Below are 72,089 nucleotides of genomic sequence, written 5' to 3' on the forward strand. Positions count from 1 at the left end.
TATGCAACTCAAAGAGTTCCCCGAGATACCCGAACAACCTCGAGAGGAGCAGCGAGGTTCCTGCCACAACTCAAGAAGAGACCAATTTTCCACTCGTCATGTCGAGGTGAGGATCGATTCCCCTTCTTTGTCTGGAAATTAATCCCGATGTTCCTGTTGAATGTGAAGAGGAGGCCTATGTCCCCTTGAAACTCGAGAGGACCCTGGGGAGTCGTGTCGCAATTCAAAAAGACACGGATTATCCCATCCGCTCGAATAAGGACTGATTCCACTGTGCTGATTCAAAGAGAACTCCCGGGATCAAGTATCACCAATAAGGGAGGCCTGACTTCGCAGGTGCATCATGGAGGAAAAGCCCCAGGACAGAAATTGAACTCAACAGGAGGCCTCCCACCCATTGAACAACTCGAAAAGATAGCGGAGTTTCAAGCCTCAACAAGAGACATGACATGACTCCCCTGTTGAAACTTCATAGGAAGACTGAGACCCATGTCAGAACTGGAGAGACACCCTGAGGTTAGCGCCTCAACTCCAGATCAGAGCCTATTCCCCTGCAGTGACTCAAAAGACATCCCAAAGGCTTCTCACAGCTCAAAAGGATTCCTGACTTCTCAGAGACAACTTGAGATGCTCCATGAGGCCTCTTTTGCAACTCGAGGGATCCGAAAGTTTCCTGCCCCCAACCTAGAAACACTCTGGCATTACCCCTTTCAATGTGAATTGAAGCCTGATTCCTCTGCATTGACTCGAGAACAATCACGACCTTCCCCTTGCAAATTGACTTCCTTGAGGAAACACGAGTGTCTCCCTGAGTTCCTGGCGTAACTCGAAAGGAAATCCAAACTTCCCGTCGCAACTCGCCAAAAACCACGAGAAGCCCCAGGCAACTTCACATGAGGCCCTTTTTTTCCTGCAGCACCTGGAGAGCAATCCCGAGTTGACTATCAAGATAACATAGGAGGCTTGAATCCCTATTTACAATTCAAGTGGCTCACAGAATACCCATCTTCAGTCGAGTGAAACCCTGCGTATCCATCCACTGTTCAATAAGAGCTCTGTATTCCCCACCTCCTCACGATATGATCGTTAAAACCCTGTTTCAAATTTAGAGGAGTCCTTTCTTCCTCTCCCACCACAAGATAAGGCCTCTGTCTCCTATTGAAACTCGAGGGCACTCCTGAGGGTCCTGATGCAAGGAAAAAGGACTCTGTGTTCCACCTCCAATCAAAGTAGGTCCTGATGATCTAGCAAAGCTCCAATGGAAAACCGATGACCCCCTCACAATGTGATGGGAATCCTGACACCCATGCTGAGCCTATAAAAAAAGCCCCATTGAACAGCCTGATCACGATAAGAGTACTGGTTCCCATTTTACAACTCGAAAGGAAAGCAGAGTTCCATGCCTCAAATCGAGACGAAACCTGACTGCCCAACAGAACATTCATAGCAACGCCGAGATCCCTGTCGCCACTGGAGAGGAAAACACAGTTGACCGACTCAACGCAAGATGGGGCCCTATTGCTCTACTGTGCCTCGAGGGAAATCCCGAGGTTCCTCTTTCAACACGAGAGGAATCCTGACTTCCCTGGGGCAACACGAGCGAGTTCATAAGGTCCCCGTCACAATTTGAGAAGAATACCAAGCTTCCCGCTGCAACTCGAGAAAAACAACCTGATTCTCCACGCAATGCGTGATGAGGAACATTTCCACTGCATTCTCAAGAGAAATCCCAAATTCCCGCTTGAAATTTGAATGGGTACTTGACACCCTTTATACGACTCAAAACTTCCCCGACATAGTCATCCCCACTGAAAAGGAGCACACAGTTTATGTACACAACGCTAGATGAGGCCCTATTCCTCTGCCACACCTCGAGAGAAATCCCGAGGTTCCCCTTCCAACACAAAATGAGACCTGACATCCCTGGAACGACACGAGCGAGTTCCTGAATTCCCCGTCGCAGCTCAAGAGGAACCCAAAGCTTCCCGCCACAACTCGAGAAAAATCACAAGATTCTGCCCTCAAGGCGAGATGTTCAACTTTTCCGTTGCCGACTCTCAGGAGAAATCCCACATTCCCGCTTAAAACTCGACAGGTTACTTAACATCCTTTAGGTGACTCAAAAGTGACAATGACATAACCATTCCAGAAAATTAGAGATATCAAGGGAACGTTTCATGCAAAGATGGGCTCGATAAAGGACATAAATGGTATGGACCTAAGAGAAGCAGAAGATATTAAGAAGAGGTGGAAAGAATACACAGAGGAACTGTAAAAAATGATCTTCAGGACAAAGATAATCACGATGGCATAATCACTCACCTGGAACCAGACATCTTGAAATGTGAAGTCAAGTGGGCCTTAGAGAGCATCACTATAAACAAAGAAAGTGAAGGTGATGAATTTCCAATTGAGCTATTTCAAATCCTGAAAAATGATGCTGTGAAAGTGCTTCACTCAATATGCCAGCAAATTTGGAAAACTCAGAAGTGGCCACAGGACTGGAAAAGGTCAGTCTTCATTCCAATCCCAAAGAAAGGCAATGCCAAAGAATGCCCAAACTACCGCACAATCGCACTCATCTCACACGCTACTAAAGTCATGCTCAAAATTCTCCAAGCCAGGCTTCAGCAATATGTGAACCGAGAACTCCCAGATGTTCCAGCAGGTTTTAGAAAAGGCAGAGGAACCAGAGATCAAATTGCCAACATCCGCTGGATCATGGAGAAAGCAAGAGAGTTCCAGAAAAACATCTATTTCTGCTTCATTGACTATGCCAAAGCCTTTGACTGTGTGGATCACAATAAACTGTGGAACATTCTGAAAGAGATGGGAATCCCAGACCACCTGACCTGCCTCTTGAGGAACCTTTATGCAGGTCAGGAAGCAACAGTTAGAACTTTACATGGAACAACAGACAGGTTCCAAATAGGAAAAGGAGTACGTCAAGGTTGTATATTGTCACCCTGCTTATTTAATTTATATGCAGAAGACCTCATGAGGAAGGCTGGACTGGAAGAAGCACAAGCTGGAATCAAGATTGCTGGGGGAAATATCAGTAACCTCAGATATGCAGATGACGCCACCCTTATGGCAGAAATTAAAGAGGAATTCAAAGGCCTCTTGATGAAAGTTAAAGAGGAGAGTGAAAATTTGACTTGAAGCTCAACATTGAGAGAACGAATATCATGGCATCTGGTCCCATCACTTCATGGGAAATAGATGAGGAATCCTTGAAAACCGTCAGACTTTCATTTTTGTGGGACTCCAAAAAAACTGCAGATGCTGATTGCATCCAGAAAATTAAAAGATGCTTACTCCTTGGAAGGAAATTTATAACCAATCTAGATAGCGTGTTAAAAAGCAGAGACATTACTTTGGCAACCAAGTTCCGTCTAGTCAAGGTTATGATTTTTCCCGTGGTCATGTATGGATGTGAGAGTTGGACTGTGAAGAAAGCTAATCGCCGAAGAATTGATGCTTTTGAACTGTGGTGCTGGAGAAGACTCTTGAGAGTCCCTTGGACTGCAGCGAGATCCATCCAGTCCATTCTAAAGGAAATCAATCCTGGGTGTTCATTGGAAGGACTGATGCTAAAGCCGAAACTCCAATACTTTGGCCACCTCATGTGACGAGTTGACTCACTGGAAAAGAGTCTGATGCTGGGAGGGATTGGGGGTGGGAGGAGACGTAGACGACGGAGAATGAGATTGCTGGATGGCATCACCGACTGGATGGACATGAGATTGAATGAACTGTGGGAAAGGGTGATGGACAGAGAGGACTGGCGTGCTGTGAATCATGGGGTCGCAAAGAGTGGGAGAGGACTGAGCGACTGAACTGAACTGAACCGAGAGGAACACCGAATTTCCTGCCACAACTGACAAAGTGTCCCGTTTTCCAGTCCTCTTTTCCAGATGAAAGTCGATTCCCCCTCTTTGTCTGGAATGGAATCCGGACATTCCCGTCGCACAGTACGAGGAGACCGGTAACACCTTGAAACTCGGGAGAATTCCGGGTTTCAAAACACAATTGGAAAAGGTACCAATGTCCCCACCCACTCGAGATATTGTCTGATTCCACTGCACAGATTCAAATATATCCTTGAATATCAACTCACAAGACGAGTGGAGACCTGTCTCCTGAGGATTTTCAACAAAATCTCCAGGTAAAATTTAACTCAATTGTGACCTAACACTCCTTTTACAACTCGAGAAGAAAGTGGAGTACCATGTCTGAACACGAGACGAGGCCTGACTCCTCAAGACAATTTTGAGAGCAACCCTTTCGCTACTGGAGAGGAATTCTGAGTTAAACGGACTCAAATCTAGATGCAGACCTACTTCTCTGCAGTGACTCCAAAGGAATCCCGAGGTTCCCCTTGCAAATGGAAAGGCGTTCTGACTTCCCAGAAACAACACAGGAGGCTCCCTTATATATCCATCGTCACTCGAGAGGATCACCACAATTCCCGCTGCAACTCGAGAATAACCTCAAAATTCCTCTTTCAAAGCAAGATGATGCCCCCCCCCCTTTTTTTTTCCTACAGCACGTAGACAAAAGTCCCAAGTTCCTTCTCCAAATTCGATTAGGCCTAAGTTCCTTGATGCCACTTAAGGGTCTCCCCGAGCTACCAATCCCAATGAGAAAAGAAAACCGATTTTCCCCACCACAATTTAAGAAAAGGCCAGTGATCACACCTCAGCTGAAGATAATGAGCGTTCCACATTCAACTGAAGAGGAATCCCAATTTCACCTCGTACCACAGGACGAGTCCTGTCACATCTATTTACACTTGAGGGCAACACTGTAGATACTGCAGCATGTTCAAAGGACTCCGAGTTCACACTCAACTAGAGATGAGTTGTGTTGTGTTTGCAGCAGCTCCAGTGGAACACGGAGTATCAACTCGCAGCATGATCGGAGGTATGAATTCCCTGCTGAGACTCTCGAAAAAGTGCAAATTTCCCGCTAAAACAGAAAGCAGACCTGATAGTCCTTTTACAACTCGGGGGTAAAGTAGAGCTCCCTCCTCAACAAAGACTAGGCTTGATTCCCCAGTGCAACCATCAGAAAAACACCAAGATCCATGTGGTCACTTGAAAGGAATACTGAGTTTACCCACTCAAGTCTAAATGTGGTCCTCATGCCCTGCAGCGACTCCAAAGGAATCACAAAGTTCCACTTTCAACAGGAAAGGAGACCTGACTTCCCTGAGGCAAAACTAGCAAGTCCAAGTGGTTCTGGTCATAATGCGAGAATACCTCCAAGCTTCAATCCGCAACTCCAGATAAACCACGAAATTCTCCACTCCACGCGACAGGACGCCCTTTTCTGCTGCAGCGTCTTAAGAGAAGTTCCACATTCCCTCTTCAAACTCGAAAGGATACTCGGCACACTATAGGCAACTGAAGAGTTTCCCCGAGATACCCGGCTAAACTCAAGAGGAGCAGCGAGGTTCCTGCCACAGCTCAAGAAGAGACCCGTTTTCCACTCGTCATCTCAAGGTGAGGATCGATTGCCCTGCTTCGTATGGAAATTAATCCCGATGTTTCTGTCAAATCTGAAGAGGAGGCCTATGTCCTCTTAAAACTCGAGAGGACCCCGGGGAGTCGTGCCACAATTCAAAAAGACACCAATTTAACCATCCGCTCAATATAAGGACTGATTCCACCGTCCCAATTCAAAGGGAACTCCCAGGATCAAGTAACACCACTCAGGGAGGCCTGATTTCCCAGGTGCGTCATAGAGAAAAAGCCCCAGGACAGAAAATCAACTCAACAGGAGGCCGACCACCCCTTTAACAATTCGAAAAGTTAGTGGAGTTCCATGCCTCAACAAGAGACTTGGCATGACTCCCCTTTTGAAACTTCGTAGGAACACTGTGATCCATGTAAGAACTGGAGAGGCACACTGAGGTTAGCGACTCAACTCCAGATGAGACCCTATTCCCCTGCACTGTTTCGAAAGGCATCCCAAAGGCTCTCCACACTACAAAAGGTTTCTGGACTTCCCAGAGACAACTTGAGAGGATCCTTGAGGCCCCCTTTGCAACTCGAGGGATCCGAAAGATTCCTGCCCAAATTCGAGAAACACTTTGGGATTACCCACTTTCAATGTGAATTGAAGCCCGATTCCTCTGCATTGACTCGAGATCAATCACGAACTTCCCCTCACAACTTTTCTTCCCTGAGGCAATATGAGTGTCTCCCTGAGTTCCCTGGCATAACTCGAAATGAAAGCCATAATTCCCTTTGCCATCGCCATATACCACGAGAAACCCCAGGCAACATCACTTGAGGCCCTTTTTTCCTACAGTGCCTGGAGAGCAATCCCGAGTTCTCTCTCAAGATACCACAGGAGACTTGAATCCCTTTTTACAATTGAAGGGGCTCCCAAAATATCCATCTTCAATTGAGAGAAAAGCCCAGTTTCCGTGCACAGCTCTAGAAGAGCTCTGTATTCCCCACGTCCTCATGATATGAGCATTCAAACCCAGCTTCAACTCTAGATGTAACCTTTCTTCTTCTCCCACCACAAGAGGAGGCCTCTGTCTCCTATTGAAACTCAAGTGCCCTCCCGCGGAAGTTGCTAAGGACTCTGAGTTCCACCTCCAATCGAGGTAAGTCCTGATGATCTAGCAAAGCTCCAATGGAACACTGACTATCCCCTCACAACATGATGAGAAACCTGACACCCATGCTCAGCCGAGAGAAAAAGCCCTAATGAACCTCCTGATCAAGACACGAAGAATTATTCCCCTTTTACAACTAGAAAGGAAAGCAGAATTCCATGCTTCAAATCGAGATGAAGCCTGACTCCCCAGTAGAACCTTCATAGCAGCCCCGAGAACCCTGTCACCACTGGAAAAGAACACAGAGTTGACAGACTCAACGCTAGTTGCAGCCCTATTCCTCTGCTGCACCTCGAGAGAAATCCCGAGGTTCCCCTTTCAACACGAAAGGAGACCTGACTTCCCTGGGGCAACACGAGCGATTTCATATGGTCCCCGTCACAACTGGAGAAAACCCCAAGCTTACCGTTGCAACTAGAGAAAAACCATGAGATTTTCCCCTCAATGCGAGATGAGAAATTTTTCCGCTGCAGGGTCTCAAGAGAAATCCTACATTCCCGCTTGAAATTTGAACAAGTATTTGACACCCTTTATGCGAATCAAAACTTCCCCGACAGAGCTGTCCCCACTGAAGAGGAGCACTCAGTTTAGGTACACAACGCTACATGCGGCCCTATTTCTCTGCCGCACCTCGAGGGGAATCCCGAGGTTCCCCTTCAACATGAAAGGAGACCTGACTTCCCTAAAGCAACATCATCGAGTTCCAGAGGTCCCCGTCGCAAATCGAGAGGGAGCCCAAGCTTCTTGCCACAACTAGAGAATAACCATAAAAATCTGCCCTCAAGGAGAGATGAGGAAAATTTCCACTGCAGAGTCTCAAGAGAAATCCCACATTCCCGCTTGAAATTCGAACGGGTAGTTGATACCCTTTATGCCACCCAAAATCTTCCCGGACATAGCCATCCACATTGAACCGGAGCACACAATTTACGTACACAACACTAGATGCGGCCCTTTTCCTCCCACGCACCTCGAGAGGAATACTGAGGTTCCCCTTCCAACAGCAAATGAGCACTAACTTCCCTGGGACAACGCGAACGAGTTCCTGAGTTCCCCATCACAACTCGCAGGGAACCCCTAGCTTTCCGCCGCAACTCAAGAAAAACGACAACGTCCCCCCATCAATGTGAGATGAGGAAATTTTCTGCTGCAGAATATCAAGAGAAATCCCAAATTCCCGCTTGAAATTCGAAAGGGTACTTGACAGAATTTATGGAACTTAAAAAGTTCCCTAACATAGCCGTCCCCACTGGAGAGGAGTACACAATTAACGGACTCAACATGAGATGAGGGCCTATTCCCATTTAACGGCTCAAGAGTAACCCCGAAATTCCCTTCCAACCCATAAGGGGACAAGACTTCCCTGAAGCAACACAAGCGAGTTCCTGAGGTCCACGGCGCAACTCGAGAGGGAACCCAAGCTTCCCGCCTCAACTGGAGAAAAACCAAGATTCTGCCTGCCCTCAAGGCAAGATGAGGAATATTTCCATAGCAGATTCACCAGAGAAATCCACATTCCCACTTGAAACTCGACAGGTTACTGAACATCCTTTATGCGACTCAAAAATTAAACCGACATACACAGCCCCAGTAGAGGAAAACCAAGTTTTGTGCCACATTGACAAATTGTCCCGTTTTCCAGTCATCTTTTCCAGATGAGAGTAGATTCCTCTGCTTTCTCTGGAATGGAATCCGGACCTTCAGGTCGCACTGTACAAGGAGGTGGGTACCTCCTTGAAACTCAGGAGGGTCCCCAGGTTTTCAAAACACAAATGGAAAAGGTATGGATGTCAAAACCCACTTGAGATATTGTCCGATTCTACTGCACAGATTCAAATGTATCCTCGAGTATCAACTCATAAGACGAGTGGAGACCTGACTCCCCGAGCATACTCGATACAATCTCCAGGTACAAATTCAACTCTAATGTGGCCTAACACCCATTTTACAACTCTAGAAGAAAGTGCAGTTCGATGTCTGAAAAATAGACGAGGCCTGATACCCCAGGTGAATTTTGAGAGCAACCCCGAGATACTTGTTGCCACTGGCAAAGAACACACAGTTGAACGAATCAGCACTAAATGCCGGCCTATTCCTCTGCTGCGCCTCGAGAGGAATCCGGAGGTTCACCTTCGAACACGATAGGAAACCTGACTTCTCTGGGGCAACACGAGGATTTTCCTGAGGTCCACGTCACAACTCGAGAAGAACCCAATGCTTCCCGCCACACTCGTGAAACACCAAAAAATTATGCCCTCAATGTGAGATGAGGAAATTTTCCGCATCAGAATCTCAAGAGAAATCCCACATTTCCAGCTGAAACTCGAAGAGGTATTTGACACCCTTTATGCGACTCAAAAATCTCCCTTACATAGCTGTCCCCACTGGAGATGAGCACACACACAATTTACGGACTCAACTCAAGATGAGGCCTTAAGCCCATTTAACGGCTCGAGAGTAATCCCAAAGTTCCCCTTCCAACACAAAAGGGGACCAGACTTCCCTGAAGAAACACAAGAGAGTTCCTGAGGTCCCCAGCCCAACTCGAGAGGGACCCCAAGCTTCCTGCCGCATCTCAAGAAAAACCACAAGATTCTGCCCTCAAGGCGAGATGAGGAACATTTCCGTTGCAGCTTCGCAAGACAAATTCCACATTCCCACTTGAAACTCGACAGGTTACTGAACATCCTTTATGCGACTCAAAAATTAAACCAACATACACAGCCCCAATCCAGCGGAATACAGAGTTTCCTGCCACAGTGACAAATTACCCCGTTTTCCAGTCCTCTTTTCCAGATGAGAGAGTCGATTCCTCTGCTTTCTCTGGAATGGAATCCGGATGTTCTGGTCGCACAGTACGAGGAGGCAGGTACCAATTTGAAACTCGGGAGGATCCCCAGGTTTTCAACACACAAATGGAAAAGGTACAGATGTCACCACCCACTGGAAATATTGTCTGATTCTACTGCACAGATTCAAATGTAGCCTTGAGTATCAACTCAGAAGACGAGTGGAGACCTGACTCCCTGAGCATACTCGATACAATCTTCAGTTACTAAATCAACTCTCATGGGGCCCAACACCCTTTTTACAACTCGAGAAGAAAGCGCAGTTCCATGTCTGAACAAGAGACGAGGGAAGAATCCCCTGCAAAATTTTGAGAGCAACCGCGTTTAGGAGCCCGACAGTGACCACGAGAGAGAATGGTTAAGGAAGCAGAGATGTGCCTGCAAACAAGACTCTCTGCTTGGGCAGAGCATGCTTGCAAACAGGATGTTCTTCCAGGAAGCCTGCACAAAATGTCCAAGGTTAATGTTCCTCTCGCATACGAGGGAACATGCCCTCCTTAAAAAAAAGGAAGAGGCTGGAGTTCTGGGCAGGCTTTGCAGTAAACATGATGTGGTCACTTCCTGCCTTTGTTCCTCCTGTCCTTGAAATGTGCTTAGTTTTTTGTCCTTATTTGGTAGAAGAATGCATTGCTTAGATTTTGGTATGTGCCCAGCTACCGGGGTATAAAATTAAACCGCAAGGGAGCTTGCGCAGAATTTTACCTCTGGCTGGAGTTGTGTCTTTGTCTGTCTTTTGTGTGTCTTGTCTTTGTGTCATTTAGCCCACAACATCTGGCGCCCAACGTGGGGCCCAAGCGAAACCGAAAGGGTGAGTACCCCCTCGGGCATTGTAGGTCCAAGGCAGGGGAACTTTCGGGAAATTATGGGGAATTCCCCATCAGCAAAGGCACAATACATGGAGCTAGTCAAAGGACTTCTCCACTCCATCGGGGTAAAGGCATCTAGTCGTCGTTTATCAGAGTTATTTCCCCTTGTGGAGCAGCATTGTTATTGGTTTAAGTGCCAACCTAAAGTACAATTAAACTTAAAGGAATGGAAATTAATACAGAAAGAATTACGGCAACAGCATCAGAAGGGTAACATAATTCTTTTGAAATTGTGGACTCTATGTAGGGCTATCACTCAAGCACTTGCATTGTTTTCCACCGATAGTGAAACTAAATCTACAAAATCTGAGGTAATTTATGAGGAAGTCCTATTGAGAAACAAACAAAAAATCAAATGGTGCCGCTTTAAATGACGCTTCCGTGGCCACTGCTTTGCATTCCAAGGATGGGGAATCAGACACCAAATCTGATAGTGCTAGTGATTTCTCCTCGTCGTCCGAAGGGAACGACGATGTTGATAAAGTGACCTGAAATTTTCAACAATGGTGGAAAACACAGAGTGAAGGAACAAAGAGGGTTCCTACTCCTACAGCCCCTCCCTATGCTTCTCTTTTTCCGGTATCACATAGTTCTCCAGATGTAGGGCAAGAGGGGCCCTCTTTATCATTTCCCGAGTCCATGTTTTATGATGATGATATCCCTGTGCCCTCTGGTGGTTTTACAGATCCTCCACAGTTATTTCCAATTCAATGGCAAGCAGCTCCCAACAGTATGATTAATGTTCAATATTCGCCTTTTAAATATAAATTTTTCAAGGATCTTAAAGCTGCTGTTGCTCAATATGGTCCCCAATCCCCTTTTGTATTAGCTATGTTAGATTCTGTAGAGAAGACAAAATTGATTCTTCCCTTCGATTTGGAGTCCATAGCCCAGGCTCTGCTTAAAGGATCCCAGTGGTTGCAATTAAAGAGTTGGTGAGAAGAAAAAGCCCAAACACAGGCTCAAATTAATGAGGGACAGAACCCTCCTGGTCCTTTAGAAGATAAATTGATGGGAGAACGACAATTTCGAGCCTTAAGAGATCAGGCTCAATATTCTGACCAGGATTTACAACAGGTGTGCCAAGTATTTCTTAGGGCTTAGCGCCATATTGTACCTACTGGCCACATTCAGTCTTCTTTCACAAAAACTTTACAAGGACCCAATGAACCTTATACTGATTTTCTTGCTAGATTGTGGGTGGCTGTTGAGGGGCTGTTGGACGTGATGAAATTTCAGAGATACTTTTACAAACACTTGCTTTCGAAAATGCAAACCCGGAATGTAAACGTGTTTTAGGTCCTTTAAGGGGACAGGGGGCTTCTATAGCTAAATATATTAGAGCTTGTTCGGGAGTGGGAGGAACTGAACATAGTGCTACTGTTTTTGCTACTGCCTTGGCTCAAGCTATGAAGCCCTCTAAGGGCAAAAATTGTTACCATTGTGGGAAACCTGGACATATGAAAAAGGATAGCAAAAAAATAAAGGCAAAACAAGGATATACAAAACAAAATAAGCCCCATGGGCTTTGCCACCAATGTGGTAAAGGGCTTCATTGGACCAATGAATGCCACTCTAAAACTAATAAAAATGGCAATCCTATTGGTAACCCACATTTGGAAACTACTTAGCGTGCCTCAGTCCCTGGGTCCCACGATCAATGCCAGGGATGCAATGAACTGTGCCTCCTGCTCCTCAAGTAACTCCTTTGTTTCCCAACAACCCTTAGAGATGACCACTACAACAGGAAAAACCAAACCTCTAATGGTGTCAGATTTACGCTCTGCAACTTCAAGAAGAGCTACTGCTGATTTGCCTCTCGCTGAAAATATTCTTTTGTCTCCGGGCTGTGGCATTTATAAATTAAGAACAAACGTATTTGGCCCATTGTCTAAAGGCACTTTTGGCCTAATATTGGGCCGCAATAGTGCCGCTCTAAGAGGCCTAACCATAATTCCTTGAGTAATAGACTCTGATTTTGTTGGAGAAATTTTAATTTTGGTCTCTACTTCTGTTACAATTTCACTATTGGCTGGAGAACGTATAGCACAAGTACTTCTTTTATCTTATCTACCATTTTCTGCTCTTCCTTATGAAAGGTCAGGAGGTTTTAGAAGTACTGGGCAACATATATTTTGGGAGATGCTCATCAAGGATTCTCGTCCTGTCCTTTCCTTGACCATACAAGGAAAGAACTTTGAAGGGCTAATAGACACCGGGGCAGATGTTTCAGTCATATCCTCCCAACAACGGCCCCAAGACTGGAGCAAAGAAAAGAGTCCTCTAATGTTGACCGGAATAGGCTCCATTGCAGATGTTTGAAAAAGTACTCGTCCTTTACAATGCCAGTTCCATAATGGAAAAACAGTTTTTGTCACTTTTTATATTGTTAGTATACCTATTAATATATGGGGAAGAGATATTCTCTCTCCCATGGGATCCTCTGTAAGCATTCCGTCGGGAAACTAATCGCCACTGCTCAAACTCCTCAAGCACTCTCATTACAATGGATAATTAATACTCCTAAATGCGTTGAGCAGTGGCCATTACCAAAAATGATGCTCGAGGCCTTAGAGTAATTAATAACAAACAACTTCAACTTGGCCATACAGAGCCTTCTACTCCCCTTGGAATTCTCCTGTATTTTTTATTAAAAAAAAGAAATCTGAAAAATGGAAAATGTTGACTGATTAAAGAGAAGTTAATAAATGTATTGAACCCATGGGAGCCTTACAGTTGGGCCTTCCTTCTCCTGCTCTTTTTCCACAAAATTGGTCTTTAATGGTATTAGATCTTAAAAATTGTTTTTTTTTCTTTTACTATTCCCTTACAATTACAAGATAGAGATAAATTGGCTTTCACGGTTCCTGTTCTTAATCACGCTCAGCCCGTTAAGCACTACCATTGGACAGTCTTGCCACAGGGAATGATATATAGTCCTACCTTATATCAAGAGTTTGTAGCTCGTTCTTTACAATTTATCCGTCAAGAACATCCTAATTATATTCTCTATCATCATATGGATGATCACTTATTGGCAGTTCCCGGTATCGCTGAACGTGATAAATTCTTCTGAAAAGTACAGGAGGCTTTGAAATAATATAACTTGCTGATAGCGCCAGAGAAAAGTCAAAAGGATTTTCCCATTTCTTATTTAAGGACCATATTAGAACAACATCAAATTTGGCCTCAAAATTTGCAAATTAAAAGATACCATTTAAAAACTTTAAATGACTTCCAGAAATTATGAGGAGATATTAATTGGCTTCACTCGGTACTTGGGATTCCTACTTATCAATTACAACACTTATTTTCTACTTTAAAAGGAGACACAGCTTTAGATAGTCCCCATATCTTAACCCCCTTGGCTTTGCAAGAGCTTCAGTTTGTTGAACAAAGATTAAATGATGGTTTTTTAACATATATTTCTGCGTCTCAACCTATTGCATTCATAATATTTCATACCCCTCATTCTCCATCTGGTGCAATTGCTCAAGGAAAAGGATTAATAAAATGTTTTTTTTTTTTTTACCTAATAGTTTCTCTAAAAAATTAACTATATATATATATATATATATATATATATGGATAAATTAGCCTTTCTTATACAAAAGGTTCACAATCGTATTTTACAATTATCAGAAAAAAAAAACACCAAATTTTCATTCAATTAACAAATGCTCAGATATCTTTATGTTTACAATTTAATAAAAATTGGCAAATCTCCCTTGCTTCATTTCCTGGTTCATTTTCGAATCATTATCCGTCATCTAAATTGATTGATTTTCTTCGAGCCAACGCCATGAAATTTCCGATTTCAGATGTTCCAGTTAAAAGACCCACTGTTTTTACTGATGCAAATAAAAACACCGCTGGACATTTTACTTTTGAACGTTCTAAAGTTCTTCCCCATTCATTCTCCTCTGCACAGCCTGCTGAGTTGTGGGCTATTTATTTAGTTTTGCAAGATTTTCCTCAACTTCCTTTTAACGTTGTTTCAAATTCTCGATATGCTGTTCTCTCTTGTCTTCAACTTCCTCAAGTCTCCCTGCCTATAACTGTTAAGACAGATATTGATAAATTGTTTTATCAGGTGCAGCAATTGCTTCTACAACATTCAAAATCAATTTTCTTTACTCATATCCATGCTCATTCCGCCTTTCCTGGACCCTTGTCCTTCGGAAATGCTGCAATTCATGCATTACTTTATCATATAAAAGTAGCAAAACAAGAGCATCATCTGCCACACACTAACTCTAAAGGATTAAAAATATCTTATGATATTGCTCAAAAACAAGCTGAAAATATTGTTCGCTCATGTCCCAAATGTGCGCCTTTTACTTTACCATTTACCCAACCAGGTGTCAACATAAAAAGACTACAAGCAAATCAGATATGGGAAATGGATCTTATTTTTATTTCATCTTTTGGGCAACAAAAATGTGTCCATCATACTATAGATACATGCACACATTTTCAATGGGCTACTGCATTACATTCTGAAAAAGATGACGCTGCTATTACTCATTTATTATCTTGCTTTGCAATTATGGGAATACCAATTGAATTAAAAACTGATAATGCACCTGCTTACCAATCGGCTAAATTAGCTCACTTTTTATCCCAATATCATATAACTCATACTTTTGACATCCCTTATAATAGTCAAGGACAAGCTACCATTGAAAGAGCTAATCGTACTCTACGTAAATATATTGAAAAAATAAAAAAATTGGAACAGGAGAGATTTATGAAACCAAAAGATATCTTAAATAAAACCTTACTTACTTTAAATTTTTTGAATATTTGATGCAAAGAAATTCTATCAGCAGCAGAATTGCATTTTCGAAGAAAAGATGAGGATAAGAAGATCTTGAATACACTCCTTTGGTATAAAGATATAAGGTTGGGTTCCAGCATCACTGATATATTTAGGACGAGGTTATGCTTTCACATCTGTTGATAATTTTAGGTTTTGGACACCAACTCGGTTGATCAAGATTCATCATGGATGACCACTTTGTGCGAAAATTTGAAGAGCTTTCTGCACAGCGGAGCTTTACTTTCCCTACCCTATCTGCGTCCGTTCCAACATGGGGGCAACTGAAGAAGCTTACACAGGAGGCTGAAAAAACCGTCGTTAATGCTGGTCAACCTCTCAATCCTACTAACTGGCTGTTGGCTATGATGGCTGTGGTTACCTGTCAGGTAATGTATGCGCAAGCTATAGAATATACTTATTGGGCTTATGTTCCTAATCCTCCTCTTGTGAGAGCTGTCTCTTGGGGTGAACCTGAAGTATAGGCATGCACCAATGAAACTGCATTCTTCCCACCACCCGCATGTGGAGAAATTGAGCATTTGTATCACCATAATAATCAATATAACATAAATAATGTTACTGTTGCAGTGGAGGGCCTCCCCTTGTGCATTAGAGGACAACCCTTTTGCCTTTCTACAAAAAAGCACAATCATCACTCTTATGATACCTGTGGGGTATAATATAATAATTATCATCCTGCTGTCTTTACTGTGCTTGTTTCCACCAAGGGATTCAAAACCTCTAAGACACCAATGAGTCATCATTCTGATACCTTTATACCATTATGTCCTTCTAAATTTTTTATTTCTTCTCTAGAATCTTTGGAATGGGAAAGTTGCCAAGGTCATTGGCGTTTCAAAGTCATGACCTATTCTGGATTTGTTATTGTAGATAAGATCCCTGATCATAGCCAAATTTTGGAAAAATGGTCTAACAAAACTCTCTAATGGCATCGAATTATTGGTACTTTAATGGGTAACGGTAATGAAACCGTAAAATGGCAGCAGTTTGCACTCATTCCCCCTCAGTTGCAATTGTTAGGGTATCCCCACATCCAAGGGAATATTTGGAAATTGTGGGCAGTTTCCGGGAATCTCACTATATGGTCGGAAAACTATACTTTGTATACAAGTGACAGTTCAGGTCCCTTACATGTTAACTTGCATATTAATAAATCTTATTCTGCTACGGCTTGTTTAAAATACACCTTTGCCTTGTTGTATGGGAATTGGACTTGAAATGCAACTGAGGGATCTATATCGTGTAATCACTGTAATTTAACACAATGTGTAAATCAATCATGGTGGGAAATTTTTGACATACAAAATCGCAATTCTAAGTTTTCTATGGTGGTTGTTAAAACTCAAACCGAAGTATGGCTACCTGTAAGTTTGACAAGACCTTGGTCAGACTCTTTTGCTGTATCTCATTTGGTGACTGCTGTACAGACTTTGCTTCATTGATCCCGACGCATGCTTGGAGTAATCATAGCTTCAGTTCTTGCAGTGGCTTCAGTTACTACAACCGCTGCCATGGCTGGACTTGCTTTGCATCAAGGAATCCAAACAGTAGACTTTGTGCGGGAATGGCATAAAGACTCTCATTTATTATGGCAACAACAATGAGATTTGGATACCCAACTTGCAAATTAAGTGCACAGTCTTCAACATACTGTTTCTTGGCTTGGGGATCAATTAACTGTCTTATCCACAAGAAGTGTGTTGAAATGTGATTGGAACTCCTCTCAATTATGTATAACACCTGTACCTTTCAACATGAGTGAGGGTTGGGAAAAGGTGAAACGGTCTTTAACAGGGCATCAAAACCTAACCAGGGAAATTATGGAATTAGAGCAACAAATTTTGTATACATTTAGCAAAATGCTACCTGATATTACTGGGTCCAATCTGTTAAAGGATTTGCAGGAAGGGATGAAAAATTTGAATCTTTTTGGGCATGTATCTACTCTAATTGGAACTACTTTGGGAATACTTTGTTCATAATACTATTATACTGTGTTATTATTCTAGTCTTCCGGTGCTGGTGGAGAAGGCAACAATTAAAAAAGGACAGACAATGCATTATTGCCGCCTTACAGCTTGCTACTGCCTCTCAGAAAGAAGGGGGAAATGTAGGAGCCCGACAGTGACCATGAGAAAGTCTGGTTAAGGAAGCCTGCAAACAAGACTCTCTGCTTGGGCAGAGCATGCTTGAAACAGGATGTTCTGCCAGGAAGCCTGCACACAATATCCAAGGTTAATGGTCCGTTTGCATACGAGGGAACATGAGCTCCTTATAAATAAGGAAGAGGCTGGAGTTCTCGGCAGGCTTCGTAATAAACATGATGTTGTCACTTCCTCCCTTTCTTCCTCCCGTCCTTGAAATGTGCTTGGCTTTTTGTCCTTATTTGGTAGAAAAATGCATTGCTTAGATTTTGGTATCTGTCCAGCTACTGGGGTATAAAAATAAACCGCAAGGGGGCTTGAGCAGAATATTTCCTCAGGCCGGAGTTGTGTCTTTGTCTGTCTTTTGTGTGTCTTGTCTTTGTGTCATTTCACCCGAAACAACAGCAAGATCCCTGTCGCAACTGGAGAATAACAAACCGTTGACCGACTCAACGCTAGATGTGGCCCTATTCCTCTGCTGCTCCTTACAGAGGAATCCCGAGGTTCCCCTTCCAACAAGATAGGGGACCTGATTTCCCTAGTGCAACACGAGCGAGTTCCTGAGGTCCCCGTCGCAACTCGAGAAGAACCCCAAGATTCCCGCCGCAACTCGAGAAACACCACAAAATTATCCCCTCAATGCGAGATGAGGAATATTTCCGCTACAGAGTCTCAAGAGAAATCCCACATTCCCATTTGAAACTCGAACGGGTACTTGACACCCACTATGCGTCCCATAAACTTCCCCAACATAGCCGTCCACATTGAAGAGGAGAACACAATTTACGTACACAACACTAGATGTGGCCCTATTCCTCTAACGTGACTCGAGAAGAATCCCGATGTTTCCCTTGCAACACGAAAGGAGACCTAACTTCCCTGGCACAACGCAAACGAGTTCCTGAGATCCCCAACGCAACTCGAGAGGAACCCCAAGCTTTCTGCCGCAATTCGAGAAAAATGACAACGTTCCCCCATCAATGAGAGATGAGGAACAATAATGCTGCAGAATCTCAAGAGAAATCCCACATTCCCTCTTGAAACTCGAACGGGTACTTGACACTCTTTATGCGCCTCTAAAAGTTCACTAACATAGCCGTCCCCACTGGAGAGGAGCACACAATTTATGGATTCAACTCGAGATGAGGTCCTATTCCCATTTAATGGCTCGAGAGAGTAATCCAGAAGTTCCCCTTCCAACACAAAGGGGACCTGACTTCCCTGAAGCAACACGAGCGAGTTCCTGATGTCCCCGGCTCAACTCGAGAGGGTGCCCAAGCTTCTCGCCGCATCTCAAGAAAAACCACAGCACATTTCCTTTGAGATTCGCAAGTGGAATTCCACATTAACTCTTGAATCTCAACAGGTTACTTAACATCCTTTTTGCGACTCAAAAATTAAACTGATATACACAGTACCAATTTAGAGGAACCCCGAGTTTCCTGCCACACTGACAAATTACCCCGTTTTCCAGTCCTCTTTTCCAGATGAGAGTCGATTCCTCTGATTTCTGTGGAATGGAATCCTGAAGATCCAGTCACAAAGTACGAGGAAGCGTGTACCACGCTGAAACTCGGGAGGATCCCCAGGTTTTCAAAACACAAATGGAAAAGTTACGGATGTCACCAGCCACTCGAGATATTGTCTGATTCTCCTGAACAGATTCACATGTGTCCTCAATTATCAACTCACAAGATGAGTGGAGACCTGACACGCCGAGCATACAATTTCCAGGTACACATTCAACTCTAACGTGGCCTAACACCCGTTTTACAACTCGAAAAAAAGCGCAGTCACATGTCTGAACAAAAGACGAGGCCTGACTCCCCAGGTGAATTTTGAAAGCAACCGTGAGATCCCTGTCACCTCTGTCAAGGAACACACAGTTGTCCGACCTAAAGCTAGATGAGGCCCTATTTCTCTGCTGCGCCTCGAGAGGAATCCCGGGGTTCCCTTTCCGACAGGATAGGAGACCTGACTTCTGTGGGGGAACACGAGCGAGTTCCTGAGGTCGCAACTCGAGAAGAACACCAAGCTTCCCGCCACAAATCGAGAAACACCACAAAATTTCCCCTCAATGCGAGATGAAGATCTTTTCCGCTGCAGAGTCTCAAGAGAAATCCCACATTCCGCTTGAAACTCGAATGGGTATTAGACACACTTTATGCGACTCAGAAACTTCCCTGACATAGCTGTCCACATTGAAGTGGAGCACACAATTTACATACACAACACTACATGCTGCCCTATTCCTCTCCGGCGCCTCTTGAGGAATCCTGAGGTTCCCCTTCCAACAGGAAAGGACAGCTAACTTCCCTGGGACAATGCGAGCGAGTTACTAAGGTCCCCGTCGCAACTCGAGAGGAACCCCAAGCTTTCTGCCACCACTTGAGGAAAGTGAGAAATGCCCCATCAGTTGGAGATGAGGAACATTTCTGCTGCAGAATCTGAAGAGAAATTACACATTCCTGCTTGAAACTCGAACGGGTACTTGACACCCTTTATGCGACTCAAAAAGTTCCCTAACATAGATGTGCCCACTGGAGAGGAGCACACAGTTTATGGATTCAATGCGAGATGAGGTCCTATTCCCATTTAAGGGCCCCAGAGTAATCCTGAAGTTCCCCTTCCAACACAAAGGAGACCTCTCATTCCTGAAGCAACAGGAGTGAGTTCCAGACGCCCATGGCCCAACGCGAGTTGGAACCCAAGCTTCCCACGGCAACTCGAGAAAAACCACAAGATTCTGCCCTCAAGGCCAGATGAAGAACATTTCCGTTACAGATTCGCAAGAGAAATTCCACATTCCCGCTTGAAACTCGACAGGTTACTACTTAACATCCTTTATGCGACTCAAAAATTAAACCGACATGCACAGCCCAATCGAGAGGAACACCGAGAAACCTGCCACACTGACAACTTGTCCTGTTTTTCAGTACTCATTTCCAGATGAGAGTCGATTCCACTACTTTCTCTGGAATGGAATTCAGATGTTCCAGTCACAGAGTATGAGGAGGCGTGTACCACGTTGAAACTCAGGAGGATCCCCAGGTTTTCAAAACAGAAATGGAAAAGTTACGTATGTCAATACCCACTCGAGATATTGTCTGATTCTACTGCACAGATTCAAATGTATCCTCGAGTATCAATTCACAGGATGAGTGGACACCTGACTCGCAGAGCATACACGATAAAATCTCCAGGTAAAAATTCAAATCTAATGTGACCTAACACCCGTTTTACTACTCGAGAAGAAAGCGCAGTTCGATATCTTAACATGAGATGAGGCCTGATATCCCAGGTGAATTTTGAGACCAACCCCGAGATCCCTGTCGTCACAAACAAGGAACACACAGTTGACCGACTCAACACTAGATGCGGCCCTATTCCCCTGCTGGGCCTCGAGAGGAATCTCGAGGTTCCCCTTCCAACATGACAGGAGACCTGACTTACCTGGGGCAACACGAGCGAGTTCCTGAGGTCCCCGTCGCAACTCGAGGGGATCCCCTAACTTTCTGCTGCAACTCGAGAAAAATGAAAATGTTCCCCCATCAATACGAGATGAGGAACGTTTCTTCTGCAGAATCTCAAGAGAAATCCCACATTACCGCTTGAAACTTGAACGGGTACATGACACCATTTATGTGACTCAAAAAGTTCCCTAACATAGCCGTCCACACTGGAGAGGAGCACAAACTTTAGGGACTCACCTCGAGATGAGGCCCTATTCCCATTTAATGGCTCGAGAGTAATCCCGAAGTTCCCCTTCGAACAAGATAGGAGACCTGACTTCCCTGGGGCAACACGAGCGAGTTCCTGAGATCCCAGTCGCAAAGTGAGAATAACACCAAGCTTCCCGCCAGAAATCGAGAAACACAACAAAATTATCCCATCAATGGGAGATGAGGAATTTTCCACTGCAGAGTCTCAAGAGAAATCCCACATTCCCGATTGAAACTCAAACGGGAATTTCACACCCTTGAGGCGACTCAAGACATTCCCTGACACAGCTCTCCCCACTTGAGAGAAGAACACAATTTATGGACTCAACTTTAGATGAGGCCCTATTCCCATTCCACGCCTCGAGAGTAATCCCGGTTACCCCTACCAAAACGAAAGGAAACTTGACTTCCCAGGGACTACCCGAGCGAGTTCCTGAGGTCCCTGTGGCAATTCGAGAAGGACCCCAAGCTTCCCGCCGCAATTCGAGAAAAACCACAAGATTCTGCATTCAAGGTGGGATGACGAATATTTCGCCCACAGAGTCTCAAGAGAAATCCCACATTAACGCTTGAAACTCGAACGCGTACTGAACACCCTTTATGTGACTCAAAACTTTCCCTGACATAGCTCTCCCCACTTGAGAGGAGAACACAATTTATGGACTCAATGTTAGATGAGGGCCTATTCCCATTCCATGCCTCAAGGGAACTCCCGCTGCTCCCCTAACAAAACGAAAGTAATCCTGACTTCCCAGGGACTACACGAGCGAATTCCGGACGTACCTGTCCAACTCGAGAAGGACCCCTAGCTTCCCGCCGCAACTCAAGAAAAACCACAAGATTCTGCTATCAAGGTGTGATGACGAATATTTCCCCTGCAGAGTCTCAAGAGAAGTCCCAAATTGACGCATGAAACTCGAATGCATACTGAACACCCTTTATGTGACTCAAGACATTCCCTGACATAGCTCTCCCCACTGGAGAGGAGAAAACACTTTATGGACTCAACTTAAGATGAAACCCTATTCCCATTCCACGCATTGAGAGTAATTCCGATATTCCTCTAACAAAACGAAAGGAGACCTGACTTACCAAGGACTACACGAGCGAGTTCCTGAGGACTCTATGTCAACTCGAGAAGGACCCCAAGCTTACCGCCACAACTCGTTAAAAACCACAGGATTCTGCACTCAAGGTGTGATGAGGAAAATTTCCCATGTAGAGACTCAAGAGAAATCACACATTCACGCTTGAAACTCGAAAGGGTACTTGACAGCCTTTATGCAACTGAAGACATTCCCTGACATACCTGTTCCCACTTCAGTGGGGAACACAATTTATGGACTCAAATTTAGATGAGGCCTATTCCCATTCCATGCCTCGAGAATAATCCTGATGTTCCCATACCAAATCAAAAGGAGACCTTACTACCCAGGGAATACAGGATCGATTTCCTGAGGTTCCTGACGCAACTCGGGAAGGACCCCATGCTTCCAGCCGCCACTCGAGAAAAATCACAAGATTCTGCACTCAAGGTGAGATGACGAATATTTCCCCTGCAGAGTCTCAAGAGAAATCCCCCATTCCCGCTTGAAACTTGAACGGGTACATCACACCCTTTATGCGACTCAAGACTTTCACTGACATAGCTCTCCCCAATTGAGAGGAGAACACAATTTATGGACTCAACTTTAGATGAGGACCTATTCCCATTCCACACCTCGAGAGTAATCCCGATGTTCCCCTACCAAAACGAAAGGAGACCTGACTTCCCAGGAACTACTTGAGCGAGTTCCTGAGGTCTGTGCAGCAACTTGAGAAGGACCCCAAGCTTCCTGCCGCAACTCGAGTAAAACCACAAGATTCTGCACTTAAGATGAGATGAGGAAAATTTCCCCTGTATAGTCTCAAGAGAAATCCCACATTCCAGCTTCAAACTCGAACGGATAATTGACACCCTTTATGTGACTCAAGACTTTTCCTGACATAGCTGTTTCCACTTGAGAGGAGAACACACTTTATGGACTTAATTTTAGATGATTCCCTATTCCCATTCCACGCCTCGAGAGTAAACCTGATGTTCCCCTACCAAAACGAAAGGTGACCTGACTTCCAAGGGACTACACGAGCGAGTTCCGGAGATCTTGTCGCAACTCGAGAAAGACCCCAAGCTTCCCACCGCAACTCGACAAAAACCACAAGATTCGTCACTCAAGGTGAGATGAGAAAAATTTCCGCTTCACAGTCTCAAGAGAAACCCCACATTCCCACTTGAAACTCGAACACATACTTCACACACTTTATGCTACTGAAGACATTCCCTGACATAGCTCTCCCCACTTGAGAGGAGAAAATACTTTATGGACTCAACTTAAGATGAAGCCCTATTCTCATTCCACGACTTGAGAGTAATCCCGATGTTCCATTACCAAAATGAAAGGAGACCTGACTTACCAGGGACTACATGAGCGAGTTCCTGAGGACCCTGTTCCAACTCGAGAAGGACCCCAAGGTTACCGCCAAAACTCGTGAAAAAGCACAAGATTCTGCCCTCAAGGTGAGATGACAAATTTTTCCCCTGCAGAGTATCAAGAGAAACCCCACATTCCCGCTTGAAACCCTAACGCGAACTTCACACCCTTGATGCGATTCAAGACATTCCCTGACATAGCTGTCCCCACTTGAGAGAAGAACACAATTTATGGACTCAACTTTAGATGAGGCCCTATACACATTCCACGCCTAGAGAGTAATTCCGAAGTTCCCCTACCAAAACGAAAGGAAACCTGACTTCCCAGGGACTACACGAGCGAATTACGGAGGTCCCTGTCGCAACTCGAGATGGACACCAAGCTTCTTGCCGCAACTCGAGAAAAGCAAAAAATTCTGCACTCAAGGTGAGATGAGGAAAATTTCCCCTGCAGAGTCTCAAGGGAAATCCCACATTCCTTTTTGAAACTCGAATGGGTAATTCAAAGCCTTTAGACGACTCAAGACATTCCTTGATATACCTTTCCTGACATTAGAGGAGAACACAGTTTATGGACTCAACTTTAGATGAGACCCTATTGCCATTCCACCCCTCGAGAAAAATCCTGATGTTCTCATACCAAAACGAAAGGAGACCTGACTACCCAGGGAATACAGGAGCGATTTCCTGAGGTCCCTGCCTCAACTCGAGAAGGACCCCAAGCTTCCCACCTCAACTCTAGAAAAATCACAAAATTGTGTACTCAAAGTGAGATGAGGAAAATTTCCCCTGCCGAGTCTCAAGAGAAATCCTACATTCACCCTTGAAACTCGGACGGATACTTCACACTCTTTATGCGATTCAAGAGATTCCCTGACATAACTCTCCCCACTTGAGAGAAGAACACAATTTATGGACTCAACTTTAGATGATACTCTGTTCCCATTCCACGCATCGAGAGTAATCCCGATGTGCCCCTACCAAAACGAAAGGAGACCTTAATTCCCAAGGAATACATGAACGAGTTCCCGAGGTCCCTGTCGCAACTCGAGAAGGACCCCAAGCTTCCCGCCGCAACTCTAGAAAAACCACAAGATTCTGCACTCAAGGTGAGATGAGGAAAATTTCCCCTGCCGAGTGTCAAGTGAAATCACACATTCACCCGTGAAACTCAGATGGGTACATCACACCCTTTATGCGATTCAAGACATTCCCTGTCATAGCTGTCCCCACTTGACAGGAGAACATACTTTATGGACTCAACATTCGATGAGGCCTTATTCCCATTCCACGCCTCGAGAGTAATCCCGATGTTCACCTACCAAAACGAAAGGAGACCTGACTTCCCAGGGATTACAAGAGAGAGGTCCTGAGGTCCCTGTCGCAACTCGAGAAGGACCCCAATCTTCCCGCTGCAACTCGAGAAAAACCAGAAGATTCTGCGCTCAAGGTGAAATGAGGAAAATTTCCCCTGCCGAGTCTCAAGAGAAACCCCACATTCCCCCATGAAACGTGAACGGGTACTTGAGACCCTTCATGCTACTCAACATACAATCTGCCATAGTTGTCCCCATTTGGAGGAGAACACAATTTCTGGACTAAACTATAGATGAGGCCCTATTCCCATTCCACGCTTCAAGAGTATTCCCTATGTTCCCCTACCAAAACGACAGGAGATCTGACTTCCCAGGGACTACACGAGCGAGTTCCTGAGGTCCCTGTCGCAACTCGAGAAGGACCCCAAGCTTCCCGCCACAACACGAGAAAAACCACAAGATTCTTCACTCAAGGTGAGATGAGGGAACTTAGCCCTGCAGAGTCCCAAGAGAAATCTCACATTCCCGCTTGATAGGCGAACGGGTACTTGACACCCTTTAAGCGACACAGGACGTTCTCTAACATAGCTGTCCCCTCTTGAGAGGAGAACACAATTTATTGAGTCAAATTTATATGAGACCCTATTCCCATTCCACGCCCTGAGAGTAATCCCGATGTTCCCCTGCCAAAAGGAAAGGAGACCTTAATTCCCAGGCACTACACGAACGAGTTCCTGAGGTCCCTGTTGAAACTCAAGAAGGAACCCAAGCTTCCTGCCGCAACTCGAGGAAAACCACAAGATTCTGCACTCAAGGTGAGATGAGGAAAATTTCCCCTGCAGAGTCTCAAGAGAAATCCCACATTCCCGCTTGAAACTCGAACGTGTACCTCACACCCTTTATGCGACTCAAAACATACCCTGAGATAGCTCTGAACACTTGAGAGGAGAACACAATTTATGGACTCAACTTAAGATGAAGCCCTATTCGCATCCATGCCTCGAGAGTAATCCCAATGTTCCCCTACCAAAACGAAAGGAGTCCTGACTTCCCAGGGATTACATGAGTGAGTTCCCGAGGTCCTTGTTGCAACTCAAGAAGGACCCCAAGCTTCCGGCCGCAACTGTAGAAAAACCACAAAATTGTGCACTCAAGGTGAGATGAGGAAAATTTCCCCTGCCGAGTCTCAAGAGAAATCCCACATTCACCCTTGAAACTCGGACGGGTACTTCACACTCTTTATGCGATTCAAGAAATTCCCTGACATAACTCTCCCCACTTAAGAGGTGAACACAATTTATGGACTCAACTTAAGATGAAGGCCTATTCCCATTCCACGCCTCGAGAGTAATCCCGATATTCCCCTACTAAAACATAGGGAGACCTCACTTCCAGGGACTAAACAAGGGAGTTCCTGAGGTTCCTGTCGCAACTTGAGAAGGACCCCAAGCTTCCCGCTGCTACTCGAAAAAAATCACAAGATTCTGCACTCAAGGTGAGAACAGGCATATTTCCCCTGCAGTGTATCAAGCGAAATCCCACATTCCCGCTTGAAACTCGAACGGGTAATTGACACCCATTATGCGACTCAAGACATTCCCTGTTATAGCTGTCCCCACTTGAGAGGAGAACAAAATTAATGGACTCAAAATTAGATGAGGCCCAATTCCCCTTCCTCGCCTCAAGAGTAATCCCGATGTTCCCCTACCAAAACGAAAGGAGACCTGACTTACCAGGGACTACACAAGCGAGGTTGTGAGGACCCGGTCGCAACTCTAGGAGGACCCGAATCTTCCCGCCGCATCTCGAGAAAAACCACAAGATTCTGCACTCAAGATCAGATGAGGAAAATTTCCCCTGCAGAGTCCCAATAGAAATCTCACATTCCAGCTTGAAACGTGAACGGGTACTTGACACCCTTTATGCGACTGAAGATATTCCCTGACAATGTTGTCCCCACTTCAGAGGAGATCACAATTTATGGACTCAACATTAGATGAGGTCCTATTCGCATTAAACGCCTCGAGAGTAATCCTGATGTTCCCCTACTAAAAGGAAAGGAGACCTAAATTCCCAGGGACTACACGAGCGAGTATCTGAGGTCCATGTTGCAACTCGAGAAGGACACGAAGCTTCCTGCCACAACTCGAGAAAAACCACAATTTTCTGCACTCAAGGTGAAATGAGGAAATTTTCCACTGCAGATTTTCAAGAGAAATCACACGTTCCCACTTGAAACTCGAACGGGTACTTCACAACCTTTATGCAACTCAAGACATACCCTGACATAGCTGTCCCCACTTGAGAGGAGGACACTATTAATGGAATCAAATTAAAATAGGCCCTATTCCCATTCCACGCCTCGAGAGTAATCAAGATGTTCCCTTACCAAATTGAAAGGAGACCTGATTCCAGGGACTACAGGAGCGAGTTACTGAAGTCCCTGTCGCAACTCGAGAAGGACCCAAGCTTCCCGCCTCAACTCGAGAAAATACACAAGATTCTGCACTCAAGGTGAGTTGAGGAAAATTTCGCCTGCAGAGTCTCAAGAAAATTCCCACATTCACTCTTGAAACTCGAACGGGTACTTGCCACCCTTTATGTGACTCAAGACATTCCCTGACATTGCTGTCGCCACTTGAGGGGAGAACACAATTTATGGACTCAAGTTTTGATGAGGCCCTATTCCCATTCCACGCCTCGAGAGTAATCCGATGTTCCCCTACCAAAATGAAAGGAGACCTGAATTCATAGGGATTACACGAGAGAGTCCCTGAGGTCCCTGTCGCAACTCGAGAAAGACCCCAAACTTCCCACCGCAACTCTAGAAAAACCACAAGATTGTGCACTCAAGGTGAGATGAGGAAAATTTCCCCTGCCGAGGCTCAAGAGAAATCCCACATTCACCCTTGAAACTCGGACGGGTACTTCACACTATTTATGCAATTCAAGACATTCCCTGACATAATTCTCCTCACTTGAGAAGAGAACACAATTTATGGACTCAACTTAAGATGAAGCCCTATTCCCATTCCACGCCTCGAGAGTATTGCCGATGTACCCTCCCAAAAAGAAAGGAAACGTGACTTCCCAGGGACTACACGAGCGAGTTCCTGAGGTCCCTGTCGCAACTCGAGAAGGAACCCAACGTCCCGCCGAAACTCGACAAAAACCACAGGATTCTTCACTCAAGATGAGATTAGGAATATTTCCCCTGCATAGTCCCAGAGAAATTCCACAATCCTGCTTGAAACGCGAACGAGTACTTGACACCCTTTATGCGACTCAAGACATTCCCTTACATAGCAGTCCCCACTTGAGAGGAGAACACAATTTATGGAACCAACTTTAGATGAGGCCCTATACCCATTCTACGTCTCGAGAGTAATCCCGATATTCCCCAACCAAAAGGAAAGGAGATCTGACTTCCCAGGGACTACACGCACGAGTTCCTGAGGTCCCTGTCGCAACTCGAGAAGGACCCCAAACTTCCCGCCGCAACTCGACAAAAACCACAAGATTCTGCACTCAAGGTGACATGAGGAAAATTTCCCCTGCAGAGACTCAAGTGAAATTCCACATTTGTGCTTGAAACGCGAACGGGTACTTGACACCCTTTATGCGACTCAAGACATTCCCTTACCTAGCTGTCCCCACTTGAGAAGAGAACACAATTTATGGACTTAACTTTAAATGAGATCCTATTTCCACTCCACGCTTCGAGAGAAATCCAGATGTTCCCCTACCAAAACGAAAAGAGACCTGACATCCCAGGGACTACACAAGCGAGTTCCTGAGGTCCCTATTGCCCCTCGAATAGGACCCCAAGCTTCCCGCTGCAACTCGAGAAAAACCACAAGATTCTGTACTCAAGGTGTGATGACGAAAATTTCCCCTGCAGAGTTTCAAGAGAAATCCCTCATTTCCCCTTGAAATGTGAAGTGTACTTGAGACCCTTTATGCTACTCAAGACATAAACTGACATATCTGTCCCCACATGAGAGGAGAACACAATTTATGGACTCAAATTTAGATGAGGCAATATGCTCATTCCACACCTCAAGAGTATTCCCTATGCTTCCCCACCTAAACAAGAGGAGATCTGACTTCCCAGGGACTACACGAGCGATGTCCTGAGGTCCCTGGTGCAACTCGAGAAGGACCCCAAACTTCCTGCCGCAACTCGAGAAAAACCACAAGATTCTTCACTTAAGGTGAGATGAGGAAAATTTCCACTGCAGAGTCCCAAGAGAAATCCCACATTCCCGCTTTGAAACCCGAACGGGTGCTTGACAGCCTTTATGTGACTCAAGAAATTCCCTGACATAGCTGTCTCCACTTGAGAGGAGAAAACAATTTATGCACTCACCTTTAGATGAGGCCCTATTCCCATTCCACCTCTCAAGAATAATCCCGAAGTTCCCCTACCAAAACGAAAGGAGACCTGATTTCCCAGGGACTACATGAGTGAGTTCCTGAGGTCTCTGTTGCAACTGGAGGAGGACACCAAGCTTCTGGCCGCAATTCGACAAAAGCCACAAGATTCTTCACTCAAGGTGAGATGAGGAAAATTTCCCCTGAATAGTCTCAAGAGAAACCCAACATTTCTGGTTGAAAGTCGAACGGGTACTCAACACACTTTATGCGACACAAAACATTCCCTGACATACCTGTCCACACTTGAGGGGAGAACACAATTTATGGACTCAACTTTAGCAGAGGCCCTCTTACCACTCCTTGCCTTGAGAGTAATAACGATGTTCCCCTACCAAACGAAAGGAGACCTGATTTCCCAGGGACTACACGACCGAGTTCCTGAGGTCCCTGTCGCCCTTAGTTGGACCCCAAGCTTCCTGAAGCAACTTCTGAAGAAACACAAGATTGTGCACGCAAGATGAGATGAGGAAAGTTTCCCCTTCAGAGTCTCAAGAGAAATCCAACATTCCCGCTTGAAAAGCGAACGGGTAGTTGACACACTTACACTTTATGCGACTCAAGACATCCCCTGACATAGCTATCCCCATTTGAGAGGAGAAAACAATTTATGGACTAAACTTAAGATGAGGCCCTATTCACATTTCACGCCTCGAGAGTAATCCCGATGTTCCCCTACAAAAACGAAAGGAGACCTGAATTCCCAGGGACTACACGAGCGAGTAACTGAAGTCCCTGTCGCCACTTGAGAAGGACCCCAATCTTCCAGCCGCAACTCGAGAAAAACCACAAGATTCTGCACTCAAGGTGAGATGAGGAAAATTTCCCCTGCAGAGTCTCAAGAGAAATCCCAAATTCCCGCTTGAAACGCGAACAGGTACTTGACACACTTTATGCGACTCAAGACATCCCCTGACATAGCTATCCCCATTTGAGAGGAGAAAACAATTTATGGACTAAACTTAAGATGAGGCCCTATTTGCATTCCACGCCTCGAGAGTAATCTCGATGTTCCCCAACAAAAACGAAAGGAGACCTGAATTCCCAGGGACTACACGAGCGAGTACCTGAAGTCCCTGTTGCCACTTGAGAAGGACCCCAATCTTCCCGCCGCAACTCGAGGAACACCACAAAAAAATCCACTCAATGCGAGATGAGGAAATTGTGCACTGCAGAATCTCAAGAGAAATCCCACATTCCCGTATGAAAGGCAAAAGGATACTTGACACCCTTTATGCGACTGAGAAATTTCCCTCACACAGCAGTCCCCATTGGAGAGGAGAACACATGGTACGGACTAAAGCCTAGAAGAAGCTCAATTCCCACTTACCGGCTCGAGAGTAATCCCGAAGTTTCCCATCCAATACAAAGGGGACCTGACATACCTGAAGCAACAACAGAGAGTTTCTGAGGTCCCAGTTGCAACTCAAGAATTAACCCCAGCTTCCCGCCGCAACTCGAGAAACACGACAAAACTATCCCCTCAAAGCGAGATGAGGAAATTGTGCGCTGCAGAATCTCAAGAGAAATCCCACATTCCGGCTTCAACGGCAAAGGGTACTTGACACCCTTTTTCAAACTTAGAAAGTTCCCTCACACAGCCGTCCCCATTGGAGAGGAGAACAGACTTTATGGACTCAACCCGAGAAGAGGCCTTATTCCTATTTAAAGTTTCGAGAGTAATTCCGAAGGTCCGCATCCAACACTAAAGGGGACCTGACTTCCCTGAAGCAACCCAAGCGAGTTCCACTGGTCCCCGTCGTAACTCAACAAAAACCACCAGCTTCCTACCGCAACTCGAGAAAAACCAGAAAATTACCCCCTCAATGAGAGATGAGGAAAATGGGCGCTGCAGAATTACAAGAGAAATCCCAAATTCCCCTTGAAATGCAAAAGGGTACTTGACACCATTTATGTGACTCAGAAAGTTCCCTCAAACAGCCGTCCCCATTGGAGAAGGGAACACAGTTTATGGACTCAAGTCTAAAATAGGCCGTATTCATATTTTACAGCTCGAGAGTAACCCCAAATTTCCCCTTCCAACACCAAAGTGGACCTGACTACCCTGAAGCACCCGAGCGAGTTCCTGAGGTCCCCGTCGAAAATCGAGAAGTATCCGAGCTTCCCGCCGCAACTTGAGAAACACCACAAAATTATCCCCTCAATGCAAGATAAGGATATACTGCACTCCAGTAACTCAAGGGAAATCCCACATTCCCGCTTGAAAGGCAAAAGGGTACTAACACCCTTTCTGCGACTCACAAAGTTCCATCACACAGCCGTCCCCATTGGAGAGGAGAACACACTTTATGGACTCAACTCGAGAAGAGGCCCTATTCCCATATAACAGCTAGAGATTAATCTGGTACTTCCACTTTCAACACAAAAGGGGACCTGACTTCCCTGAAGCAACTTGAAGGAGTTCCTGATGTTGCAGTCCCAACTTGAGATATACTCCAAGCTTCCCAGCGCAAATCCAAAAACGCCACAAAATTATCCATTCATTGCGAGATGAGGATATACTGCACTGCAGTACCTCAAGAGAATTTCCACATCCCCGCTTGAAAGGCAAAAGTGTACTTGATACCCTTTACCCGACTCAGAAGTTTCCCTCACACAGCAGTCCACATTGGAGAGGAGAACACACTTTATGGACTCAATTCAGAAAAGAGGCCCTGTTCCCATTTAATGGCTCAAAAGTAATCCCGAGTTTCCCTTTCCAACACAAAAGGGGACCTGTCTTCCCTGAACAACCCGAGCAAGTTCCTGAGGTCCCTGTCGCAACTCGAGAAGTACCCCAGCTTCCCCCCGCAACTCGAAAAACACCACAAAATTATCCCCTCAATGCGAGATGAGGAAAATATGCGCTGCAGAATTACGAGAGAAATCCCAAATTCCCCTTGAAAGGCAAAAGGTTACTTGACACCATTTTTGTGACTCAGAAATTTCCCTCAAACAGCCGTCCCCATTGGAGAGGGGAATACAGTTTATGGACTCAAATGGAGAAGAGGCCGTATTCACATTTTATGGCTCGACAGTAATCCCGAATTTCCCCATACTTCACAAAAGGGGAACTGACTTCCCAGAAGCAACCAGAGCGAGTTCCTGAGGCCCCCGTCGCAATTCGGAAAGTAGACCCAGCTTCCCGCTTACACTCTTGAAACACCACAAAATTATCCCCTCAATGCAAGATGAGGAAATTTTGCCCTGCAGAATCTCAAGAGAAATCCCACATTCCCGCTTGAAAGGCAAAACGGTACTTGACACACTTTATGCGCTTCAGAAAGTTCCCTCAAACAGCCGTCGGCTTTGGGGAAGAGAATACACTTTTTGATTCAACTCGAGAACAGGCCCTATTCCGATTTAATGGTTCGAGAATAATCCCGAAGTTCCCCTTCCTTCACAAAAGAGGAACTTACTTCCTTGAAGCAACCCAAGCGAGTTCCTGAGGTCCCCATCATAACTCGAGAAGTACCCCTAGCTTCAAGCCGAAACTCCAGAAACACCACGAAATTATCCCCTCAATGCGAGATGAGGTAAATTTGCGCTGCAGAATCTCAGGAAAAATCCCATATACACGCTTGAAAGAAAAAAGGGTACTTGACACCCTTTATGCACCTCAGAAAATTCCCTCATGCAGCCGACCCCTTTAGAGAGGAGAACACAATTTATGGACTCAATTCGAGAAGAGGGCATATTCCCATTTAACTGATGGAGAGTAGTCCGGAAGTTCTTCTTCCAGCAAAAAAGGGGACCTGACTTCCCTGAAGCAACCCGAGCGAGTTCCTGAGGTCCCTGTCGCAACTCGAGAAGTACCCCAGCTTCCTGCCACAACTCGAGAAACAGCACAAAATTATCCCCTCAATGCTAGATGAGGAAATTTTGTGCTGCAGAATCTCAAGAGAAATCCCACATTCCCGCTTGAAAGGCAAAAGGGTACTTGACACCTTTATGAATATCAGAAAGTTCCCTAACAGCAGTCCCCATTGGAGAGGAGGACACACTTTATGGACTCAAAAGTAGAAGAGGCTCTATTCCCATTTAAGGGCTCGAGAGTAATAAGGAAGTTCCTTTTCCAGCACAAAAGGGGACCTGACTTTCCTGAAGCAACCCGAGAACGTTCTTGAGGTCCCCGTCACAACTCGAGAAGTACCCCCACTTTCCCACCGCAACTCGAGAAACAGAACAAAATTATCCTCTCAATGCGAGATGAGGAAATTTTGCGCTGCAGAATCTCAAAAGAAATCCCTCATTCCCTCTTGAAAGGCAAAATAGTACTTGACACCCTTTACCTGAATCAGAAAGTTCCCTAACAGCCGTCTCCATTGGAGAGGAGAACACACTTTATGGACTCAACCCGAGAAGAGGCCCTATGCCCATTTAACGGCTCGAGAGAAATCCGGAAGTTCCCCTTCCAACAAAAAAGGGGACCTGACTTACCTCTAGAAACCCGAGCGAATGACGGAGGTCCCCGTTGCAACTCGAGAATTACTCCCAGCTTCCCACCGCTATTTGAGAAACACCAAAAATTATCCCCTCAATGCGAGATGAGGAAAATATGCGCTGCAGAAAATCAAGAGAAATCCAACATTCCCGCTTGAAAGGCAAAAGAGTACTTGACACCCTTTATGCGAATCAAAAATTTCCCTCTTAGAGCCGTCCCCATTGAAGAGGAGAACACACTTTATGGACTCTCCTCCATAAGAGGACCTATTGCCATTTAAGGGCTCGAGAGTAATCCTGAAGTTACCCTTCCAACACAAAAAGGGGACCTGAATTCCCTGAAGCAACCCGAGCATATTCCTGTAGTCCCCGTTGCAACTCGAGAAGTACCCCCAGCTGCCCGCTGAAACTCGAGAAACACAGTAAAATTATCCCCTAAATGTGAGATGAGGAAATTTTGCGATCCAGAGTCTCAAGAGAAATCCCACATTCCTGCTTGAAAGGCAAAGTGTTCGTGACACGCTTTATGCATCTCAGAAACTTCCCTCACACAGCCCCCTTTGGACAGGAGAACACACTTTATGGACTCAACTCGAGAAGAGGCCCTATTCCCATTTAAGGGATCGAGAGTAATCAGGAAGTTCCCCTTCCAACACAAAAGGGGACCTGAATTCCCTGAAGCAACCTGATCGAGTTAATTAGGTCCCCGTCGCAACTCAAGAAATAACCCCATCTTCCGGCCGCAACTTGAGAAACACCACAAAATTATCCCCTCAGTGCGAGGTGAGGAAATTTTGCGCTGCAGAATCTCAAGAGAAATCCCACATTCCCTGTGAAAGGCAAAACGGTACTTGACACGCTTCATGCGACTCAGAAAATTCCCTCAAACAACCGTCGCCATTGGAGAGGAGAACACACTTTTTTGACTCAACTGGAGAAGAGGTCCTATTCCCATTTAATGGCTCGAGAGTAATCTGGAAGTTCTCCTTGCAACACAAAAGGAGACCTGACTTCCCTATAGCAATCCGAGCGAGTTCTTGAGTTCCCATCGCAACTCGAGAAGTAACCCCAGCTTCCGGCCGCAACTCGAGAAAAACCACAAAATTATTCCCTCAGTGCAAGATGAGGAAATTCTGCGCTGTAGAATCTCAAGAGAAATCCAACATTCTCCCTTGAAAGGCAAAAGGGTACTTGACACCCTTCATGCGACTCAGAAATTTTCCTCACACAGATGTCCCCATTGGAGAGGAGAACACATTTTATGGATTCAACTTGAGAAGAGGACCTATTCCCATTTAATGGCTTGAGAGTAATCCAGAAGTTCCTCTTCCAACACAAAGGGGACCTGACATCCCTGAAGCACCCCGAGCTAGTTCCTTCACTCCACGTCGCAACTCGAGAAGTACCCCCAGCCTCCGGCCCAAACTCGAGAAAAACCACAAAAATATCCCCTCAATGCTAGATGAGGAAAATTTCCGCTGCAGAATCTCAAGAGAAATTCCACATTCCCTGTTAAAGGCAAAAGGGTACTTGACACCCTTCATACGACTCAGAAAATTCTCTCACACAGCCGTCGCCATTGGAGGGGAGAACACACATTTTGGACTGAACTCAAGAAGAGGTCCTATTCCCCTTTAATGGGGCGAGAGTAATCCGGAAGTTCCCCTTCCTTCAAAATAGGGGAACTGACTTCCATGAAGCAACCAGAGTGAGTTCCTGAGGTCCCAGTCGCAACTGGAGAAGTACCCCCAGCTTTCCGCTGCAACTCGAAAAACAACACAAAATTATCCCCTCAATTTGAGTTGAGGAAATTTTGTGCTGCAGAATGTCAAGAGAAATCCCACATTCCCTCTTGAAAGGCAAAAGGGTACTTGACACCCTTTGTGTGACTCAGAAAGTTCCCTCACAGAGCCGTCCCTACTGGAGAGGAGAACACACTTTACGGACTCAACTCGAGAAGAGTCCCTATTCCCTTTTAACGGTTTGAGAGTAATCCCGACATTCCCCTTCAAACACAAAAGGGGACCTGATTTCCTTGAAGCAGCTCGAGAGAGTTCCCAAGGACCCCATCGAAACAGTAGTAGTACCCCCAGCTTCCCACCGAAACTTGAGAAACACCCCAAAATTATCCCCTCACTGCGAGATGAGGAAATTTTCCACTGCAGAATCTCAAGAGAAATTCCACATTCCCACTTGAAAGTCAAAAGTGTACTTGACATCCTTTATGAGACACAGAAAGTTCCCTAACAGCCATCCTCATTGGATAGGAGAACACACTTTATGGCCTAAATGGAGAATAGGCCGTATTCCCATTTAAAATCTCAAGAGAAATCCGGAAGTTTCCCTTAGAGCATAAAAGGGGTCCTGACTTCCCTGAAGCAACACAAGTGAGTTCCTGTGGTGTCCGACGCAACTCGAGGAGTACCCCCATCTTCCCGCCGCAACTCGAGAAACACCACAAAATTATCCCCTCTAAGCGAGATGAGGAAATTTTGCTCTACAGAATCTCAAGAGACATCCCACAATCCCGCTTGAAAGGCACAAGTGTACTTGTCACACTTTATGCGACTCAGAAAGTTCCCTCAAACAGCAGTCCACATTGGAGAGAAACACTTTTTGGACTCAACACGAGAAGAGGGCCCATTCCCATCTACGGGCTCTAGAGTAATCCGGAAGTTCCCCTTTCAACAAAATATGGGACCTGACTTCCCTGAAGCAACCCGAGCGAGTTCCTGAAGTCCCCGTCGCAACTCAGGAAGGACCCAGAGCTTCCAGCTGCAACTTGAGAAACACCACGAAATTATCCCCTAATGCGAGATGAGGACATTTTGCGCTGCAGATTCTCAAGAGAAATCCCACATTCCCGCTTGAAAGGCGAAAGGGTACTTGACACCCTTTATGAGACTCAGAAAGGTCCCTCACATAGCCTTCCCTTTACAGAGGAGAACACAGTTTATGGTCTCAACTCAAAAAGTACCCCCAGCTTCCCACCGCTATTTGAGAAACACCACAGAATTATCCACTCAATTCGAGATGAGGAAATTTTGCGCAGCAGAATCTCAAGAGAAATCAGACATTCATACTTGAAAGGCAAAAGTCTACTTAACACGTTTTATGTGAAAAAGAAAGTTCATTAACAGCCGTCCCCTTTGGAGAAGAGAACGAACTTGATGGACTCAACTCGAGAAGAGGCCCTATACCCATTGAATGGCACGAAAGTAGTCCCCAAGTTCCCCTTCCTTCACAAAAGGGGAACTGACTTCCCTGAAGCAACCCGAGTGAGTACCTGAGGTCCCCGTCGCAACTCGAGAAGTACCCCCAGGTTCCCGCCAAAACTGGAGAAACAAAGCAAAATTATCCCTTCAATGGGAGATGAGGAAATTTTACGCTGCAGAATCTCAAGAGAAATCCCACGTTCCCTCTTGAAAGGCAAAAAGGTACTTGACACCCTTTCTTCGACTCAGAAAGTTCCCTCATACAGCCGTCCCCTTTGGAGAGGAGAACACACTTTACGGACTCAATTCGAGAGGAGCCCCTGTGCACATTGAAGGGCTCGAGAGGAAACCGGAAGTTCCCCTTCCAACACCAAAGGGGACCTGACTTCCCTGAAGCAACCCCAGCGAGTTCCTGAGGTCCCCGTCGCAACTCGAGAAGCACCCCCAGCTTCCCGCCGCAACTCGAGAAACACCCCAAAATTATCCCCTCCATGCAAGATGAGGAAATTTGGCGATGCAGCATCTCAAGAGAAATACCACATTCCCTCTGGAAAGGCAAAAAGGTACTTGACACCCTTTATGCGACTCAGAAAGTTCCCTCAAACCGTGGTCCCCATTGGAGAGGAGAACACACTTTATGGAATCAACTCCAGAATACGCGCTATTCCCTTTTAACTGTTCGAGAGTAATCCCGAAGTTCCTCTTCCAACACAAAAGAGGACTTGACTTCCCTGAAGCAAACCGAGCGAGTTCCTGAGGACCCCAACGCCACTCGAGAAGTACCCATAGCTTCCACCCGCAACTCGAGAAACAACACAGATTTGTCCCCTCAATGCAAGATGAGGAAATTTTGTGCTGCAGAATCTCAAGAGAAATCCCTCATTCCCGATTGAAAGGCAAAAGGGTACTTGACACCCTCTATGCGACTCAGAAAGTTCCCTCAAACTGCGGTCCCCATTGGAGAGGAGAACACAATTTATGGACTCAACTCGAGAATACACGCTATTCCCTTTTAACGCTTCGAGAGTAATCCCGACTTTCCTCTTCCAACACAAAAGAGGACTTTACTTCCCTGAAGCAAAACGAGCGAGTTCCTGAGGACCCTGACGCCACTCGAAAAGTACACCCAGCTTCTGGCCGCAACTCGAGAAACAACACAGATTTATCCCCTCAATGCGAAATGAGGAAATTTTGTGCTGAAGAATCTCAAGAGAAATCCCTCATTCCCGCTTGAAAGGCAGAAGGGTACTTGACACCCTTTATGCGACTCAAAAATTTCCCTCATACAGCTGTCCCGATTGGAGTAGAAAACACACTTTTTGTACTCAAATCTAGAAGAGGCCCTATTCATATTTAATGGCTCGAGAGTAATGCGAAAGTTCCCCTTCCAACACAAAAGGGGAACTGACTTCCCTGAAGCAACCCTAGGGAGTTCCTGAGGTCCCTGTCGCAACTGGAGTTGTACCCCAAGCTTCCCGCCGAAAATCGAGAAACACCACAAAATTATCCCCTCAATTGGAGATGAGGAAATTTTGCGCTGCAGAATCTCAAGAGAAATCCCAAATTCCTGCTTGCAAAGAAAAAGGGTACATGACAACCTTTATGCGACCCCAAAATTTCCCTCACCCAGCAGTCCCCATTGGAGAGGAGAACACAGTTTATGGACTCAACTCGAGAAGAGGCCCTATTCCCATTTAACGCCTCGAGTGTAATCCCGAAGTTCCTCTTCCAACACAAAAGGGGACCTGACTTCCCTGAAGCCACTCGAGCAGTTCCTGAGGTCCCCGTGGCAACTCGATAAGTAACCCAAATTCCTGCCGCAAATCGAGAAATACCACTAAATTATCTGCTCAATGCGAGATGAGGAAATTTTACGCTGTAGAATCACAAGAGAAATCCCGCATTCTCACTTCAAAGGCACTATGGTATTTGACAAACTTTATGCGTTTCAGAAAGTTCCCTGACACTGCCATCCCCATTGGAGAGGAGAACACACTTCACGGACTCAACACGAGAAGAGGCCCTAATCCCATTTAACGGCCTGAGTGTACCCCCGAGGTTCAATTTCCAAAACAAAAGGGGACCTGACTTCCCTGAAACAAAATGAAAGAACTACTGTGGTCCCCGTCGCAACTAGAGAAGTACCCCCATCTTCCAGCCTTAACTTGAGAATCACCAGAAAATTATCCCCTCAATGCGAGATGATGAAACTGTGCTGCAGAGTCTCAAGAGAAATCCCATATTCCCGCTTGAAAGGCATAAGTGTACTTGACATCCATTATTTGACTCAGAAATTTTCCTCACACAGCCAACCCCATTAGACAGGAGAACACACTTTAGGGACTCTCCTCAATAAGAGGCCCTACTCCCATTTATCGGCTCGAGAGAAATCCCAAATTTTCCATTCCAGCACTAAAGGGGACCTGACTTCCCTGAAGCAACCCAAGCGAGTTAGTGAGGTCCCCATCGCACTTTGAGTAGTACCCCCATCTTCTCGCCGAAACTCGAGGAACACCACAAAATTTTCCCCTCAATGCGAGATGAAGAAATTTTGCGCTGCAGAATCTCAAGAGAAATCCCACATTCCTGCTTGAAAGGAAAAATGGTACATGACAACCTTTATGTGACTCAAAAATTTCCCTCACCAAGCCGTCCCCATTGGATACGAGAACACACTTTATGGACTCAAAACGAGAAGAGGCCCTATTCCCATTTAACGGCTCGAGAGTTACCCCGAAGTTCCCCTTTCAACACAAAAGTGGACCTGACTTGCCTGAAGGAACCGGATTGAATTCCTGAGGTCCCCGTCGAAACTCAAGAAGTACCCACTTTTCCCGACGCAACTCGAGAAACACCACTAAATTATCTGCTCAATGCGAGATGAGGACATTTTACGCTGTAGAATCTCAAGAGAAATCCCAAATTCCCCCTTGAAAGGCAAAAGTTTACTTGACATCCATTAAGCGACCCAGAAAGTTCCCTCACATAACCGTTCCCATTGGAGAGGAGAACACATTTTAAGGACTCAAGCCGAGAAGAGGCTCTATTTCCATTTAACGGCTCAAGAGTAATCCGGAAATTCCCCTTCCAACACCAAAGGGGACCTGACTTCCCTGAAGAAAACTTAGCGAGTTCCTGAGGTCCCCGTCGCATCTCAAGAAGTACCCCCAGCTTCCCGACGCAACTCGAGAAACACCACAAAATTATCCCCTCAATGCGAGATGTGGAAATTTTGCGCTGCAGAACCACAAGTGAAATCCCAAATTCCCTCTATAAAGTAAAAAGGGTACTTTACACCCTTTATGCGGCTCAGAAAATTCCTTCACACAGCCGTCCACTTTTGGGATGAGAACACACTTTTTGGACTCAACACAAGAAGAGGCCCTATTCCCATTTAACGGCCTGAGAGAAATCCCGAAGTTCCCCTTCCATCACAAAAGGGGACCTGACTTCCTTGAAGCAACCCGAGAAAGTTCCGGATGTCCACCTCGCAACTCGAGAAACACCACAAAATTATCCCCTCAATGCGAGATCTGGAAATTTTGCACTGCAGAATCTCAAGAGAATTTCCACATTCCCGCTTGAAAGGCAAAAGTGTACTTGACACCGTTTATGCGACTCAAAAAGTTCCTTCACACAGCTGTCCCCTTTGGAGAGGAGAACACACTTTATGGGCTCAACCTGGGGGGAGGCTGTATTCCCATTTAACGGCTAGAGAGTAATCCCAAAGTTCCCCTTTCAACACAAAAGGGGACCTGACTTCCCTGAAGCAACCCGAGCGAGTTCCTGAGGTCCAGTCGCAACTCTAGAAGTACCCCCAGCTTCCAGTCACAACTCGAGAAACACCACAAAATTATCCCGTCAAAGCAAGATGAGGAAATTTTGTGCCGCACAAACAAGAGAAATCCCACATTCCCGCCTGAAAGGCAAAAGGGTTCTTGACACACTTTATTCAGTTCAGTTCAGTCGCTCAGTCGTGTCCGAATCTCCGCGACCCCATGAATAATTGTATGCCTTACCTCCCTGTCCTTCACCATCTCCTGGAGTTCACTCAAACTCATGTCCACAGAGTTGGTGATGCCATCCAGCCATCTCTTTCTCTGTCGTCCCCTTCTCCTCCCGCCCCCAAACTTTCCTAAGATCAGAATCTTTTCCAGTGAGTTAACTCATCGCATGAGTTGGCCAAAGTATTGCAGTTTCAGCTTTAGCATCAGTCCTTCCAATGAACATCCAGGATTGATCTCCCTTAGAATGGACTGGATGGATCTTCTTGCAGTTAAAGGAACTCTCAAGAGTCTTCTCCAACACCACAGTTCAAAGGATCAATTCTTCGGCGATCAGTTTTCTTCACAGTCCAACTCTCACATCCATACATGACCACGGGAAAAACCATAGCCTTGACTAGACGGACCTTGGTTGGCAAAGTAATGTCTCTGCTTTTTAATATACTATCAAGGTTGGTCATAACTTTCCTTCCAAGGAGTAAGCGCCTTTTAATTTCATGGCTGCAATCAGCATCTGCAGTGATTTTGGAGCCCAAAAAAATAAAGTCTAACACTTTTTCCACTGTTTTTCCATCTATTTCCAGTGAAGTGATGGGACCAGATGCCATGATCTTTATTTTCTGAATGTTGAGCTTCAAACCAACTTTTCACTCTCCTCTTTCACTTTCATCAAGAGCCTTTTGAGTTCCTCTTCACTTTCTGCCATAAGGGTGGTGCCATCTGCATATATGAGGTTATTGATATTTCTCCCAGCAATCTTGATTCCAGCTTGTTCTTCTTCCAGCCCAGCGTTTCCCATGATGTACCCTGCATATAAGTTAAATAAACAAGGTGACAATATACAGCCTTGATGTAATCATTTTCCTATTTGGAACCAGTCTGTTGTTCCATGTACAGTTCTGGCTGTTGCTTCCTCACCTGCATACAGGTTTCTCCAGAGGCAGGTCAGGTGGTCTGGTATTCCAATCTCTTTTAGAATCTTCCACAGTTTATTGTGATCCACACAGTCAAAGGCTTTGGCATAGTCAATGAAGCAGAAATAGATGTTTTTCTGGAACTCTCTTGCTTTCTCCATGATCCAGCAGATGTTGCCAATTTGATCTCTGGTGCCTCTGCCTTTTCTAAAACCTACTTGAACATCTGGGAGTTCATGGATCACATATTGCTGAAGCCTGTCTTGGAGAATTTTGAGCATGACTTTACTAGCGTGTGAGATGAGTGTAATTGTGCTGTAGTTTGAGCATTCTTTGGCATTGCCTTTCTTTGGGATTGGAATGAAGACTGACCTTTTCCAGTCCTGTGGCCACTGCTGAGTTTTCCAAATTTGTTGGCATATTGAGTGCAGCACTTTCACAGCATCATCTTTCAAGATTTGAAATAGCTCAACTGGAATTCCATCCCTTCCACTAGCTTTGTTCGTAGTGATGCTTTCTAAGGCCCACTTGACTTCACATTCCATGATGTCTGGCTCTAGGTCAGTGATCACATTTTCGTGACTATCCTGGTTGGGAAGATCTTTTTTGTACAGTTCTTCTGTGTATTCTTGCCACCTCTTCTTAATATCTTCTGCTTCTGTTAAGTCCATACCATTTCTGTCCTTTATCGAGCCCATCTTTGCATGAAATGTTCCCTTGGAATCTCTAATGTTCTTGAAGAGATCTCTTGTTTTTCCTATTCTGTTGTTTTCTTCTATTTCTTTGCATTGATCACTGAGGAAGGCTTTCTTATGTCTCCTTGCTATTCTTTGGAACTCTGCATTCTAATGCTTATATCTTTCCCTTTCTCCTTTGTTTTTCGATTCTCTTCTTTTCACAGCTATTTGTAAGGCCACCTCAGACAGCCATTTTGCTTTTTTTGCATTTCTTTTCCATGGGGATGCTCTTGGTCCCTGTCTCCTGTACAATGTCACGAACCTCCGTCCAGAGTTCATCAGGCACTCTATCTGTCATATCTAGTCCCTTAAATCTATTTCTCATTTCCACTGTATAATCATAAGGGATTTGATTTAGGTCATATTTGAATGGTCTATGGGTTTTCCCTGCTTTCTTCAATTTAAGTCTGAATTTGGCAATAAGGAGTTCATGATCTGAGCCACAGTCAGCTCCTGGTCTTGTTTTTGCTAACTGTATACAGCTTCTCCTTCTTTGGCTGCAGAGAATATAATCAATCTGATTTCGGTGTTGACCATCTGGTGATGTCCACGTGTAGAGTCTTCTCTTGTGTTGTTTGAAAAGGGTGTTTGCTATGACCAGTGTGTTCTCTTGACAAAACTCTATTAGCCTTGGCCCTGCTTCATTCCATGCTCCAAGGCCAAATTTGCCTGTTACTCCAGATGTTTCTTGATTTCCTACTTTTGCATTCCAGTCCCCTCGAATGAAAAGGACATCTTTTTTGGGTGTTACTTCTAATAGGTCTTGCAGGTCTTCATAGAACCGTTCAACTTCGCATTCTTCAGCGTCACTGGTTGGGCATAGGCCTGGATTACTGTAATGTTGAATGGTTTGCCTTGGAAAAGAACAGAAATCATTCTGTCATTTTTAAGATTGCATCCAAGTACTGCATTTCGGAATCTTTTGTTGACCATAATGGTTACTCCATTTCTTCTAAGGGATTCCTGCCCACAATAGTAGATATAGTGGTCATCTGAGTTAAATTAACCCATTCCAGTCCATTTTAATTCACTGATTCCTAGAATGTCTATGTTCACTCTTGCCATCTCCTGTTTGACCACTTCCAATTTGCCTTGATTCATGGACCTAACATTCCAAGTTCCTATGCAATATTGCTCTTTACAGCACTGGACCTTGCTTCTATCACTGGTCACATCCACAACTGGGTACTGATTTTGCTATTGCTCCATCCCTTCATTCCTTCTAGAGTTATTTCTCCACTGATCTCCAATAGCATAGTGGGCACCTACCGACCTGGGGAATTCCTCATTCAGTATCCTCTCATTTTTCCTCTTTGATACTCTTCATGGGGTTCTCAAGGCAAGTATACTGAAGTGGATTGCCATTCCCTTCTCCAGTGGACCACATTCGGCTGTGATCCATGTGATCAGATCGACTAGTTTCCTGTGATTATGATTTCAGTGTGTCTGCCCTCTAATGCCCCCTCGCAATACCTACCACCTTATTTGGGTTTCTCTTACCTTGGGTGTGGGATATCTCTTCACAGCTGTTCCAAGAAAGCACAGCCGCTGCACCTTACCTTGGATGAGGGTTATCTCCTCAATGCTGCCCCTCCTGACCTTGAACGTGAGCAGCTCCTCTCTGCCCTCCCCCATACAGACACAGCTTATTGGACGTGGGGTAGCTCCTCTCGGCTGCCTGCCCTGGCCTCAGGCGTGGGGTAGCTCCTCACGGCTGTGCATCTTTGAATGGTCGGTGCGCTGGGGCCGGCGACTCTCACGTCTGCGCGGGTAGGGTCAGTGTCTCTCGGGACTCCGTGGAAAGGGCAGGCATCTCTCGCATCTGTCCAGGCAGGCCCGGCGTCTCTCATTTCTGCATGGCAAGGGCCGGTGTCTCTCCCGTCTCTCCCGTACTTGACACCCTTTATGCGACTCAGAATGTTCCCTCACACAGCCGTACCCATTGGAGACGAGAACACACTTTATGCACTCAACTCGAGAAGAGGCCCTATTCCCATTTAATAGCTCTAGAGTATTCCGTAAGTTCCCCTTCCAGCTCAAAATTGGACCTGACTTTCCTAAAGCAACCCGAGCGAGTTCCTGAGGTTCCCGTCACAACTCGAGTTGTACCCCAAGATTCCCACCGCAACTCGAGAAACACGACAAAATTATCCCCTCAATGCAAGAAGAAGAAATTTTGCGCTGCAGTATCTCAGCAGAAATCCCACATTCCCACTTGAAATGCAAAAGGGTACTTGAAACCCTTTATGCAACTCAGAATGTTCCCTCAACCTGCCGTCCCCATTGGAGTGGAGAACACACTTTATGGATTCAAATGGAGAAGAGGCCACTTCCCATTTAACGTCTCGAGAGTAATCCCAAAGCTCCCCTTCCAACACAAAGAGGACTTGACTTCCCAGAAGAAAACTGAGTGAGTTCCTGAGGTCCCCGTTGAAACTCGAGAAGTACCCCCAGCTTCCCGCCGCAACTCGAGAAACACCACAAAATTATCCCTTCAATGCGAGATGAGGAAAATTTCTGCTGCAGAATCTCAAGAGATAACCCACATTCACTCTTCAAAGGCAAAAGGGTACTTGACACCCTTTATGCGACTCAGAAAGTTCCCTCAAACAGCCATCCCCATTGGAGATGAGAACACATTTTATGGACACAATTCAAGAAGAGGCCCTATTCCCATTTAACAGCTCAACAGTAATTCGGAAGTTCCCCTTCCAACACAAAAGGGGACCTGAGTTCCTTGAAGAAACCTGAGCGAGTTCCTGAGGTTCCCGTCACAACTCAAGAAGTACTCTCAGCTTACTGCTGTAACTCGAGACTCACCACAAAATTTTCTCGTCAATTCGAGATGAGGAATTTTGCAATGCAGAATCTCAACAGTAATCCCACATTCCCTCTGGAAAGGCAAAAGTGTACTTGACACTCTCTATGCGACTCAGAAAGTCCCCTCAAACTGCCGTCCCCACTGGAGAGGAGAACACACTTTATGCACTCAACTCGAGAAGAGGCCGATTCCCATTAAATGGCTCGAGAGTAATCCCGAAGATCCCCTTCCAACACAAAAGGGATACTGATTTTCCTGGAGCCATCCGAGCGAGTTCCTCAGGTCTCCATCTCGACTCGAGATGTATCCCCAGCTTCCCGTCGCAACTCGAGAAAAAACAAAAATTATACCTTCAATATGAGATGAGGAAAATTTCCGCTGCTGAATCTCAAGAGAAATCCCAAATTCACTCTCCAAGGCAAAAGGGTAGTAGACACCCTTTATGCGACTCAGAAAGTTCCCTCACACAGCCGTCCCCATTGGAGAGGAGAACACACTTTATGGACTCAAATTGAGAGGAGGCCCTATTCTTATTTAACGACTCGAGAGTAATCCTGGAGTTCCCATTCCAACACAAAAGGGGACCTGACTACTCTGAAGCAACCCAAGCGAGTTCCTGAGGGCCCCGTCGCAACTCGAGATGTACACAGAGCTTCCCGTCGCAACTTGAGAAATACCACAAAATTATCCGCTCAATGCGAGATGAGGAAATTTGTGCTACAAAATCTCAAGAGAAATCGCACATTCCTATCTGAAAGGCAAAAGGGTACTTGACATATTTATGCGACTCAGAAAGATCCCTAACAGCCGTCCCCATTGGAGAGGAGAACAAACTATAAGGACTCAACTCGAGAGGAATCCATATTCCTATTTAACGGCTCGAGAGTGTTCCAAAAGTTCCCCTTCCAGCACAAAAGGGTACCTGACTTACCTGAAGCAACCCGACCGAGTTCCTGAGGTCCCTGTCGCAACTCGAGAAGTGCCCCCAACTTCCCACCGCAACTCGAGAAACACCACAAAATTATCCACTCAATGCGAGAAGAGAAAATTTTAGGGCTGCAGAATCTCAAGATAAAATCAACATTCCCTCTTGAAAGGCAAAAGGGTACTTGACACAATTCTGCGACTCAGAAAGTTCCCTAACAGCCGTCCCCATTGGAGAGCAGAACACATTTTATGGACTCAACTCGAGAGGAGGCCCTTTTCCAATGTAAGGGCTTGAAAGTAATCCGGAAGTTCCCCTTCAAACACAAAGAGGAACTGACGTCCCTGAAGCAACCCAAGCGAGTTCCTGAGGCCCCCGTCGCAACTCGAGAAGTACCCCCAGCTTCCCACCGCAACTCGAGAAACACCACAAAATTATCCCCTCAATGCAAGAAGAGGAAATTTTGTGCTGCAGAATCTCAAGAGCAATCCCACATTCCCTGTTGAAATGCAAAAGGGTACTTGAAACCCTTTATGTGACTCAGAATGTTCCCTCCACCTGCCGTCCCCATTGGAGAGGAGAACACAATTTATGGACTCAAATCAAGAAGAGGCCAATTCCCATTTAACGTCTCGAGTTTAATCCCAAAGCTCCTCTTCCAACACAAAGAGGACCTGACTTCCCTGAAACAACCCAAGCGAGTTACTGAGGTCCCCGTCGCAACTCGAGAAGTACCCCCACTTCCCGCTGCAACTCGAGAAACACCACAAAATTATCCCTTCAATGAGAGATGAGGAAAATTTCCGCTGCAGAATCTCAAGAGATAACCCACAAACACTCTTCAAAGGCAAAAGGGTACTTGACACCTTTTATGCGACTCAGAAAGTTCCCTCAAACAGCCATCCCCATTGGAGACGAGAACACACTTTAAGGACTCAATTCAAGAAGAGGCCCTATTCCCATTTAACAGCTCAACAGTAATTCGGAAGTTCCCCATCCAACACAAAAGGGGACCTGAGTTCCTTGAAGAAACCTGAGCGAGTTCCTGAGGTTCCTGTCGCAACTCAAGAAGTACTCTCAGCTTACCGCTGTAACACGAGACTCACCACAAAATTTTCTCGTCAATTCGAGATGACGAATTTTGCAATGCAGAATCTCAACAGTAATCCCACATTCCCTCTGGAAAGGCAAAAGTGTACTTGACACTCTCTATGAGACTCAGAAAGTCCCCTCAAACTGCCGTCCCCATTGGAGAGGAGAACACACTTTATGCACTCAACTCGAGAAGAGGCCGATTCCCATTAAATGGCTCGAGAGTAATCCCAAAGATCCCCTTCCAACACAAAAGGAATCCGGACTTCCCTGAAGCCACCCGAGCGAGTTCCTCAGGTCTTCATCGCGACTCGAGATATATCCGCAGCTTCCCGTTGCAACTCGAGAAACAACAGAAAATTATACCTTCAATACGAGATGAGGAAAATTTCCGCTGCAGAATCTCAAGAGAAATCCCACATTCACTCTTCAAAGGCAAAAGGGTACTTGACACCCTTTATGCGACGCAGAAAGTTCACTCTAACCGCCTTCCCCATTAGAGAGGAGAACAAAATTTATGGACTCAATTCGAGAAGAGGCCCTATTCCCATTTAAGGGCTTGAGACTAATCCCGAAGTTACCCTTCCAACAAAAAAGGGGATATGATTTCCCTGAAGAAGCCCGAGCGAATTCCTGAGGTTCCCGTCGCTAATTCGAGATGTACACCAAGCTTCCGCCCGCAACTCGAGAAACACCACAAAATAATCCCGTCAATGCGAGATTATGAAATTTTGTTCTGCAGAATCTCAAGAGATATCCCACATTAGCTCTTGAAAGGCAAAATGATACTTAACACCCGTTTTTGCGCCTCAGGAAGTTCCCTCAAACTGCAGTCCCCATTGGAGAGGAGAACACACTTTCTGGACTCAAATCGAGATGAGGCCCTATTCCCATTTAACGGCTTTACAGTAATCCGGAAGTTCCATTTTCAACACAAAAGGGCACATGACTTCCCTGAAGAAACCCAAGCGAGTTCCTGAGGTTCCTGTCTCAACTCGAGAAGTACCCCCATCTTCCCTCCGCAACTTGTGAAACACCACAAAATTATCCCCTCAATGCGATATGAGAAAATTTTGCGCTGCAGAAAATCAAGAGAAATCCGACATTCCCTCTTGAAATGCAAAAAGGTACTTGACACCCTTTATGTGATTCAGAGATTTCCCTCACACAGCCGTTCCCATTGGAGAGGAGAACACACTTTATGGACTCAACTCAAGAAGAGGCGCTATTCCCATTTAACGGCTCGAGAGTAACCCAGATGTCCCCCTTCCAACACAAAAGGGGACCTGACTTCCCTGAAAAAACCCGAGAGAGATATTGAGGTTCTCGTTGCAACACGAGAAGCACTCCCAGCTTCCCGCCATAACTCGAGAAACACCACAAAATTATTCCGTCAATGCGAGATGAGGAAATTTTGCACTGCAGAATCTCAACAGAAATCCCACATTCCCACTTGACAGGCAAAAGTGTACTTGGCACCCTTGATAAGACTCAGAAAGTTTCCTAACAGCTGTCACCATTGGAGAGGAGAAGACACTTCATGGACTCAACTCGAGAAGAGGCCAATTCCCATTTATCGGCTCGGGAGGAATCCCGAAGTTCCCCTTCCAACACAAAAGGGGACTTGACTTCCAGAAAGTAACCTGAGCGAGTTCCAGAGGTACCAATCACAACTCGAGAAGTACCTGCAGCTTCCCCCCGCAACTCGAGAAACACCAAAAAATTAACCTTTCAATGCGAGATGAGGAATATTTCCGCTGCAGAATCTCAAGAGATATCCCACATTCCCGCTTGAAATGCAAAAGGGTACTAGAGACCCTTTATGTGGCTCAGAAAGTTCCCTCACATTGTCCTCACAATTGGAGAGGAGTACACACTTTATGGACTCAACTCGAGAAGAGGGCCTATTCCCATTTAAGGGCTCAAAAGTAATCCAGAAGTTCCCCTTCAAACACAAAGGGGACCTGACTTTCCTGAAGAAACCCGAGCGAGTTCCCGAGGTCCCAGACGCAACTCGAGAACTACCCCCAGCTTCCCACCGCAACTCGAGAAACACCAAAAAATTATCCTCTCAATGCGAGATGAGGAAATTTTGCGCTGCAGAATCTCAAGAGAAGACTCACATTCAGTCTTCAAATGCAAAAGTGTCCTTGACACCCTTTATGCGACACAGTAAGTTCCCTAATATCCGTCAGATTGGAGAGGATAACACACTTTATGGACTCAACCCGAGAAGAGGCCCTATTCAATTTTAAGGGCTGGAGAGTAATCCAGAAGTTCCTCTTCCAACACAAAAGTGGACCTGACTTCCCTGAAGCAACCCAAACAAGTTCCTGAGGTCCCGTCGCAACTTCATTAGTACGCCTAGCTTCCCACCTCTTCTCTAGAAACACGACAAAATTATCCCCTCAACGCGAGATGTGGAAATTTTGCTCTGCAGAATCACAAGAAAAATCCCACATTCCCGCTTGAAAGGCAAAAGGGTACTTTATGCGACTCAGAAAGTTCCCTCACAGAGCCGTCTTCATTGGCGAGGAGAACACACTTTATGGACTCTACCCGAGAAGAGGCCCTATTCCCATTTAACCGCGCGAGAGTAATCCGGAAGTTCCCCTTCCAACACAAAAGGAGACCTGACTTCCCTCAAGCAACGCGAGCGAGTTCCTGAGGTACCTTTTGCAACCCGAAAAGTACCCCCAGCTTCCTGGTGCAACTCGAGAAACAGCACAAAATTATCCCCTTAATGCGAGATGAGGAAATTTTGCACTCCAGGTTCTGAAGAGAAATCCCACATTCCCGCTTGAAAGGCAAAAGGGTACTTGACAACCTTTATGCGCCTCAGAAATTCCCTCACATAGCCGTCACCATTGGCGAGGAGAACACACTTTATGGACTCAACTCGAGAAGAGGCCCTATTCCCATTTAACGTCTCCAGGTAATCCCAAAGTTCCCCTTCCTTCACCAAAGTGGAACTGTCTTCCCTGAAGCAACCCGAGCGAGTTCCTGAGGGCAACGTCGCAACTTGAGAAGTACCCCCAGTTTCCTGCCGCAACTCGAGAAACAGCACAAAATTATCCCCTCAATTCGAGATGAGGAAATTTTGGGCTCAGAATCTCAAGGGAAATCCCAAATTCACGCTTGAAAGGCAAAAGGGTACTTGACACCCTTTATGCCACTCAGAAAGTTCACTCACAGAGCCGTCCCCACTGGAGAGGAAAACACACTTTATGGACTCAACTCGAGAAGAGGGCCTATTCACATTTAAAGACTCGAGAGTAATCCCGAAGTTCCCCTTCTAAAACTAAAGGGTCCTGACTTCCCTGAAGCAACCCGAGCGAGTTCCTGAGGTCCCCGTTGCAACTCGAGAAGTACCCCAAGCTTCCCGCCGCTTCTCGAGAAACAAGAAAATTATCCCCTCAATGCGAGATGAGGAAATTTTTCCCTGCAGAATCTCAAGGGAAATCCCAAATTCCCAATTGAAAGGCAAAATGGTATTTGATATCCTTAATGCGACTCAGAACGTTCCCTCACACAGCCGTCCCCATTGGAGAGAACACACTTTATGGACTCAAACCGAGAATAGGCCCTTTTCCAATTTAACGGCTGGAGAGTAATCATGAAGTTCCTCTTCCTTCACAAAACGGGAACTACTTCCCTGAAGCAAGCTGAGTGTGTTGCTGAGGTCCCCATCGCAACTCGAGAAGTATGCCTGCTTCCCGGCGCAACTCGAGAAACACCACAAAATTATCCCCTCAATGCGAGATGAGGAAATTTTGCGGTGCAGAATCTCAAGAGAAATCCCACATTCCCGCTTGAAAGGCAAAAGGGTACTTGACAACCTTTATGCGACTCAGAAATTTCCCTAACATCCGTCCCCATTGGAGTGGAGAACATACTTTAAAGACTCAACAGGAGAAGAGGCCTTATTCCCATTTAAGGGGTGGAGAGTAATCCCGAAGTTCCCCTTCCTTCTCAAAAGGGGAACTTACATCCCTGAAGCAACCCGGGCGAGTTCCTGAGGTCCCCATCGAAATCCGAGAAGTACCCCCAGCTTCCCTCCGAAACTCGAGAAACACCACCAAATTAACCACTCAATGCAAGATGAGGAAATTTTGCGCTGCAGATTCTCACGAGAAATCCCACATTCACGCTTGAAAGGAAAAATGTTACTTGACACCCTTTATGCGACTCAGAAAGTTTCCTCACACAGCCATCCCCATTGGAGAGGAGAACACGCTTTATGGACTTAACTCAAGAAGAGGCCCTATTCCCATTTAAGGGCTCGAGAGTAATCCCGAAGTTCCCCTTCTTTCACAAAAGAGGAACTTATTTCCCTTAAGCAACCCGAGCGAGTTCCTGAGGTCCCCTTCTCAACTCGAGAAGTACCCCTAGCTTCCCGCCGAAACTCGAGAAACACCACAAAATTATCCCCTCAATGCGAGATGAGGAAATTTGCGCTGCAGAATCCCAAGAGAAATCCCACCTTCCCCCTTGACAGGCAAAAGGGTACTGGACACTCTTTGTGTGACTCGGAAAGTTCCCTAATAGCCGTCCCAATTGGAGAGGGGAAGACACTTTATGGACTCAACACGAGCAGAGGCCCTATTCCCATTTAATGGCTGAGAGTAATCAGTAAGTTCCCCTTCCAACAAAAAGGAGACCTGACTTCCCTGAAGCAAACAAAGCGAGGTCCTGAGGTTTACATCGCAAATTGAGATGTACCCACAACTTCCCGCCCTAACTCGAGAAACACCAAAAATTATCCCCTCCTTGCGAGATAAGGAAATTTTGCGCTGCAGAATCTCAAGAGAAATCCCACATTTCCGCTTGAAAGGCAAAAGTGTACTTGACACCATTAATGGGACTCAGAAAGTTCCCACAAACAACTGTCGCCATTGTAGAGGAGAACAAATTTTATGGATTCAACTGGAGAAGAGGCCCTATTGCCATTTAACAGCGCGAGAGTAATCGCGAATTTCCCCTTCCAACACAAAAATGCGATCTGAATTCCCTGAAGGAACCCGAGGAAGTTCCTGTATTCCACGTTGCAACTCGAAAAGTAAACCCAACTTCCGACGAAACTCCAGAAACCCCACAAAATTATCCCCTCAATGCGAGATGAGGAAATGTTGTGCTGCAGAATCTCAAGAGAAATCCCACATTCCCGCTTGAAAGACAAAAGTGTTCTTGACACCCTTTATTCGACTCAGAAAGTTCCCTAACAGCGGTTCCCATTGGAGAGGAGAAAACATTTTATGGACTCAACTCGAGTGGAGGCCCTATTACCATTTAACGGCTCGAGAGAAATCCGGAAGTTCCTCTTCCAACACAAAAGGGGACCTGACTTCCCTGAAGAAACCCAAGCGAGTCCTGAGGTCCCCATCACAACCTGAGAAATACCCCTGCTTCCCGGCGCTACTCGAGAAACACCACATAATTATACCCTCAATGAGAGATGAGGAAATTTTGTGCTACAGAATCTCAAAAGAAATCCCACATTCCCGCTGGAAAGGCAAAAGGTTACTTGAAAACCTTTATGTGACTCAGAAAGCTCCCTCACACAACTGTCCCCATTGGAGAGGAGAACACACTTTATTGACTCAACTCGAGAAGAGGCCTTATTCCCATTTAACGGCTCGGGAGAAATCCCGAAGTTCCCCTTCCAACAAAAAAAGGGGTCCTGAATTCCCTGAAGCAACCCGACGAAGTTCTTATATTCCACGTTGCAACTCGAGAAGTATGCCTAGCTTCCTGCCAAAACTCAAGAAAAAACACAAAAATATCCCCTCACTGCGAGATGAGGAAATTTTGCGATGCAAAATCTCAAGAGAAATCCCACATTTCGGCTTGAAAGTAAAAGGGTACTTGACACACTTTATGCGACTCAGAAAGTTCCCTCATAGTCATCCCAATTGGAGAGGAGAAGACACTTTATGGACTCAACACGCGCAGAGGCCCTATTCCCATTTAATTGCTGGAGAGTAATCAGTAAGTTCTCATTCTAACACAAAAGGGGACCTACTTCCCTGAAGCAAACAAAGTGAGTTTGTGAGGTCTACGTCGCAAATTGAGGTGAACTCCCAGCTTCCCGTTGCAACTCGAGAAACACCACAAAATTATCCCGTCAATGCGAGATGAGGAAATTTTTCACTGCAGAAAATCAAGAGACATCCCACAACCGCTTGAAAGGCAAAATGGTACTTGATACACTTTATGCAACTCAGAAAATTCCCTAACATCCGTACCCATTGGAGAGAAGAACACACTTTATGGACTCAACTCAAGAAGAGGCCATATTTCAATTCAACGGCTTGAGAGTAATCCGGAAGTTCACTTTGCAACAAAAAAGGGGATCTGACTTCCCTGAAGCAACCCGAGCGAGTTCCTGAGGTCCCCATCACAACTCAAGAAGTATACCCAGCTTCCCACCGCAACTAGAGAAACAAAATAAAATGATCCCCTCAATGCAAGATGAGGAAAATGTGCGCTGCAGAACCTCAAGAGAAATCTCACATTCCCGCTTGAAAGGCAAAAGTTACTTGACACCCTTTTGCAACTCAGAAAGTTCCCTCACACAGCAGTCCCCATTGAAGAATAGAACACATTTTATTCACTCAACTCGAGAAGAGGCCCTATTCCCTTTTAAAGGCTCGAGAGTAATCCCGAAGTTCCCCTTCCAACACAAAGGGGAACTGACTTCCCTGAAACCACCCGATCTGGTTCCTGAAGTCCCGTCGCAACTCGAGAAGAACCCCTAGCTTCCCGCCGAATTTCGAGAAACACCAGAAAAATATCCCCTAAATGCGAGATGAGGATATTTTGCACTGCAGAATCTCAAGAGACAGCCCACATTCCCGCTTGAAAGGCAAAAGTGTACTTGACACCTTTCATGCCACTCAGAAGGTTCCCTCACACAGCCCTCACCATTGGAGAGGAGAAGACACTTTATGGACTCAACATGCGCAGAGGCCCTATTCCCATTTAATGGCTGGAGAGTAATCGTAAGTTCCCATTCCAACACGAAAGGGGACCTGACTTCCCTGAAGCAACCCGAGCGAGTTCCTGAGGTCCCCGTCGCAACTTGAGATGAAGCCACAGTTTCCCGACGCAACACGAGAAAAACCACAAAATTATCCCCTCAATGCGAGATGAGGAAATTTTGCCCTGGAGTTTCTAAAAAGAAATCGCACAACCAGCTTGAAAGTCAAAATGGTACTTGACACCCTTTATGCGACTCAGAAAGTTCCCTAACATCCGATCCATTGGAGAGAAGAACACACTTTATGGACTCCCTTGAGAAGAAGACCTATTCCCATTTAACGGCTCGAGACTAATCCCGAGTACCCCTTCCAACACAAAAGGGAACTGACTTTCCTGAAGCAACTCGAGCGAGTTCCTGAGGTCACCATCGTAACTGTAGAATTACCCCCAGCTTCCCGCGGAAACTCGAGAGACACCACAAAAATATCCCCTCAATGCGAGATGAGGAAATTTTCGCTGGAGAATCTCAAGAGAAATACCACATTCCCGCTTGAAAAGCAAAAGGATACTGACACCCTTTATGTGATTCAGAAAGTTCCCTCACATAGCCGTTACCATTGGAGAGGAGAAGACAATTTATGGACTCAACACGAGCAGAGGCCCTATTCCCATTTAATGGCTGGAGAGTGATCAGTAAGTTCCCATTCCAACACAAAAGGGGACCTGACTTCCCTGAAGCAACCCGAGCGAGTTCCTGAGGTCTACGTCGCAACTTGAGATGTACCCCCAGCTTCCCGCCACAATTCGAGAAACACCACAAAATTATCCCCACAATGCGAGATGAGGAAATTTTGCGTTGCAGAATCTCGAAAGAAATCCCACATTCCCTGGGAAAGGCAAAAGGGTACTTGACAACCTAAATGCGACTCAGAAAATTCCCCCACACAGCCGTCGCCATTGAGAGAACACACATTTTGGACTCAACTCGAGAAGAGGTCCTATTCCCATTTAATGGCTCGAGAGTAATTCGGAAATTCCCCGGCCAACACAAAAGGCAACCTGATTTCCCTGAAGCAACCAGGGTGAGTTCCTTAGGTCCCTGTCACAACTCGAGAAGTACTCGCAGCCTCCGGCCCCAAGTCGAGAAACCCACAAAAATATTCCCTCAATGGGAGATGAGGAAATCTTGCGCCGCAGAATCTGAAGAGAAATCCCACCACGCGCTTGAAAGGCAAAATGGTACTTGACAACCTTTATGCGACTCAGAAAGTTCCCAAACATCCAACCCATTGAAGACAAAAACGCTCTTTATGGACTCAAATCGAGAAGAGGCCGTATTGACATTTAAGACCTTGATAGTAATCCGGAAGTTCCCCTTCCAACACAAAAGGAGACCTGAATTCCCTGAAGCAACCTGATTGAGATACTGAGGTTCCCTTCCCAAATGGAGAAGTACCCCCAGCTTCCGGCCGCAGCTCGAGAAAAACCACAAAATTATTCCCTCATTGCGAGATGAGGAAATTCTGCGCTGCAGAATCTCAAGAGAAATCCCACATTCTCCCTTTAAAGGCAAAAGGGCACTTGACACCCTTAATGCTACTCAGAAATTTCCCTCATATAGCCGTTAACATTGGAGAGGAAAAGACACTTTATGGACCACCAAGAACAGAGGTCCTATTCCCATTTAATGGCTGGAGAGTAATCAGTAAGTTCCCTTTCCAACACAAAAGGGGACCTGACTTCCCTGAAGCAACCCGAGCGAGTTCCTGAGATCTACGTTGCAACTTGAGATGTACCCCCAGGTACCCGACGCAACTCGAGAAACACTACAAAATTATCCCTTCAATGCGAGATGAGGAAATTTTGCGCTGCAGAATCTCAAGAGAAATCCCACATTCCTTCTTGAAAGGCAAAAGTGTACTTGACACCATTTATGCGACTCAGAAAGTTCCCACAAACAGCCGTCCCCATTGGAGAGGAGAACAAACTTTATGGACTCAACTCGAGAAGAGGCCTTATTGCCTTTTAACGGCGTGAGAGTAATCCCGAAGTTCGCCTTCCAACACAAAAAGGGGTTCTGAATTCCCTGAAGAACCCCGAGGAAGTTCCTGTATTCCCCGTTGCAACTCAAAAAGGACCCCCAGCTTCTGCCAAAACTCGAGAAACACCACAAAATTATCCCCTCAATGCCAGATGAGGAAATTTTGTGCTGCAGAATCTCAAGAGAAATCCCACATTCCCGCTTGAATGAAAAAGGGTACTTGACACAGTTTATGCGACTCAGAAAGTTCCCTTACACAGCCGTCGCCATTGGAGAGGAGAAGACACTTTTTGGACTCAACTCGAGAAGAGGTCCTATTCCCATTTAATGGCTCGAGAGTAATCCGGAATTTCCCCTTCCAACACAAAAGGGGACCTGACTTCCCTGGAGAAAACCGGGCGAGTTCCTTAGGTCCCCATCGCAACTCGAGAAGTACCCCCAGCCTATGGCCCCAACTCGAGAAACACGACAAAATTATTCCCTCAATGCGAGATGAGGAAAATGGGCGCTGCAGAATCTCAAGAGAAATCCCACATTCCCGCTTGAAAGACAAAAGTTTACTTGACATGCTTCATGAGACTCAGAAAGTTCCCTCACACAGCCATCCCCATTGGAGGGAAAACACCGTTTATGGACTCAACTCCAGAAGAGGACCTATTCCCAATTAATGGCTCGAGAGTAATACCGAAGTACTCCTTCTAACACAAAATGGGACCTGACTTCCATGAAGCAACCCGAGCGAGTTCCTAAAGTCACAGTCGAAACTCGAGAAGTAACCCCAGGTTCCCGTGGAAACTCGATAAACACCAAAAAATATCCCCTCAAAGCGAGATGAAGAAATTTTGCTCCACAGAATCTCAAGAGAAATCCCACTTTCCCGCTTGAAAAGCAAAAGGATACTTGACACCCTTTATGCGACTGAAAAAGTTCCCTCACATAGCCGTTATCATTGGAGAGGAGTAGACACTTTATGGACTCAACGCGAACAGAGGTCCTATTCCCATTTAATGGCTGGAGAGAAATCAGGAAGTTCCCATTCCAACACAAAAGGGGAACTGACTTCCCTGAAGCAACCCGAGCGAGTTCCAGAGGTCTACGTCGCAACTTGAGATGCACCCCCAGCTTCCCGCCGCAACTAGAGAAACACCAAAAAATTATCCCCTCAATTCGAGATGAGGAAATTTTGCACTGCAGAATCTCAAGAGAAATCCCACATTCCCGCTTGAAAGGCAAAAGGTTACTTGACAACCTTTATGCGACTCAGAAAGTTCCCTCACACCACTGTCCACATTGGAGAGGAGAACACACTTAATGGACTCAACTCGAGAAGAGGCCCTATTCCCATTTAATGGCTCGGGAAAAATCCCGAAGTTTCCCTTCCAACAAAAAAAGGGGTCCTGAATTCCCTGAAGCAACCCGACGAAGTTCCTGTATTCCGCGTTGCAACTCGAGAAGTACCCCTAGCTTCCCGCCAAAACACGAGAAAAAACAGACAAATATCCCCTCACTGCGAGATGAGGAAATTTTGTGATGCAGAATCTCAAGAGAAATCCCACTTTCGCGCTTGAAAGAAAAAGGGTACTTGACACACTTTATGCGACTCAGGAATTTCCCTCATAGCCGTCCCAATTGGAGAGGAGAAGACATTTTATGGACTCAACACGCGAAGAGGCCCTATTCCCATTTAATTGCTAGAAAGTAATCAGTAAGTTCCCATTCTAACACAAAAGGGGATCTGACTTCTCTGAAGCAAACCGAGGGAGTTCCTGAGGTCTACGTCGCAAATTGGGATGAACCCCTAACTTCCCACCACAACTCGAGAAACACCACAAAATTATCCCGTCATGCGAGATGAGTAAATTTTGCGCTGCAGAATCTCAAGAGAAAAACCACATTCCCTCTTGAAAGGCAAAAGGGTACTTGACACCCTTTATGCAACTCAGAAAATTCCCTAACATCTGTACCCTTTGGAGAGAAGAACACACTTTATGGATTCAACTCAAGAAGAGGCCATATTCCCATTTAACGGCTTGAGAGTAATCCGGAAGTTCCCTTTCCAACAAAAAAGGGGACCTGACTTCCCTGAAGCAACCCGAGCGAGTTCCTGAGGTCCCCGTCACAACTCAAGAAGTATCCCCAGCTTCCCACCGCAACTAGAGAAACAAAACAAAATTATCCCCTCAATGCGAGATGAGGAAAATGTGCGCTGCAGAATCTCAAGAGAAATCCCACATTCCTGCTTGAAAGGCAAAAGTTACTTGACACCCTTTTTGCAACTCAGAAAGTTCCCTCACACAGCATCCACATTGAAGAGGAGAACACACTTTATTCACTCAACTCGAGAAGAGGCCCTATTCCCTTTTAACGGCTCGAGAGTAATCCCGAAGTTCCCCTTCCAACACAAAGGGGAACTTACTTCCCTGAAACAACACGAGCTGGTTCCTGAGGTCCCGTAACAACTCGAGAAGTACCCCTAGCTTCCCACCGAAATTCGAGAAACACCAGAAAAATATCCCCTAAGTGCGAGATGAGGATATTTTGCACTCCAGAATCTCAAGAGACAGCTCACATTCCCGTTTGAAAGGCAAAAGAGTACTTGACACCCTTTATGCCACTCAGAAAGATCCCTAACATCCGTCACCATTGGAGAGTAGAACACATTTTATCGACTCAACTCAAGAAGAGGCCTTATTCCCATTAAAGGGCTCGAGAGTAATCCGGAAGTTCCCCTTCCAGCACAAAAGGGGACCTGACTTCCCTGAGGTAACTCGAGTGAGTACCTGAGGTCCCCGTCGCAACTGGAGATGTACGCCCAGAATCCCGCCTACATTCGAGAAACACCACAAAATAATCCCCTCAATGTGAGATGAGGAAATTTTGCGCTGCAGAATCTGAAGAGAAATCCCACAACCAGCTTGATAGGCAAAAGGCTGCCTTAGTCCGAATAGGCGACTCAGAATGTTCTCTAACACCCATCCTCAGTGGAGAGGAGAACACTTTTTATGGACTCAAAACGAGAAGAGGCCCTATTGACAATAAAGGGCTCGAGAGTAATCCGGAAGTTCCTATTCCAGCAAAAAAAGGACTTGACGTCGCTGAAGCAACCCGAGCGAGTTCCTGAGGTCCCCTTCGCAACTAGAGAAGTACCACCAGCATCCCGCCGCAACTCGAGAAACAGCACAAAATTAACCCGTCAATGCGAGATGAGGTCATTTTGCGCTGCAGAATCTCAAGACAAATCCCACATTCCCGCTTGACCGGCAAAAGGGTACTTGACACACTTTATGCCACTCAGAAAGTTCCCTAACATCTGTCCCCATTGCAGAGTAGAACACACTTTATGGACTCAACTCGAGAAGAGGCCTTATTCCCATTAAAGGGCTCCAGAGTAATCCGGAAGTTCCCCCACCAGCACAAAAGGGGACATGACTTCCCTGAAGTAACTCGAGTGAGTTCCTGAGGTTCCCGTCGCAACTCGAGAAGAACCCCCAGCTTCCCATCGCAATTCGAGAAACACCACAAAATTATCCCCTCAATGCGAGATGAAGAAATTTTGCGCTGCAGAATCTCAAGAGAAAACCCACATTTCCGCTAGAAAAGCAAAATGTTACCTGAATCTCTTTAGGTGACTCAGAATGGTCCCAAAAATCCGTCCTCAGTGGAGAGGAAAACACACGTTATGGACTCAAAAGGAGAAGAGGCAATATTCCCATTTAACGGCTCCAGAGTAATCCAGAAGTTCGCTTTCTAACACAAAAGGGGACTTGACTTCCCTGAAGCAACCCGAGCTAGTTCCTCAGGACCCCGTCGCAATTCAAATAGTACCCCATGTTTCCCGCCGCAACTCGAGAAACACCTCAAAATTATCCCTTCAATGCGAGATGAGGTAATTTTGCGCAGTAGAAACTCAGAGAAATCCCACATTCCCGCTTGAAAGGAAAAAGGGTACTTGACACAATTTATGCCACTCAGAAGTTTCCCTAACATCCTATCCCATTGGGATGCAGAACACACTTTATGGACTCAACTCAAGAAGAGGCCCTATTCCCATTAAAGGGCTTGAGAGTTATCCAGAAGTTCCCCTTCCAGCACAAAAGGGGACCTGACTTCCGTGAAGTAACTCGAGTGAGTTCCTGAGGTTCCCGTCGCAACTCGAGAAACACCACAAAATTATCCCCTCAATGCGAGATGAAGAAATTTTGCACTGCAGAATCTCAAGAGAAAACCCACATTTCCGCTTGAAAAGCAAAAGGTTACGTGACTCCCTTTAGGTGACTCAGAATGGTCCATAACATCCGTCCTCAGGGGAGAGGAAAACACACTTTATGGACTCAAAAGGAGAAGAGGCAATATTCCCATTTAACGGCTCGAGAGTAATCCGGAACTTCCTCTTCCAACACAAAATGGGACTTGACTTCCCTGAAGCACCCCGAGCGAGTTCCTGAGGTCCCCGTCGCAATTCGAGTAGTACCCCATGCTTCTTGCCGCAACTCGAGAAACACCACAAAATTCTCCCCTCAATGCGAGATGATGGAATTTTGTGCGGTAGAAACTCAAGAGGAATCCCAATTCCCGCTTGAAAGGCAAAAGAGTACTTGACATCCTTTATGCCACTCAGAAAGTTCCCTAACATCCGTCCCCATTGGAGAGTAGAACACATTTTATCGACTCAACTCAAGAAGAGGCTCTATTCCCATTAAAGGGCTCGAGAGTAATCCGGAAGTTCCCCTTCCAGCACAAATGGGGACCTGACTTCCCTGAGGTAACTCGAGTGGGTACCTGAGGTCCCCGTCGCAACTGGAGATGTACGCCCAGAATCCCGCCTCCATTCGAGAAACACCACAAAATAATCCCCTCAATGCGAGATGAGGAAATTTTGCGCTGCAGAATCTGAAGAGAAATCCCACATCCCGCTTGATAGGCAAAAGGGTACATTACTCCGAATTGGAGACTCAGAATGTTCTCTAACACCCGTCCTCAGTGGAGAGGAGAACACACTTTATGGACTCAAATCGAGAAGAGGCAATATTCCCATTTACTGCTCGAGAGTACTCCGGAAATTCCCCTTCCAACACAAAAGGAGACTTGACTTCCCTCAAGCAACCCGACGGAGTTCCTGAGGTCCCCGTCTCAACTGGAGAAGTATGCCCAGCTTCCCGCCGTAATTCGAGAAACACAACAAAATTATCCCCTCAATGCTGGATGAGGAAATTTTTCGCTGCAGAATCTCAAGAGAAATCCCACATTCCCGCTTGAAAGGCAAAAGGGTACTTGACACACTTTATGCCACTCAGAAAGTTCCCTAACATCCGTCCCCATTGGAGAGGAGAACACACTTTAGGGACTCAACTCGAGAAGAGGCCCTATTCCCATTAAAGGCATCGAGAGTAAACCGGAAGTTCCCCTTCCAGCACAAAAGGGGACCTGACTTCCCTCAAGTAACTCGAGTGAATTCCTGAGGTTCCCGTCGCAACTCGAGAAGAACCACCAGCTTCCCATCGCAATTCGAGAAACACCACAGAATTATCCCCTCAATGCGAGATATAGAAATTTTGCGCTGCAGAATCTCAAGAGAAAACCCACATTTCCGCTTGAAAAGCAAAAGATTACATGACTCCCTTTAGGTGACTCAAAATAGTCCCTAACATCCGTCCTCACCGGAGAGGAAAACACACTTTATGGACTCAGAAGGAGAAGAGGCAATATTCCCATTTAAAGGCTCGAGAGTAATCTGGAAGTTCCCCTTCCAACACAAAAGGGGAATTGACTTCCCTGAAGCAACGTGAGCGAGTTCCTGAGGTCCCTGTCGCAATTGGAGTAGTACCCCATGCTTCCCGCCGCAACTCGCGAAGCACCACTAAATTATCCCCTCAATGCGAGATGAGGAAATTTTGCGCTGCAGAATCTCAGAGAAATACCACATTCCCTCTTGAAAGGCAAAAGGGTACTTGACCCCATTTATGCGACTCAGAAATTTCACTAACTTCAGTCCCGAGTGGAGAGGAGAACAGACTTTATGGACTCAATTCGAGATGAATCCCTATTCTCATTTAACGGCTCGAGACTAAACCGGAAGTTCCCCTTCCAACATCAAAGGGGACCTTAATTCCCTAGAGCAACCCGAGGGAGTTCCTGAGGTCCCCATCGCAACTCGAGAAGTACCCCCAGCTTCCCGCCGTAACTGGAGAAACAGCAAAAATTATCGCCTCAATGCGAGATGAAGAAATTTTGCACTGCAGAATCTCAAGAGAAAACCCACATTTCCGCTTGAAAAGCAAAAGATTACGTGACTCCCTTTAGGTGACTCAGAATAGTCCCTAACATCCTTCCTCAGTGGAGAGGAAAACACACTTTTTGGACTCTGAAGGCGAAGAGGCAATTTTCCCATTTAAAGGCTCCAGATTAATCCGGAAGTTCCCCTTCGAACACAAAACGGGACTTGACTTCCCTGAAGTAACTCGAGTGAGTTCCTGAGGTCCCCGTCTCAACTGGAGATGTACGCCCAGCTTCCTGCCTCCATTGGAGAAACATCACAAAATTATCCCCTCAATGCGAGATGAGGAAATTTTGCGCTGCAGAATCTCATGAGAAATCCCACATGCCCTCTTGAAAGGCCAAAGTGTATTTGAGTCCCTTTCGGGGACTCAGAACTGTCCCTAACATCTCTCTTCAGAAGAGAGGAGATCACACTTGTGGACTAAAATCGAGAAGAGGCAATAATCCCATTTAATGGCTGGAGAGTAATCCGGTAGTTCCCCTTCCAACACAAAAGGGGACTTGACTTACCTGAAGAAACCGGAGCGAGTTCCTCAAGTCCCCGTTGCAACTCAAGAAGTACCCCCTGCTTCCTTCCGCAACTCGAGAAACTCCACAAAATTACCCCTCAATGCGAGATGAGGAAATTTTGCGCTGCAAAATCTCAAGAGAAATCCCACATTCCCGCTTGAAAGACAAAAGGGTACTTGACTCACTTTAGGCGACTCAGAATGGTCCCTAACATCCGTCCTCAATGGAGAGGTGAACACACTTTATGGACTCAAATCGAGAAGAGGCAATATTCCTGTTTAACGGCTAGAGAGTAATCTGGAAGTTCCCTTGCAGCACAAAATGGGACCTGACTTCCCTGAAGTAACTCCAGTGAGTTCCTGAAGTCCACGTCGCAAATCGAGAAGTACCCCCAGTATCCCGCCGCAATTCGTGAAACACCACAAAATTATCCCCTCAATGTGAGATGAGGAAATTTTGCGCTGCAGAATTTCAAGAGATATCCCACATTCCCGCTTGAAAAGCAAAAGGGTACTTGACATAATTTATGCCACTGAGAAAGTTCCCTAACATCCGTCCCCTTTGGAGAGGAGAACACAGTTTATGGACTCAACTCCAGAAGAGGCCCTATTCCCATTAAACGACTCGATTGTAATACAGATGTTCCCCTTCCAGCACAAAAGAGGACCTGACTTCCCTGAAGTAACTGGAGTAAGTTCCTAAGGTCCTATTCGCAACTCGAGAAATCCCCCCAGCTTCCAACCGCAACTCGAGAAACTCCACAAAATTACCCCTCAATGCGAGATGAGGAAATTTTGCACTGCAGAATCTCAAGAGAAATCCCACATGCCCTCTTGAAAGGCCAAAGTGTACTTGAATCCCTTTCGGCGACTCAGAACGGTCCCTAATATCTCTCTTCAGAGGAGAGGATATCACACTTGTGGACTAAAATCGAGAAGAGACAATATTCCCATTTAATGGCTGGAGAGTAATCCGGTAGTCCCCCTTCCAACACAAAAGGGGACTTGACTTACCTGAAGAAACTGGAGCGAGTTCCTGAAGTCCCCGTTGCAACTCAAAAAGTACCCCGTGCTTCCTTCCGCAACTCGAGAAACTCCACAAAATTACCCCTCAATGCGAGATGAGGAAATTTTGCACTGCAAAATCTCAAGAGAAATCCCACATTCCCGCTTGAAAGACAAAAGGGTACTTGACGCCCTTTAGGCGACTCAGAATGGTCCGTAACATCCGTCCTCAGTGGAGAGGAGAACACACTTGAAGGACTCAAATCGAGAAGAGGCAATATTCCTGTTTAACGGCTCTAGAGTAATCCGGAAGTTCCCCTTGCAGCACAAAATGGGACCTGACTACCCTGAAGTAACTCCAGTGAGTTCCTGAATTCCACGTCGCAACTCGTGAAGTACCCTCAGTATCCCGCCGCAATTCGTGAAACACCACAAAATTATCCCCTCAATGTGAGATGAAGAAATTTTGCGCTGCAGAATTTCAAGAGAAATCCCACATTCCCGCTTGAAAAGCAAAAGGGTACTTGACACACTTTATGCCACTCAGAAAGTTCCCTAACATCCGTCCCCATTGGAGAGGAGAACACAGTTTATAGACTCAACTCGAGGAGAGGCCCTATTCCCATTAAAATGCTGGATTGTAATACAGATTTTCCCCTTCCAGCACAAAAGCGGACCTGACTTCCCTGAAGTAACTCGAGCAAGTTCCTGAGGACCTCGTCACAACTCGAGAAATCCCCCCAGCTTCCAACAGGCAACTCGAGAAACTCCACAAATTTACCCCTCATTGCGAGATGAGGAAATTTTGCGTGGCAGAATCTCAAGAGAAATCCCTCATCCCGCTTGATAGGCAAAAGGGTACCTTACTCCAAATAGGCGACTCAGAATGTGCTCTTACATCCGTCCTCAGTGGATAGGAGAACAGATTTTATGGACTCAAATCGAGAAGACATAATATTCCCATTTAACGGCTCGAGAGTACTCTAGAAGTTCCCCTTCCAACACAAAAGGGGACCTGACTTCCCTGAAGTAACTTGAGTGATTTGCTGAGGTCCCCGTCGAAACTGGAGTAGTACACCAAGCTTCCTGCTGCAATTCGAGAAACAGGACAAATTATCGCCTCAATGGGAGATGAGGAAATTTTGCGGGGCAGAATCTCAAGAGAAATCCCACATTTCCGCTTGAAAGGCAAAAGGGTACTTGACAACTTTTAGGCGATTCAGAATGGTCATTAACATCTGTCCTCAGTGGAGAGGAGAACACTTTTTATGGACTCAAATCGAGAAGAGGCCCTATTGGCAATAAAGGGCTCGAGAGTAATCCGGAAGTTCCTATTCCAGCAAAAAAAGGACTTGACGTCGCTGAAGCAACCCGAGCGAGTTCCTGAGGTCCCCTTCGCAACTAGAGAAGTACCACCAGCATCCCGCCGCAACTCGAGAAACAGCACAAAATTAACCCGTCAATGCGAGATGAGGTCATTTTGCGCTGCAGAATCTCAAGACAAATCCCACGTTCCCGCTTGACCGGCAAAAGGGTACTTGACACACTTTATGCCACTCAGAAAGTTCCCTAACATCTGTCCCCATTGCAGAGGAGAACACACTTTATGGACTCAACTCGAGAAGAGGCCTTATTCCCATTAAAGGGCTCCAGAGTAATCCGGAAGTTCCCCCACCAGCACAAAAGGGGACATGACTTCCCTGAAGTAACTCAAGTGAGTTCCTGAGGTTCCCGTCACAACTCGAGAAGAACCCCCAGCTTCCCGTCGCAATTCGAGAAACACCACAAAATTATCCCCTCAATGCGAGATGAAGAAATTTTGCGCTGCAGAATCTCAAGAGAAAACCCACATTTCCGCTAGAAAAGCAAAAGGTTACTTGAATCCCTTTAGGTGACTCATAATGGTCCCAAAAATCCGTCCTCAGTGGAGAGGAAAACACACTTTATGGACTCAAAAGGAGAAGAGGCAATATTCCCATTTAACGGCTCCAGAGTAATCCAGAAGTTCGCTTTCTAACACAAAAGGGGACTTGACTGCCCTGAAGCAACCCGAGCTAGTTCCTCAGGTCCCCGTCGCAAATCAAATAGTACCCCATGTTTCCCGCCGCAACTTGAGAAACACCTCAAAATTATCCCTTCAATGCGAGATGAGGTAATTTTGCACAGTAAAAATTCAGAGAAATCCCACATTCCTGCTTGAAAGGAGAAAGGGTACTTGACACAATTTATGCCACTCAGAAATTTCCCTAACATCCGACCCCATAGGGATGCAGAACACACTTTATGGAGTCAACTCAATAAGAGGCCCTATTCCCATTAAAGGGCTTGAGAGTTATCCAAGAGTTGCCCTTCCAGCACAAAAGCGGACCTGATTTCCATGAAGTAACTCGAGTGAGTTCCTGAGGTTCCCGTCGCAACTCGAGAAACACCACAAAATTATCCCCTCAATGCGAGATGAAGAAATTTTGCACTGCAGAATCTCAAGAGAAAACCCACATTTCTGCTTGAAAAGCAAAAGGTTACTTGACTCCCTTTAGGTGACTCAGAATGGTCCCTAACATCCGTCCTCAGGGGAGAGGAAAACACACTTTATGGACTCAAAAGGAGAAGAGGCAATATTCCCATTTAACGGCTCGAGAGTAATCCGGAAGTTCCCCTTCCAACACAAAATGGGACTTGACTTCCCTGAAGCAACCCGAGCGAGTTGCTGAAGTCCCCGTCGCAATTCGAGTAGTACCCCATGCTTCTTGCCGCAACTCGAGAAACACCACAAAATTCGCCCCTCAATGCGAGATGAGGTAATTTTGTGCGGAAGAAACTCAAGAGGAATCCCACATTCCCGCTTGAAAGGCAAAAGAGTACTTGACACCCTTTATGCCACTCAGAAAGTTCCCTAACGTCCATACCCATCGGAGAGTAGAACACATTTTATCGACTCAACTCAAGAAGAGGCCCTATTCCCATTAAAGGGCTCGAGAGTAATCCGGAAGTTCCCCTTCCAGCACAAAAGGGGACCTGACTTCCCTGAGGTAACTCGAGTGAGTACCTGAGGTCCCCATCGCAACTGGAGATGTACGCCCAGCTTCCCACCTCCATTCGAGAAACACCACAAAATTATCCCCTCAATGCAAGATTAGGTAAATTTGCGCTGCAGAATCTCAATAGAAAATCAACATTCCCGCTTGAAAGGCAAAAGGGTACTTGACACAATTATGCGTCACAGAAGTTTCCCTCACAGAGCTGTCCCCATTAGAGAGGAAAACGCTCTTTTTGGACTCAACTCAAGAGTCCCTATTCTCATTGAACGGCTTTAGAGTAATCTGGAAGTTCCCCTTCTGGCACAAATGGGGAACTGACTTACCCAAGCAACCCGAAAGAATTCCTGAGGTCCCAGTCTTAACTCGAGATGTACTCCCAGCTTCCCGCCGCAACACGAGAAACACCACAAAATTGTCCACTCAATGCGAGATGAGGAAATTTTCGCTGCGAAATCTCAAGTGAAATCCCACATTCCCGCTTGATAGGAAAAAGGGTACATGAAAACCTTTAAGCGACTCCAAAATTTCCCTCACCCAGCAATCCCCATTGGAGAGGAGAACACACTATATGGACTAAACTCGAGAAGAAGCCCTATTCCAATTAAAAGGTTTGAGAGTAATCCCGAAGTTCCCCTTCCAACACAAAAGGGGACCTGAATTCCCTGAAGCAACCCGAGCTAGTTCCTGAGGTCCCTGTCACACCTCGAGAAGTACACCCAATTCCCACTGCAACTCGAGAAACACCACAAAATTATCTGCTGAATGCGAAATGAGGAAATTCTCAAGAGAAATCCCGCATTCTCGCTTCAAAGGCACTATGGTATTTGACATCATTAATGCGACTCAAAAGTTCGCTCAAAGAGCCGTCTCCATCGGAGAGAGGAACACACCTTATGGACTCAAATCGAGAAGAGTCCCTATTCCATTTAAGATCTTGACAGTAATCCCGAAGTTCCCGTTCCAACATAAAAGGGGAACTGACTTCCCTGAGGCAACCCAGGCGAGTTCCTGAGGTCCCTGTCGCAATTCGAGACGTACCCCCAGCTTCCCGACGCAACTCGAGAAACACCACAAAATTATCCACTCAATGCGAGATGAGGAAATTTTCCGCTGCAGAATCTCAAGAGAAATCCCAAATTCCCGGTCTATAGTCAAAATGGTACTTTACACCCTTTATGTGACTCAGAAATTTCCCTCACACAGCCGTCCCCATTGGATAGGAGAACACACCTTTTGGACTCAACACGAGAAGAGGCCCTATTCCCATTTAATGGCTCTAGAGAATTCCCGAAGTTACCCTTACATCACAAAAGGGGACGTGACTTCCTTGAATCAACCTGAGAAAGTTACTGAGGTCCGCCTCGCAACTCGAAAACACCACAAAATTATCCCCTCAATGCTAGATGAGGAAATTTTGTGCTGCAGAATTTCAAGAGAAATCCCACAACCGGCTTGAAAGGCAAAATGGTACTTGACACCCGTTATGTGACTCAGAAAGTTCCCTAACATCCGCCCCTTTGGAGAGAAGAATTCACTTTATGGACTCAACTCGAGAAGAGGCCTTATTCCCATTTAACGGCTTGAGAGTAATCCGGAAGTTCCCCTTCCAACACAAAATGGGACCTGAATTCCCTGAAGCAACCCGAGCGAGTTCCTGAGGTCCCCGTCACAACTCGAGAAGTACTCCCAGCTTCCGGCCGCAACTCGAGAAACAGCACAAAATTATCCCCTCAATGCGAGATGAGGAAATTTTGCTCTGCAGAAGCTCAAGAGAAATCCCATATTCCCTGTGAAAGGCAAAAGGGTACTTGACACCCTTCATGCGACTCAGACAATTCCCTCACACAGCTGTCGCCGTTGGAGAGGAGAACACACTTTTTGGACTCAACTCGAGAAGAGTTCCTATTCCCATTTAATGGCTAGAGAGTAATCGGGAAGCTCCCCTTCCTTCATAATAAGGGAACTTACTTCCCTGAAGCAACCGGGGCGAGTTTCTGAAGAACCGTCGCAATTGGAGAAATACCCGCAGCTTTCCGCCCTACTCGAGAAACACCACAAAATTATCCCCTCAAAGCGAGATGAGGAAATTTTGTGCTGCGGAATCTCAATAGAAATGCCACATTCACGCTTGAAAGGCAAAAGTGTATTTGACACCATTTATGCGACTCAGAATGTTCCATCAAACAGCTGTTCCCATTGGAGAGGAGAACAAACTTTATGGACTCAACTCAGGAAGAAACCCTATTCCCATTTAAGGGCTCGAGAGTAATCCCGAAGCTCCCCTTCCAACACAAAAAAGGGTCCTGAATTCCCTGAAGGATCCCGAGGAAGTCCCTGTATTCCCAATTGCAACTCGTAAAGTACCGCCAGCTTCCGCCGAGACTCGAGAAACACCACAAAATTATCCTCTCAATGCGAGATGAGGAAATTTGCGCTGCAGAATCTCAAGAGAAATCCCACATTCCCGCTTGAAAGGCAAAAGTGTTCTTGACACGCTTTATGCGACTCAGAAAGTTCCCTAACAGCCGTTCCCATTGGATAGGAGAAAACACTTTATGGACTCAACTCGAGTAGAGGCCCTATTACCATTTAACGCCTCGAGAGTAATCTGGAAGTTTCCCTTCCAACACAAAAGGGGAACTGACTTCCCTGAAACAACCCGAGAGAGTTCCTGAGGTCCTCATCGCAACTCGAGAAGTACCCACAGCTTCCCGCCGCAACACAATATAAACCACAAAATTGCCCCTCAATGCGACATGAGGATATTTTGCGCTGCAGAATCTCAAGAGAAATCCCACATTCGCGCTTGAAAGGCAAAAGAGTACTTGGCACCCTTCATGCCACTCCGAAAGTTCCCTAATAGAGCAGTCCCCAATGTAGAGGAGAACACACTATATGGACTCAACCCGAGAAGAGGCCCTATTCCCATTTAACGGTTCAAGAGTAATCCCGAAGTTCCCCTTCCTTCACAAAAGGTGAACTGACTTCCTTGAAGAAATCCGAGTGAGTTCCTCAGGTCCCTGGCCCAACCGAGAAATACCCCAGCTTCCTGCCGCAACTAGACAAACACTACAAAATTCTTCCCTCATTGCGAGATGAGAAAATTTTGCGCTGCAGAATGTCAAGAGAAATCCCACATCCCGCTTGAAAGGCAAAAGGGTACTTGACACCCTTTATGCGACTCAGAAAGTTCCCTCAAACCGCGGTCCCCATTGGAGAGGAGAACACACTTAATGGAATCAACTCCAGAATACGTGCTATTCCCTTTTAACGGTTCGAGAGTAATCCCGAAGTTCCTCTTCCAACACAAAAGAGGACTTGACTTCCCTGAAGCAAACCGAGCGAGTTCCTGAGGACCCCGACGCCACTCGAGAAGTACCCCCCAGCTTCCGGCCGCAACTCGAGAAACAACACAGATTTATCCCCTCAATGCGAGTTGAGGAAATTTTGTGCTGCAGAATCTCAAGAGAAATCCCTCATTCCCGCTTGAAAGGCAAAAGGGTACTTGACACCCTCTATGCGACTCAGAAAGTTCCCTCAAACTGTGGTCCCCATTGGAGAGGAGAACACTTATGGACTCAACTCGAGAATACACGCTATTCCCTTTTAACGCTTCGAGAGTAATCCCGACTTTCCTCTTCCAACACAAAAGAGGACTTGACTTCCCTGAAGCAAACCGAGCGAGTTCCTGAGGATCCCGACGCCATTCGAAAAGTACCCCCAGCTTCCGGCCGCAACTCGAGAAACAACAAAGATTTATCCCCTCAATGCGAAATGAGGAAATTTTGTGCTGCAGAATCTCAAGAGAAATCCCTCATTCCTGCTTGAAAGGCAGAAGGGTACTTGACACCCTTTATGCGACTCAGAAATTTCCCTCATACAGCTGTCCCCATTGGAGAGGAAAACACAATTTTTGTACTAAAATCTAGAAAAGGCCCTATTCATATTTAATGGCTCGAGAGTAATCCGGAAGTTCCCCTTCTAGCACAAAAGGGGAACTGAATTCCCTGAAGCAACCCGAGAGAGTTCCTGAGGTCCCCGTCGCAACTCGAGTTGTACCCCAAACTTCCCGCCGAAAATCGAGAAACACCACAAAATTATCCCCTCAATTGGAGATGAGGAAATTTTGCGCTGCAGAATCTCAAGAGAAATCCCAAATTCCCGCTTGCAAGGAAAAAGGGTACATGACAACCTTTATGCGACCCCAAAATTTCCCTCACCCAGCAGTCCCCATTGGAGAGGAGAACACAGTTTATGGACTCAACTCGAGAAGAGGCCCTATTCCCATTTAACGCCTCGAGTGTAATCCCGAAGTTCCTCTTCCAACACAAAAGGGGACCTGACTTCCCTGAAGCCACTCGAGCAGTTCCTGAGGTCCCCGTGGCAACTCGATAAGTAACCCAAATTCCTGCCGCAAATCGAGAAATACCACTAAATTATCTGCTCAATGCGAGATGAGGAAATTTTACGCTGTAGAATCACAAGAGAAATCCCGCATTCTCACTTCAAAGGCACTATGGTATTTGACAAACTTTATGCGTTTCAGAAAGTTCCCTGACACTGCCATCCCCATTGGAGAGGAGAACACACTTTATGGACTCAACAGGAGAAGAGGCCCTATTCCCATTTAACGGCCTGTGAGTACCCCGGAGGTTCACTTTCCAAAACAAAAGGGAACTGATTTCCCTGAAACAAAATGAAAGAATTACTGTGGTCCCCGTCGCAACTAGAGAAGTACCCCCATCTTCCAGCCTTAACTTGAGAATCACCACAAAATTATCCCCTCAATGCCAGATGAGGAAATTTTGTG

This window comes from Moschus berezovskii, chromosome 7, assembly GCF_049115385.1.
Source record: "Moschus berezovskii isolate FMDL1 chromosome 7, NW_MosBer_1.0, whole genome shotgun sequence".
NCBI lineage: Eukaryota > Metazoa > Chordata > Mammalia > Artiodactyla > Moschidae > Moschus > Moschus berezovskii.